General features: G+C 33.1%; 5 protein-coding genes and 2 non-coding genes across 14 annotated transcripts in view; 4 read left to right on the top strand and 3 right to left on the bottom strand.

Moving 5' to 3' along the window:
- Positions 1-515, bottom strand: part of LOC115958120 — a 2,483-nt gene extending 1,968 nt beyond the window's left edge. Inside the window, exon 1 of one of the 2 annotated variants that reach the window (XM_031076485.1) lies at positions 1-515. This exon is cut by the window's left edge and continues 107 nt beyond it. In XM_031076485.1, coding sequence (XP_030932345.1) covers positions 1-244 — 244 coding nt within the window. In that variant the 5' untranslated portion in view covers positions 245-515. The other variant, XM_031076486.1, reaches the window with a different exon arrangement.
- A 29,573-nt stretch (positions 516-30,088) lies between these two features.
- On the bottom strand, positions 30,089-36,706 carry LOC115958361 (guanylyl cyclase 1). Of its 7 annotated transcripts, XM_031076773.1 has the most exons (13): positions 36,559-36,706; positions 35,951-36,014; positions 35,730-35,772; positions 35,516-35,572; positions 35,213-35,337; positions 34,453-34,564; positions 33,495-33,569; positions 32,926-33,014; positions 32,548-32,609; positions 32,158-32,230; positions 31,801-31,884; positions 30,844-30,919; positions 30,112-30,394 (listed from the first exon to the last, which is right to left on the bottom strand). In XM_031076773.1, the coding sequence occupies exons 5-13, from the start codon at positions 35,281-35,283 to the stop codon at positions 30,311-30,313; spliced, it is 726 nt and encodes a 241-aa protein (XP_030932633.1). In that variant the 5' UTR covers positions 35,284-35,337; positions 35,516-35,572; positions 35,730-35,772; positions 35,951-36,014; positions 36,559-36,706; the 3' UTR covers positions 30,112-30,310. The 7 variants fall into 7 exon arrangements, 6 of the variants coding, with proteins under 6 accessions (XP_030932633.1, XP_030932630.1, XP_030932632.1 ...); XM_031076770.1 differs by having other exon boundaries at positions 35,516-35,772; XM_031076772.1 differs by lacking the exon at positions 35,951-36,014.
- A 14,946-nt stretch (positions 36,707-51,652) lies between these two features.
- LOC115957865 (rop guanine nucleotide exchange factor 5) lies at positions 51,653-55,260 on the top strand. Its single transcript, XM_031076205.1, has 7 exons — positions 51,653-52,131; positions 52,435-52,551; positions 52,645-52,799; positions 53,261-53,335; positions 53,425-53,715; positions 53,979-54,341; positions 54,433-55,260. The coding sequence occupies exons 1-7, from the start codon at positions 51,855-51,857 to the stop codon at positions 54,952-54,954; spliced, it is 1,800 nt and encodes a 599-aa protein (XP_030932065.1). The 5' UTR covers positions 51,653-51,854; the 3' UTR covers positions 54,955-55,260.
- Positions 55,261-55,375: 115 nt separating this feature from the next.
- On the bottom strand, positions 55,376-55,447 carry TRNAP-AGG. Its single transcript has one exon. It is a non-coding gene; the product is annotated as a tRNA-Pro (tRNA).
- A 1,238-nt stretch (positions 55,448-56,685) lies between these two features.
- On the top strand, positions 56,686-56,757 carry TRNAD-GUC. The gene has a single exon. It is a non-coding gene; the product is annotated as a tRNA-Asp (tRNA).
- Positions 56,758-60,860: 4,103 nt separating this feature from the next.
- On the top strand, positions 60,861-61,733 carry LOC115957585. The gene has a single exon (XM_031075868.1). It carries the CDS (start codon positions 61,060-61,062, stop codon positions 61,579-61,581), a length of 522 nt encoding a protein of 173 aa, XP_030931728.1. The 5' UTR covers positions 60,861-61,059; the 3' UTR covers positions 61,582-61,733.
- Positions 61,734-63,407: 1,674 nt separating this feature from the next.
- LOC115957958 lies at positions 63,408-64,212 on the top strand. The gene is made up of 2 exons (XM_031076315.1): positions 63,408-63,769; positions 63,999-64,212. Exons 1-2 carry the CDS (start codon positions 63,430-63,432, stop codon positions 64,013-64,015), a joined length of 357 nt encoding a protein of 118 aa, XP_030932175.1. The 5' UTR covers positions 63,408-63,429; the 3' UTR covers positions 64,016-64,212.
- Positions 64,213-72,089: the final 7,877 nt, after the last annotated feature.

The following is a 72,089-nucleotide window of genomic DNA, read 5'->3' as shown; positions in this document are numbered from 1 at the left end:
CGCTGCTCTCTGTTTCGGTGGAACCCGCAACGGACTCAACCGGGGAGCTGAGAGCTGAGCTGGAGCCAAACGAGTCGAACTCGTAGGGAAACTCAGTTGGGAAGGTGAGACTCAGTTCAAACCCAGCAGTAGTAGTAGTATTGAACCCATTTTTGTTGAGGTTTTCCTTGTCCATGAGCGCCTCCTCCTCAGTGAGAAACTTAGAGGGAAGCCAGAGCTCAGAGTCTCCTAGACACTTAGCCATGCAGAACCCAAAAGCTATAGAGAAAAAGAAAGAGATAGAGAGAGAGAGAGAGAGACCCAGAAGGGTGTTGCGGTTGAAAATGAAATGGGTATGAGGAAGTGTTGCTGGTTGGGGAAGATTTAATAATGACCCAGATGAGTTTGCTGAGTTTGCAGGCTGAGGGTCCCAACAAAACTACAAAAGATAGAAAAAGTAAAAAAGAATAGAAAGAGGGAACTATAGTCTATTATCTATAGTTTGAGAGAGAGAATGGGTTGGGAGTAGAGAATGTTGAAGACAAGCTTGCTTTTATTAAGGTTTCAGGGTCTCATTGAGACAAGTTCAAAAAAAATATATATGAAAATGAGAGAGAGAGAGAGTTAGAGAGAGAGAGAGAGAGAGAGAGAGAGTAGGATGTGAAAACAACTGGAAGAATGGCCCAGTGGTTGGAGACATTTGTCCTTGTGTGCAATCAATCTGCCACCTGTCTAAATTTTGCACAAATACAAAAATTACTTAATTATTGTTTGTATTATTATACAGTAAACTTATGATTGGGATTGGAAAGTTAATACTTAATTACTTAAATTTTTTTTTTTTGGGTAAACACTTAATTACTTAATTTACTAATCTACTTGTTTTTACTACCACAGATTCTAAGAGCTTCTTTGAAGTTAAGGTGATTGGTTTTTTGAATTTATGTTACAGTTAAATGGAATTTATTTATTACTTTTTTTAAAAGTTTAAACTTTCAACCCTCACCTTGTCAGTTTGTCTACTTCAAGGAAATTTTTGTTTAATTTCATTTCATTTGCATAATAATACTTCTGTGTTTTTAATTTGTAAATGCAATTGTTTTTAGCAAGTGTTCAGACACACAGTGGACACTGGACTTTGTGCAGCCACATTGGGGACAAGGGGTCATGGACCCTCAAAAAAAATTTAAAATAAATCTTAAAAATTTTTAAAATAATATAATGGGCATTGACAAATTTTACAACATTGTGCAACATATTACACCCTGAATTCAGATTACAAATTTCAAAGTAATATTATTGCTTAAAAATGTATATAATTTTTTATAAGAATTTATGGTTATTTATATTCATTTAAATAAAGTAATAATCTCACTATTAATCAGTTGTACAAATTACTTAAAATAATTGGATGTTCATAAAATTATAATCAACATATAATTATCCTAAGTATTATCTCATGTAATAAGGGGAAAACAAATACGAATCTTAATTACTTTTTACACTTTCATGGATTGTAATTTAAATAAAGAAGCTTAAAGTTTTTTTTTTTTTTTTTTTTTGGGTTCTTGGCTAGTGTCTTAATTATTGTAGAATATTAAAGATAGATAAAAAATATAAAATCATTTTGTCAATATTGAAATAATTTGTCTATATTAATAAGGGTGTATTTATATACCGCTTATTTTGTTGAAATTAAAAAATTATTATTGAAAGTACAATAGATAAAGATAAAAGTTAATTGAAATAGTAAAGTGGAGCCTATGAATACTACTAAAAAATACAATTGGTGATATTAAAAATAAACTGAATATATAATCTCAATCCAAACACACACTAAATATTCCTTTTGTAGTACACATTTACTTATAAAGTATTTAGTTGGTATTTTTAATTATTTTATATTACTGTATATAATTTTTTTTTTTTTTGAGAATCTATTACTGTATATAATAGAAGTATAATATATACAAGAAAAATGATTAATCATCACACTTTCAATCATTCCCCAAAGATAAAAATTATCCTTACTAGTCCACTGAGTCACTAACTGTAAACATAGCATACAACAGTATCTTATGTACAGCAGCTTTTTAATCTTAAACACAGTTAAAAACACAGGTTGATGTTAATGACTATTGAATTTTATTTTGAAGCGAAAAAAATATTGGACCTCGATCATCATCATTGTAATTGATTGCCGTTTCAAATAGTCGCAGTGATATGCCATGATGATATGCATTCCCTACAATAAACTACTCAAAATGATTGGTTTTCTTTGCATTGCCATAGGCTAAACGACATGATATGAGACAACCTAGAATTCAATGGACGTCCTAAACATGCCCTTTTATTGTCCAATTTCAACTTTGATGTTACAAGCTTAACTGTCCAAATCTATAGTCTGCATTCTGCAATTTTTTCTTCTAAAGCTCTCCCTCTGGGTTATTGTTTATTGCTGATTATTGTAGTATTTGAAAATGTTGAAATCGAAACACTTCTTGGAAATTCGAATTTCTTTTAATTCCCTATGTGGTTTACTCAAACTCAATTGGCATCCATTACTTGTTCTACTATCTTCAATTTGAAGCACTTAACAAGGATTTTGTATGTGCTTATCTAAATAATGCTTAGTATTGGCTAGCATGCATGCCATTCTTCATGTACCATGAGTAATTTAATTGCCAATATTTATATTTCATGATATATTTGCTCAAATTCCGGACAAAGATCAAAATTTGCAGGAACATATATTCTATGGTCTTAATAAGAGGACATAGAGTGAAAGATTTCCAAGTGTGAAATCTTAATGTATTCAAGGAGTCAAGGATTTGCTATGAATTCCGGAATATAGTAATATATAATTTACATGATAACTCTGTATGGTATTCATTTGTACACAAAGTTGGTATTTATTTTATTTTATTTTTCCTTAATTAATGGTTGCAAATGAAGCAAGATTATGACCAATCAATAACTAGTATCCAAAACCTTATCTCCTCTCTCCGTGTGTGTGTTAAAAATACATAGTATTCTAAAAACAAAAACAAAAACAAAAAACAATGAGTTAATCCCACATTAGAAAAATGAGTTTAAGTTAAAAAAGTTTAAAGTCTGTATTGTGTATTCAAGAGTTATGCTCTTTTGGATATACACTACTATCAGTTTCTTTAAAAAAATTTCCCATATTTATGTGTGTGTTAAAAATACTTAGTATTCTAAAAAAAAAAAAAAAAAAAACTAGTAACTAATTATCATGTCACAAACTAACCTAAACATTTTGTTATGATACTTATTAAAGGCATCCGACCCCACTCAAAAAAAAAAAAAAAAAAAATACTATAATTTAACTCTTCATTGTTATTCTTTGGATAAAATTTCTTGTTGATGTCATTAATAAACCATTATCCCTCTTATATTTATATGTCAGATTTCATTGAAAAAAAAACACACACACACACATTTTTATCAATGCCTATTATAGTTTTCAAGGCCTATAGAAGAAAAAAAATGTTAAAGAAATATAATGAAACAAGAGTTTTAATCAAAGCGACAAAAAAAAATAAAAGAACATTATTGTTACCTTTCAAAAGTTATAAAAAAAATGGTAATAGAATCTCAAATTGTTTTTTTAATAATTCATTTCCCTTTAAAGAAATTGTGTATTAACAATAAAATATGAAAATACTTACATGACAAATTTCAAATTATATTATTTTCTATCGAAATTCAATAGTTTTGAGTACATAAATGTTTATAGTATAGTTTTAGATTATTAAAACTAGAACATTTTATGAAGTTATATTAACTAAAATTACTGAAATGTATGTAAGCTGCAATTTTTAGTTATTTAACTATTAAAAATCTTTCCATTCGTGAATGGAAATGTAACTTTGAAAAAAAAGCAATATAGATTATTCATGTGGAAAAACCATCTTTTTTTTCTTTTCTTTTTTTTGGAAAAACCATCTGTGGGGCCCGAAATCTGAAGTCCCAGCCCACTTGGTGTTAAGGGCCCAAAGCCTAGTCCAATAAGCCCTGCTGCTGAGGACGCTCAATAAAAACTCCTTGAAGACCCAAGGATGTGGCCGAGGACGATCTCACGTCCAACATCTCACAAAAACGCCTGAAGAAAATGACAAATTCAGTACAAGAGCAGTACAAGGGAGAAAGCTGCCAACACCTTAATGCGGAGCCCAACGCCTGACAAACTCATACTCATACCATGCTATCCAGCTTTTCCCAACCACCCTGACGTATGGATTGATAAGACAAGTAACTACCCCAAACGAGGAGAAACGGACACGTAGGTGAAGAACGAGAAGGAAATACTAGTATAAAAGGGAAAGAGAGCTGAGACAAAAGGGGAGGAGAATAGAAGGCTACTCAGACTAAATCTGAGGAACCAGACCCTTAAAAGTTATATCGATGTAAAACCTAGCTGTACCGGCCAAACCAACTTTTGTATGAGTTCCCAGACAATCAGGACCGGATCGCTACCCGGCGACTAAGGGCTAGCCTTTCCAAACCCACTCTCTACAAATCATATTATTCGGGCCCTTTACATACGAGCCCAATGTCATCTTTGGGTCGTTAAAAATCGTAACCCTACAATTGGCGCCGTTTGTGGGAAAGCTTGCGCGTTGGCGCAGGTGGCGGTGGAGTCAAGTCCCTATCGATCAGAGGTCCGCAAAGTTTCTTCCATTTCCAGCGACATGCAGTCGTTGCTCCAACATAAACTTCCGCTAGGGGCTACGCCTTGCGATGCTAATGGCACGAACAGCTCCAGGGGCTTCCAACCCCAAGTTAACTCTCCCCACCTTGGTCGAGGGGCTAACCTTGTACCAATGCCTTGCATGGTCCTCGGACTCAAGCTTATGGGGAAACCAACTACTTAAAAGAAAGACTACAAGTTTTGGACAGAACCAAGGTCTTGCTTGGTCCTCGGACTCAAGCCTATGGGGAAACCAACTACTTAAAAGAAAGACTACAAGTTTTGGACAGAACCAAGGTCTTGCATGGTCCTCGGACTCAAGCCTATGGGGAAACCAACTACTTAAAAGAAAAACTACAAGTTTTGGACAGAACCAAGGCCTTGCATGGTCCTCGGACTCAAGCCTATGGGGAAACCAACTACTTAGAAGAGACAACATGGGGTTTGGGCGCGACCTGGACGTTACATGGACCTTAGAATCTATTCGAGGAGAATTCCCCATTAATAGTTGGGTTAATCCCATAGATTCCCCAGTCTACTCTCGGATCCTCAATACCAAGGGGATTGATGCAATATAGGGCAATATGTTACCAAAAACACAATCGAAGTCCCTCACTGCTCGGCTACCCTCTCGGATGAATTATTTAGAGTTTATCGTTCTCTGACGGTCACCTTGCATGCATCGCAAAGCGCCCGGCCGTTATCTCGGTTAGTTCCAAGAGTTTAATCTATTGAGAATTACCATTGTTATACTTGATAATGTCAGTAAGTTCAAACTGGTAAGAATTTGTTTTAAGGTTTTTTCCTGCTCTAAGTATCATTAAAGGAAAGTGTACATTTAACATTCATGCACAAAGTAGTTGTTGTAAAAAAGAAAAGTATTTGAGATTAAGCAAATTCATTTCTTATTAAGACAAAAGAACAGTACAGTGTACAATGAAAGAGCTTAAATAAGCTCATACTGAAACTAACTACACTAGCGAAAAGAAAAGATACAAGGGGATGAAGGAAAAGCCGAAGAAGAGATGCAGAGAAGAGGTGAGCTGCCGCTCCAAAATTTTATCGAAGGAAGCCATTCCTCAATACTTTTACATGCCTTCAACTCAGGCAGCCAAAGAGTCCAACTTGGGACTTGCACCGTTGAAGAAAAGGTGCAAAGAGCCCGACTCCAGGCTGGCGTCGCTGAAGAAAAGGTGCAGGGAACCCAACCTACGGCCAGCACAGTTGAAGAAAAGGTGCCGGGAGCCGGAAGTTGAGGAGCCTCCACAAAGTCATGCCTGTGATAAAGCAAACGGCGCTGATGGCGGAAAACCTTGCTTCTGACGCTCCAAAAATCTGGTGCGACCAGTACCTGCTTCGGATTTTGACTGAAAGAGGGAGAAATACCATTTCCCCCTTACCAAAGCGGAAGATTATCTTGAACCTGTGCCTCCCTTGCCCAGACCACATCACCTTAAGTCTTGGAAGGGTCCGGTGCCTCTGTGGTGGGTGTAGCTCCTTCACCTACATCTGAGCCTCAAACATATTGTACTAAAGGTGGATAGTACCGAATGCGGAGATTGTGATTATGGAAGAAGGATTATGATTTTAAAATGAGCATAGGGGTTTATATGCACAAGGAGTAATCCCTTACTCTATTTATATATGGAGCAGACCAATGGCATTCAATCCGCGCAAGTTTCCAATAAGTGCTACAGACAAGATAGTCCTGGCACAATTTCCGACGCCATCCGCAACCACGAGGTTTGAATAACCTCGTGAAGGAAGCACATTAATGGCGGGCCTTGAACACTGAAGTGTCAAGGATGCCGCCTGAGAAAATCTAGAGAGATGCGTCACGCCTTGGCACACTCCCCAGGCCAGAACAGCAACCTCGATATCAATGAAATGCGGAGCTGGGTAAGTCACGGTTTGGGCCTGACTTTACCAAAACCCTCCTCCCCAACAATAAAGTCTGGCAGCAAGATTTTGAGGGGTTATTGTGGGGCCCGAAATCTGAAGTCCCAGCCCACTTGGTGTTAAGGGCCCAAAGCCCAGTCCAATAAGCCCTACTGCTGAGGATGCTCAATAAAAGCTCCTTCAAGGCCCAAGGATGTGGCCGAGGACGACCTCACGTCCAACATCTCACAAAAACGCCTGAAGAAAATGACAAATTCAGTACAAGAGCAGTACAAGGGAGAAAGCTGTCAACACCTTAATGCGGAGCCCAGCGCCTGATAAACCCATACTCATACCATGCTATCCAGTTTTTCCCAACCACCCTGACGTATGGATTGATAAGACGAGTAACTACCCCAAACGAGGAGAAACGGACACGTAGGTGAAGAACGGGAAGGAAATACTAGTATAAAAGGGAAAGAGAGCTGAGACAAAAGGGGAGGAGAATAGAAGGCTACTCGGACTAAATCTGAGGAACCAGATCCTTAAAAGTTATATCGATGTAAAGCCTGGCTGTACCGGCCAAACCAACTTTTGTATGAGTTCCCATACAATCAGGACCGGACCGCTGCCCGGCGACTAAGGGCTAGCCTTTCCAAACCCACTCTCTACAAATCATATTATTCGAGCCCTTTACATACGAGCCCAACGTCATCTTTGGGTCGTTAAAAATCGTGACCCTACACCATCTATTAAATAAACACAACATAAGAAATTTGCTATGTTTTTGTAGGTTTTCTTAGGTTAAAATATCATTTATTACTCTTCTTTGTGTACTCCTTGTGTAATACTAGTTAGTACTTATCAAGATTTTTTTTTTTTTTTTTTTTTTTGAGAAACCTACTTATCAAGAAGTTAAAGTGTCACTCAGTACTCAAATGAATGTGATTTTTTTAATGCCTTTTTATTTTTTAAATGAACTAGAAATGTGTGTTATGTATAAATATTTCCCTTCCTCAAGTCAAATTCTGACCCTACCACTAATGCTAATAGATATGCATTGTTGAGAAGGTTAGTCTCACTAAAGGCATAATTGGTTAGAATTTAAGAAAGATAAATTCTATATTATATGGCTAACGATGTGAAATTGCTATAAACTTTATTATCTTTTGGCTAACATGGACAAAGTTTTCCTCTAAACTTGTTTAAATGAATCTACTCAATCCCATTATCTGATGGTTTATAAGATCGTCCACATATATTAAATCACATGATTTATTAAATTTTATATTTAAAAAAAATCCATAAATAATGTAAGTCATATGACTAAAAATGTACATGGATAATTTTTTTGAGTTCCTACAAAGTGAATTTGAGGAACTTTTCTCCAAAATGGAAGAAAACTAAATCTGTCTAACTTATGATGGTATCAATATATTTTGTGATTTGTGCATCTAATTATGGATTAAGTACTATATATAATATATGAGTTTTAGTTAATATAATTAATGAAATCTTTTGTCATGGAATAAGAGGTATGAAGCGCCTCTCTATATATAGATATATAAATAAAGTATATTGATCTAAAAAAAAAAAAAGTGTATTGATCTTCATAGTACCGTTGATGTGATATTCCAAATCAATAAGAGCAAACTATCTAATACCAAAAATTCCATAAGCTCAAAAAATCAAATGAAAAAAAAAAAGCCGAAATTTTATGTTTTATATATTGATTCGGAGTGCCACATCAACTTTTCCATAAGAGTCGCCATAATTACTCCTGGGAGGTAATTGATATAATTGACAATGAATTGCTAAGGGCCTAAGGCATGAATATCAATCACATGTCAATTCGTAAATCTTGAAATCATGCATGTTTGTTAGTCATAAGTACTCTCTTAAGTATTAACTACGATATCACCAAAAGGAGGAAGAAAAAAACCAAAAAAAAACCATGTATATTGTAATATATGACTTCATAATGCTTTATTTTTTAACTTTTTATGTTCCACTAATTGCAACATAATAAAAAAATAGTGTGTACGTTTTTCAAAAAATAAAAATAGTGTGCATGTTCAAATGTTTGAGTTTAAGCAAAGTTTTTTTTTTTTGTAAGCATAGTAATTTTAATATATATATATATATATATATATATTTTTTTTTTCCATACCTTTTCTAACATGGTATTGAAACTATCTTTTCTAAAATGGTATTAGAGCCAACTCCATGTAACCTCCATTAGTTATAAGAGTTAGGCTTTAGTGGCCTTCATTAATTCATGTATGTAATCACTAGATCTAAGTTCCTTCTCTCTCCACCATTTCTAATAAATCTGCAAATTCATCTTGATTTATTCCCTGCCATGAACAACATTCAAATAACCTTACACGTATCATTCTTGGATTTAAAATTTTACAAAGAAAACAACATTGGTGATTTCTACTACATTTAATAGGCACATGCATCTTTCTTTGACACCTAGTCTTGGGCTTTTTATTTTAGTTACACGTCTTAGCTGAGTATTAGAATCACATTAATTGGTAGCCTTCACTATTTGCCTTTCCTTTTTGCTCATGCAGCTTTATCATACTTAAGTTTTTCATACTATGCCATGTCCTGTGTGAAGATTCAAGCTTCAATTATCACGCACATCTTGCCTCTGTTCTAGCGTGTCATTTACATTTTATTTGGTCCAGTCTGTCATTTACGTATAATATGCAATCTCGTACGTTTTTTATTTTTATATTTTGTATACACCAATAGTTGAAAATAAAGAAATTTAGGGCATGTTTGGATAACCCTGTGAGGTTGAATTTATTCAATCATTTTGTTGGCTTTATTCCGTATCAAATTTGCTTGTAATTCAGCATTTAGAAACCCTGTATTTAAGTGAGAATTATGTAAGGGTAGTGTGTGAGTGTGAAGAAAAGCTCAAGAGTGTGCAATCAAGAAAAGCCTCGCGACTGGCAAGTCACCAGAATGGCACACGTGTGAAGCATGCAAGGAGAGCTGAAGGGTCACGCTAGCTATTGCGCTACAAAACAAAACCTCCAATCTGGCAAGACAGTTAGCTCGCGACTCAAACTCGCGACTTGTTCCAATCACGAGCTCGAGTCGCCAGAACTGACTCTTTGCATTCCATACACACCCTACTATAAATACCCTTATACCCACGAAATGTAGAGAGTTTCCAGATAGAATTTTGAGAGAGAAACCCTAGAAAAAAATAAGATTGACTCATTTACAATTTTCATCTTTTGATTCTCCAAATTCCTCTATTCTCACCCTCTCCATTGATACATCCTTGAGAGGTACATTTAGCCAAATTCTTATCTCACCATACCTATATCTGTGAGAAAGTATTTTGGTGCTTGGGAAGCAATTCAGAAGGGACCAATTGATTTTGGTTGATACAGTGGGCTATTGTGGGATCCGATAAGCTAGAGAATATAAGGTTCGGCGTAACCCTGTTAGAGCAAGAAGTTTGGAGGGTTTAGGTGCACTGGGTAAATTAGGTTTGGAGGGTCTTCTGCTATTCATGTATCCCAACTTTATTCTCTAGTGGATTATTGACCGCTTGGAGGGCGGCGGAGAGGTTTTAAGCCAAGAACTTCGGTTTCCTCTTCGATAACACATCGCTATGTTGTTTTTGTGTTTGGATCTCTCTTCCCTTAATTTTTGCATTTTTCTTACTGTTGTGGTTGTGATTAATTATGGTTTAGATTGTTTTACCTATTATATTTTAACTTATTATCATATTTCGCACATACATTGTTTGATTATAATTTTGTGTTGGTAATTTGTAAATTGAGGGTCTAAACGTTCATAGGTGTTTTATACATTATTTGAACATTCAAACCCATCACTCATAACTCATCACCCATAACTCAAATCTCATATCCCATATCCTATAACTCAAATTTCAATTTTTGAAAACTCTTAATAGTTATTTTCAGTTTTCACAACTCTAACTCACTTTTTTGAGTAATGAGTCATGAGATTTGAGATAAAATTGAACCAAACAAGTATCCTTAAAGTGGAGCCCACAAAATTTGAAAATTGAGTGATAAAAATTCATAAACCAAACACCCCCTTAAACGTAGGTGATTAGACCTCTTAATTGAAAATAAATAGGGTACCATTTGAGCAATAAAGCTCTTAACTTTTCATACAAAAGCAGTTTGATTTGTATTTAAAGAAATAACCCCATGCATTGATTAACCTTAAACCAAGCTACCCTTTTTTTTGCTTTATCAATATAATCTTGCTGATTAAGATGACCCACTTCTAATTAACTTTCCCTGTGTTTTGCTACTAGCACAAGCGCACCCAATTCTCATTCATTTATCAGTCTTAATTAACCTCATCTGTCACCAGTCATCGCTAATTAAAGTAACAGACACAATCATTACTTCATTAGGTCATCTATGTGAATATTTGTTGTACTACTACTATTAATCAATAATTGCCTCTCATTGCTTCGCATGGTCAAAACATCCAGTACCCCTTCATCCACAAATATGCAAGATTCACAGTATTTTGCCGGGGGTTAACTGCCCGCACAGCAGGCATTCAAGTGTGTTCTCCACCTCCCCACCCCCAAAATGCTACAAGGTAAACCCTCCGTATCATGGGTTAACAAATTCTTCGCTAGAGTTTAGAGGCGGTGGATTGTCAAACAAAACATAAATATTAGACATAGAAGATTCAAATCTAGCGAGTATATCCATAGAACGATTGCTTTTTCTAAAGCGTGCTCAATCAATCTTTTTGTTGGAGAAAATTATCAAAAGGCTTTTGCAATCAAATAGCAAAGGTATTAGCGAAGTAGTGATTGATTGGTTATAGAATTATTCATGAAATATCGATGTATCATATTCTAAACTTCTTATTTTCTCTATAATTTCTAAAATACACGCACTAAAAAGGCTTATGGGCATTGAAAATTGAATACATTATGCTTATTTTATTGTTTAATATACAAGTTCTTTAATCTTTACCACCACGTAGTTAAAACCCAGTATTACTCGATACTCAAATACCTTTTAGGTTCCACAACTCCATTTACTTGAAAATGGTGGTACGAATAGAACTTTACTTCACTGATTAACACCAATTAACATTAAAGGTAATGATCCCTTTCATAGACTCGAAAATTTGAATTGATTTAATAATATTTTTGTTTTTCTCAAATTTATTACATGGTGCTTGATAAAATTAGTCACATGTACTTTTAATATGATAATTTATTCAATAAATTATATAATTTATTTAAATAATACAGATAGATAGTTTATAAGTCACCCATTATAATGAATCACGAAGAATACAATGAAAACTTTGTCTTATCTAAATCATAGACAAATAAAAACTACAAGAATGAGAGTAGACTTTTTGATATCTTTGTTTTTTTGTTTTGTTTTGCTGTTTAACCCCCCAAATCATACTATACAAGCACAAATGTTCCTGAACCAACAGTACCAACAAAAAAAATTTGTCCATCAATCAATGATTCAAATATTATACAGGCACGAAATATACTAGAAACGGAAAAAGCTTGATTAATATGTTACAGCACAAATTTGTGCCTGGTCTAAACTAGCTGAGTGCACAGCCACAGCTCAGAGTCCGGACATCACAGAGAACCCGTGAATTACCCGGTGAGCAGATCATTACCCAATATACAATATCTTTTAGGCTTCCTTGGAATCTGAATCTTATGTGACGTGGCAACATGGCACTAGTACAAGATTCGAGCAAAACTTAACTGTCATCTGTCGTTATCCCCTCAGTCTCTCCCGCCGTCTCTTTTAACGGCTTTTCACATTTATCGTTAACGGCGTGTCTTTTTAGGGCAAAAGGGTTAAAAATCCTTTATTTTTAAATTATGTAAGCAGGTATCTACTAAAATATCTATGATTTTAGAACTCAATTTTGTTAGTTTCATGTGAAACTCCACATTATTAGGGTTTGTTATAACTTATTGTTGCTGAAATTGGAAATTAAAAATTGAAAATACTATAACAAAATAATTTTTAAATGTGTGAATAGTGCCGTAGGACCTATTTTTAAAATTTTTTAATGTATGAACAGTACTGCTACAGTGCATGAACAGTGACATTTGTCTCATGAACAGTAAATTTTATCTCTCCCTTAAACGCATGAAAGCAACCAAAAAAATAAAAAAATAAAAAAGATCCGCTGAATCCAAACCCACAGTATCCAATTTTATATATATTTCAGTACTTGAGGAAGCGTGAAAGCAACAAAAAAAAAAAAAGATCCGCTGAATCCAAACCCACACTTAGTATCCAATTTTATATATATTTCAGTACTTGAGGGTCTGTTTGGTAGAAGAGTTTGAGAAATGTTGTTTGAATATTTTTAATATACGTGTGGGTGAAAAAAGTATGAAAACATGTATAATATTATTTAAAATGTGTGTTAGAACACACCTACCAAACAGGCCTATTTATTTTTGAAAATTTAAGGAGAACTTGACATTATTAATATCAAGTATTATTTAAAAATACACCTAGAACTTAATTATGAGGATATCGAGTTTTACACCTATTTGATTTTATCAAGTTCCCAAAATAGAGATATTTGACTAGATGGTTTAGAAAAATAGATATTTTGTTATATACTTTAAAAATAATGGATGTTTAACAATTTTCCATCTTTTTTTTTTTTTTTTTTTTTTGGGGATAAATCACTAACATCGTTAAAACGCCGGACTCAAAACTTACTATCAATTAGAATTTAATTAATTTCCCGCCAAAAAAGAATAGGAAATTATTGCATTTCTTTTATTTTCGTTCTTCTAATTTTTAAAATATTTGATTTTGAAAATTTAATTAGTAGTAAAAAAGACAAAAGAGGACGTGGTGGGACAGGGCTTAAATACCTGCCCAAGAGGGCTGCTGCGGCTGCACACCGTTAGTCAAAATAGCGGGAATATTATTTTGTATCTTTTTGAAAAAAATGGAGATGTGATTAAATTAAACTTATTCTTATTATTATTATTTTTTTTTTCAAAAAGCAACAAATTATATTGATGTGATTGAGATATTTCACAGATTATTTATGAAACTTTTATCTTTTTGTTGCTGAGGGCAATTTCAAAACCAAAAAATTTATGCTCGTTTGGTCATGTACATTTTGGGATTTGGAGTTTTGTTGAGGGTATTTGTGTCTTTTTAAATAGAGGACTAAGCTACTTTTTCAGTAATCGAGCTGGGATTGCCGCTGCTATGCAGTGCGACACAGCTCATTGGTTTCGGTGGTCAAATAAGAGATAAAGGTAATCTCGCGTGTGTATGTCACGCTTTTAAAGCTTATACATTAATTAGTCTAAAGATTAAGACTTGATGGATAATAATTAATAACAGCAATCTTTTACTTTCGAAGGATTATGGCGGCTGAAAAGTAGTTTCTTGCCCTTCCTTAATCAATATCTCTATCTACACTCGACAATTTACTGCATGTTGTGTGACACATGGGACTTCAATGTCCAATGCTTGTGGTAAGTTGCACTGCAAAATTTATAAATGGTTGAACTTTAAAAGTTTAAGTTGAAAATACTAGAACGTGACCAAAAAAAAAAAAAAAAGGAAAAAAAGTTGAAAATACTAGAAAATACTATCAACTATTAATATATACACTAAAAAATAAAATTAACTATCTAACTTTTTTTTAGATTTCATTTCAGTCCTTTAATTTTACTTTCGTTTATTTCTGTCTTCTAAGTTTCAGATTTTTTCAATTAAGTTCTTTCCGTTAACTTTTGTTAAAAAAATTGAAAAATATTTTTCAATCATTAATTAAATTTTTTTAATTTAAAAAATTTGAGGAAAAATTTATAAAATTGAAAAATTAACCACAACATATAACAAAAGTTGATGGAAAAGCCTTAATTGAATAAACTTAAAAGTTAGAGGACTGAAATAAAATATAAAGAAACTTAAAGGGTTAGTTTTGCATTTTACCGTAATATATATATGTATAAAGAAATTGTCTTCATTTATTAATTGTATGGTAAGATTGATTGGCAGGAGATATGCAAAAAGAAAATGATTTAATCACATCAACTAGTGAATGTGGTTTGCTTTCTATAATCCAAAATAAGATGTTTTAATTTATATTACTAAAAAAAAAAAAAAAATTGAAACTAGAATGTTGTTTGCTTTCTATAATCATTAGTCAAGGATTATATTTTTGAGGTAGCTCTAGCATTTCTCCATACTTTCTTACCATAATACTTGACTAAATTTTAAAACGAGTATTATACATAGTAGAATTCCTCATCACAAGATTCAACATTGTTACAAGGAGTCCAATAGATGTGTAACAGTATGGCTAAAAGTGGAACTAATATGTTTCTAGATTTTGTTGTTTTTGATTCTCCCCTTAATTGTATTTTAGATCAACTTAGGCTTGATGCCTTGGGCACTGTTTATTTTAGGCGCTGTCATAGTAGTACCATTACTCTGTGCTTCCTTTCTTTTATTCTATTCCAACTAAGCAAAAAAAAAAAAAAAAAGGGAGTATTATAACCCATAAAGAGAAATTGGACGGTTGATTATATGGTTGAAATGTCGTATGATTATTGAAAACAGGGGTGGAACTACCCTTGGACGAGGGGGGGCCCTTCCCCCCCCCCCCCCCCCTAAATTTTTTTTGAAAAAATATTATTATATATATGTGTATTAATTTTAGTAATTTTGTACTATAAAATTACATTTTATTCCTTTTTAACAATATCATTGATTTTTTTAAGAGTAATACTTTACTCACAAATTTTTTTATAACATTTTTACAAACCTTTTTGGCAGTAAGTTTTTATTGGTTCGAATTTGGGCATACCACTTGTGTGGGGATTTTCCCGCACAAGCTGTTTGTCCGCTTTGGGGAGCCAAGCCCGCAAGGTTTTGTTCTCGTCCCCGAGTGTGGTGTTTGGGATTTTCACCTCAGGCACTTAGGTCGATATTGGCTGGACACCCTAGTCCTACATCGGTTAGAGATGCGCCCCACGCATGCCTTATAAGCTCTTGGGCAAAGGCATGGTGTACCACTACTACGCATGCGTAGTAGTGGTAGAGGCGTGCCCCTGGAGGGTAACAAAGTCGTGCGGGTATCATGCGGTGCGGACATAGCAGGGCTAATCCCACCCTTGCCCCAAAGCGGACAATACTCTTGATGGGGCACATCCCCTCAAAAGCGCCTTTTTTGTGTGGGGATTTTCCCACACAAGCTGTTTGTCCGCTTTGGGGAGCCAATCCCGCACGGTTTTATTCTCGTCCCCGAGTGTGGTGTTTGGGATTTTCACCTCAGGCACTTTGGCCGATATTGGCTGGACACCCTAGTCCCACATCGGTTAGAGATGCGCCCCTTCCCCTAACTCAAAGTTCTGGCTCCGTCCCTGATTGAAAAACTAGTTAATTATATGGTTGACGTAACAATAGATGCTTGATTGGAATTACACCAATGTAATTCTAACCACTGGTTTATGATATTTAAGTTAATAGATACTGTCTTTTTCCAGTTGACATATATATATATATATTTAAATTAAGATGCATATCTTCATTATTCTTCTCCTCCTTTACATAAGAAAATTTTATGAAAATTATGAAGGATCATTTTCCTAAATATTTGTTGTTTGTATTATTGTAAGATTACGTCTGTGAGGATCATAATTAACACTATACTAATTGACAAATGTTTTTGGTAGGTCAATCTAAGGTCATTGTCCTCTATTTTGAACATAATCGAATTTAAATGTAAGAAAGAATTATTCAAACAATAACACTAACTTAAAATAATTGTATACAATTATTTAATGAGGTTTACTAAACAAAAACACCACATCATTTTATTATTATTATTATTGATTGTAATCAAATTTTGTCATTAAAACAATGAATATGAAATTCAAATTAAACGTGACCACAATGATTGCATGCAAGCAACTTTAAAATCTCAATTGCAAGCCGGTGTAGAAATATTCAACCCTCTCAAACCTAATCTAATCCAAACCTTTTACACGCTAGGAAGTATTAGGCGGATGTGAAAGTCACTCTCTCTTGGTGGAGAGTGTCATAAATTATAATAGTAATATACTTTAATTATTATATTTTTCTATTGCAAAAGACGGAAAAAGAAGAGGAAAGCGCACACACACAAACACAGTGACAGAGAGACAGACAGACAAATGGATGGTGGGGACTGTCTGCCGTTCGGCCTGCACGAACTCCTTCCTTGGTTGGCCCAGGCTCACTCACTCCTCGTTTATATTATATACTATTTACTATTATTTATTTATTAATATTTACTTTTCTACTTCTATACTATTATTACTATACCAATATTTTTTTTTTTATTTTGGGTAAACTATATTATTTATTTATTAATGGGCTTTGCTTCTCGTTCCCGCATTTTATTTTTGAATTTCCCGCCGAAAGCCATTGAGAGAGCGAGAGACCCAACAGGTCAGTCACCCAACCCAACTCAACCGTCGCTTTCGAATAATATCTTCGACTAAGACATATATAAATATTAATTATTTTCATTACCTTCTTTTTGGTAAATTGTTTGAAATTTAACGTTTTATACACCTAAAATTAATTCAGTTCAATTTCCTTAACTTACTTTCGTTAAAATCATGACTAATTATGTGATTTTATTTTGTTTTTATGTTTCTATAGTTTAAAAAAACAAAAAGCATAAGAATACAATATCAAATAAGACAAAAAAATTTAAAGTATTCAATTTATAATTCAATCACACTTCAAGAGAGTAAAATCTTAAACTTTAAACAATGACAACTTAAATTTAAATTTCAGTCAAACCTTTTTTTTTTTTTTACTTATTCGTGCTTCTCGTTGTTCTAAATTTGAACTCAACGGTCAGATTTGTTTTTGATTTTGTTTTTGTTTTGCAGCTATTTTCTACTTGCACCCGAAGCTTCATCCGTCTTTTTTTTTGTTGGTTAGTTCGTACAAGCTACAAACTTTTTCTTTTCTTTTTGATACGTACAAACTACAAACGAGTCTGGGTGGCAATCATCAATTGAGAGTCTGAAACCTTATCCAAACTTGGTGGACACTTATGTTTTGCAAGCATGAAAATTATTTGGGTTCCCATTTTTTTTTTTTTTTTTTTTTTGGTAAGAGATATTTCGTTCATAAAGATTTTACGACACAGAATCTAAATTTAGTCAGTGATAGTCAAAAAAACTGTTTGAATCATTATTATGGATGGTGTCTTTATTGTTGATAGATGTGGTGACTGGTTACAATAATTTTATACAATAAAGTTTTTGAACCTATAGCTATTACTAGTGTGTTAGAGTGGGCATGACTCGACCATCCAAATTGGCCTTATTTAATAGGACTTACTCCCATATAACATGCAAGTTATGTGGTGTGAGTTTTACAAAACGGGTGTAACCCAATTTGTGAAACTACTGCAAATAAAAATAAAAGAAATCTTCCTCCACTAATAGACATGCTCTTGGATTCTCTCATTGCCATGGTTTTTGGGTCGTGGATTTTGTGTACCTTGCTCTAAGAGCAAACACCACCATAAGCAACAATTATGTGGGTCATGAATTACAATGTTGAGGATAGCTGCAGACAAGATCTTAGAGGTATGCATTTGATTCATTACATGGTGAATACGAAATAAAAGCATATTATCATTAGTATTATAATAAAAAAATCCAAAAGATAAATAAAAAAGGATGCGACATATGTGATAGATTATGGAAGACTGTGAAGGCAAACAAATAGTATGATTAACATGTGATGGATGAGGTGGTAATATATTTTAAAAGCGTTAAAGAGTGGAGCTAAGTGTGTTAATCACTAACTTTATGAGATTTTAAATAAGAAATAAACGCCTAGTGATAACACAATTGACAATTGTCCTTAAAGATCAAAGATGATGCTTTATGTGACAAAAACAAATGTCAATAATTGTCGAGACCTCGAATATAAATAGAGGCTCACAATCCAAGCAAACAACACTTTCTTTGTTCCACCATTCCCCTGGTTTTGCTGAGTTATTATTAATTTAGAGTATCATGTAGTTAAGGCATTGATGCAAGTAAATTGTATATGCATTGTACATATTTCGATCTTTATTTAATTATTCCTCTAATGTGCAACTACTTTAGTGCCGTAAGCATCATTTTAACATTTTTTTTCCCTAGCAAAATCTTAGCATCAATGTTGGTATCATCAGTATATCGTTTTAATTGTACTTTGGGTATCTCAGCAAAAAATAAAAATAAAAATTGTACTTTGGATAGTTAAGCGTTGCATGTCATCTATTTCGATCGGGGTAGTTGTTACTACTTGCTTCATGGTACACTTGACATATCGCAATTAACGTAACTAAAACATAATTAATTTCTTTTCTAAAAAAAAAAACATAATTAATTTCTATAAATAATAAAATCCTTTAAGTTGAGGCTAATATATGATTTTTATTATTATTATTACATAATACAATATAATAATAACTTATAACGATTACTCCACAATAATTGTTCTTTATTATCAGGCTAAAGCACAAATTAATTTTTAGTATAAGTGAAATTCAAACCTCAGTTAATTATTAATTGAACTAATTGGAAAAAAGAAAAGAAAATTAAATTATGGGATTGGGACGTATTGAGATCGATTGGTGTAGTTTATGACCAAATCGACATGCAACATAGGATCTTCTCCACATTCTAAATTTCATTTACATGTCATTTTATTGCTTGACCTCAACCACCATAATACCATATGTTTCTATGTTTTACGATCAATAAGTTTTTAAGGTTGCTCTTAAGGAGCTAAAATCTGAAAATGCTCAATCAATTCAACTGATTTTTTCATCCTTTTCAACTCTAGAATCCAAATACATGCCCACTGTATCATTAGAGATAATAGTCCGCAAGTGTATTTAGAGTACTTTGCAGTTTGCATTAAGACTTATAAGAATGGGGGGGGGGGGGGGTTGGAAACTTCTTTAGTACAACTTCAAAATAATAAGTCTGCAATTATAATTTTAAAAAAAAAATGATGGAGGCTAGTTTGTTATAATCATAAAATTTCATAAATTCTAAGCAACAGACCCAAACTTTTTTTTTAATTGACCAATACAGCCAAAATAGGCTTGTTTTCTCAAAATTAGACTAACGAATCTAGTTATATCCACTAAAACAAAGGGCATATAAAAAGGGATATCGTTCATGGATACCTTAGAGAACATTTTAAAGGAGAAAAAATGCTTAAAATGTTGGAATATAACATGCAATGTACATATTGAAAAAAGAAGAAGAAGGTATTGAATCTATTGATAATGTGTGCAATTAATAAAGAAACATGTTAAAAACACTGGTTAAAGAATAACAAAATTTTCAATTTTGACTATATATAAAAATAACATTGGTTAATAATTCATTGGCTAATACGCATAAGTTCAAAATAGTTACTAGTATCTTTAAAATGTTTGTGTGCAGTTTATCTTAATTAACTTGTGTGACAATGTCAATAAAGTTAAAAGAAGAGAAGATTAAAAAAAAAAAAAAAAAAAAACTGAGTCATCTAACTAGGCTTTATTGTACCTAATTTTCCTGTCAATGTTGGTATTAACAATATTGGAAATATAGGTCACCGCTTCCATTCGCTACTCATCTAGGAAATGAGACCCTTTACAATTTTCTTTATTATTTAATTTGTAAATTGTCAAATAAGATCGAAATATTTTCTTAAATTCCAACACTAAGCGTTGATATGTAATCATTGACGAATGACGATTGATAGAAAACGACGTAGTAGGAAAAGAAAAGAAAAACGCACAAATCTTTGTTATAACGCATGCCTAAAGTCAAGCACGTGAGGTATTGATCAGACACACAACTTTGAATATTTTGTAGATCTTGTTTGTTGAAGTTCATGTGAGAATTCATAGATCATATTTTCAATGTTAAAGTGAGTTTTACTTGGGTGTGTCTATGTGGATACATATATTTGATGCACGAAATTGTAAAAAGTGAGAAGTTCTCTTTTCGATTCTAACTCTTCCACTTCACTCCACTCGTTATTTTTCTTTCTGTTACTTCAAAAGTAGCTTCAGCTTCAGCCATTCGAATTTTCAATATTCCCTTTTATTTTTCGTCAAACTAATGGCATTTTCTTATGAAAATTCTAGCTAATTTTAGCATAATATTAAAGAATTTCATTACCATTACTCAAACAAGCATGAGAATGGATCTCTCATTTGGGCAAAAAGGATGCAAAAAAGGATTCCAAATCAAGCTTGGTATATGAAAAAATGAATACAATTTTTACTCATTGATGTACTAGTCTAGTTTCTGTTTTAATGTAAATTTTTACTGAAACAATATTTATTGGAATTTAATTAAAACATAATTACACTTAGAAAAATAAGATTATCAAAGTCTTTAAATACACAAATAATTTTTTATTTTTATTTTTAAACTAAAAAAAAAAAAAAAATGTTAGAAAAGAGAGTACCATGGCCATTATAGTTTTCTTGATTGGGATAAGGGATAGAAGGTGAGTAGGTTGTCCCATATTATTAGTGCAACTACCACACATCATCGAGTAAATTCTAAGCTTCAATCAAGTATAATCTCCACCCTCTATCCTGCTCCCACGTGTCCTCTCTATACCACCTGTCCAAAATTGTGTGTAAAGTGTAGGGTCAATTCCCATATGCCATACCACCCACACCCAACTAATAATAACTTTATGTTGTATCCTATCAATGTTCCTAGGTTTTTAATTTTCAATTTATTGGACCCACACATGGGGAAAAACTCAAAAAAGATCATGTATATATATATATATATATATATATATATATAAAACCTTTTGATCTGTCTCTTCTACCCACTGTTATCTGTTACTATGGTACGAAAGATGACAAGTGATACCTCACATAATCGTACCTCCATGCTCATAATATTATCTTTGTGATTGAGTAACTTCTAAATTTGATTTCAATTTTTGAACAACATGGTGGTGTAGGGTCACATTTTCACATGCATGGACAGCATGGTACACCATTGTTTTTGAACCTAATTAATCAAAAGAATAATGTAGAGAGATTTTTATTTATGAAATTCACATGGGGCATGAGTTTGCAACGCTTTTTAATGTGTTTGGTCAATGGTCAATTTCATTTAGAAAGTGCACGTGTATTCTGATTCTCTCTGCGTGTGGAGTAGTACAAGTAACATGCTCAAACAAACAGAGGACAGCATTCATCAATGGGAATGGAACAAATGTTCAAGAGGAAAAAAATTGGGGTTAGGATTGTGTTCGATACAGTGCAGTTTTGGACATGTTTATGTATTCTAGCGTGTCCAAAAAAATGATATACAACAAAAACTTGTGTAAATGATCATTTGAAGAGTTTGTAATTTACAAGCTTTTAACAAAAATGAGTGAGGTAAAATATTGAATTGGAAGATGGTTTGTCTCCTTGGCTCAAGATCAAATATATGGTATAATGGTTTTAGGACTTGGAATAGTGGTATTGGTTTAATTTTAAGCTCTTATCCTCTTGATTTGAGGTTGAGTGTTCTGAGCTGCTTAGTTAAGGAAACAGACAAAAAAATTTTCCAATTATAAACATAATAATTTGAAGTTAATTTGTCTCCTCCAAACATTCTTGTACAAGTTCTTATCTCTTGTCTTATGTTTGATTGGTTATATTACCCTTTCAAGTATATGCAAAGCATTTCATTATTGTACAAACTAATTTTAATTTTCTGGCATTAGCAAATAATAACAATAATTTGTTTTTGGTTTTTGGTTTAAAGGGACCAATCAGAAAAGCAGAGAACGAAATTCACACAACAACATATTTTGAGAAATGGGGTCCTTCTGATCAGATTAACCTTCAGAGTAGACAATCTGGATGCTAGTGCATAAATGAAAAGATGAACTAGCACTAGCTGTGTGTGTTTAACTTTTATGGATTTCCTTATCAAAAAGACAAGAAAGAAGGGTTTTTTTTTTTTTTTTTTTTTTTTTTTTTTTTGTGGTGTAATCTTATCTCATCCCTTTTGGAATTTGGATTCAAGCTGAGATTATGTGTTGTCTTTGTAATTAAATTGGGACACTTGCCAATGCCATTTCTAGTTCAAAGTTTGTACACACCTCAACTAGCTAAAGTGGACATTATCTTGTCACATCCATTAAGTTTTACCTCGAGTTCACTCTCTTTATATGGCAATTATAATGTTAATAGCTTAATACTACGGTATCCCCGTATGCACTGTAGGCTTTTTTTTTTTTTTTTTTTTTTTTTTTTTTTTTTTTTTTTTTTTTCATGCAGAGATTTGGAGGAACATAAATCAATTATTTATTTTTTTAAGAGAGTTTCAACTTATGACGTCCGTTTCTGATGATAGCTCTTATCATCAGACCAAGACACCAATAATTTTTTGGTGTAGACGGAGATTAAACTCCAGATCTCTTATTCAATCATTAGAAACTTTACCAATTAAGTTAACTGGAACTCACATAAATCAATTTGTTTAAATTGTGGTAAATTGAAAACTTTGTAGAGATTCATTTTGATTGCATTTTATTTTAAGGATTTAAAATAAAGAATTTTAAGAACAATTATTAATTTATTAGTGTAAATAGTAAATACTACTAAGGGTCTGTTTGGATAGAACTTACTTTGCTGAAACTGAAAACTGAAAACTGAAAACACTGTAGTTAACTGGAACTCACATAAATCAATTTGTTTAAATTGTGGTAAATTGAAAACTTTGTAGAGATTCATTTTGATTGCATTTTATTTTAAGGATTTAAAATAAAGAATTTTAAGAACAATTATTAATTTATTAGTGTAAATAGTAAATACTACTAAGGGTCTGTTTGGATAGAACTTATTTTGCTGAAACTGAAAACTGAAAACTGAAAACACTATAACAAAATAATTTTTAAATGTGTGAATAGTGCTGTGGGACCCATTTTTAATGAAAAAATTGATAAAAAGTGAAGTTTATGGGACCCGTAAACAATACATAAGTGCACTATTCACAACAGACCGAGTCAACAGTTGCGGCTGGGAGAATAAAAAAAGAAAAAAAGAAAAGAAAACGCAGACGGACAAACGCCCTATCCAAACTGCACCTAAATCACTTTATACAAATTTTGCGCTTTTAATTTTTTTGGGACATACAAAAGACAAAACACTTGATACGCTATAAATGTTGTCATGTTGCACAGCATTTTACCAATTTACCCTTAATAATTTTGAACAACATTTTAATAAAACTTAAATCCATCTATAAATTTGATCAATAAAAAAGTGTTTATTTTTACATTTTTTGTTAAATCATTTAAACTGAAAAATGAAATTCAAATCTTTCTTTTGAATTCTCTTTTGAACAATATTTGAAATAATTGAAACAAACTTATTAAACTAAATAAAAGCTTGTGTTCTGGAGTCTGGATTGGTCCACAGACCCAAAATTTTATATCTATATAGGTAAAGATTTATACCTTTTATTGATTTGTATTTCTTTTTTAGAGATAATTACAATATGTTAATAATCTCTCAGTTCGAACATTTTTACATCTAAACCTATAAGCACTTTGTATTTCACGCTTCCATAAAAGCATCATGGCCCAGGCAAGCTTTCAACAAATGATCAAAATCCTCAAAGCAACCTAATTTATTTGATTTTTTGCAGTAAAAAATTCCTGGATCTATCTCTAATGATGTACAATCAATACTTCTTGTTGAAGGGCAGACAACTTGGTTTCCATTTTGAGATGGGTAACCGATATTACGCTAGACTAAATAAGTAAATAGGCTAATAATATTATGTTAAACCAAGCTGTACGTTATATTTTCCCTTTAAAGTGAGAAGGTTTCATCAGAATAGTTAGCTTCAAAGCTGCCTTGTCTACTATATTTTGTAGCATGAAACAAACATAAGAAATTAAAACAGTAAAAGAAATTAAGGCATATCTCCAACCATGATTGTTCAAGTTTTTTTGAGAAGAGAACTTAAATTTAGAGAAAGTTCTTCCAGTCTATAGCCTACATGAAACCCTTTGAGGTAACATACGTTTATTTAAGGATACACTTATACTCTATGACCGTCAACATAAAACCGTTCGATGGAACACTTTCTTATTCAAGGACAAGTTAGGTACGGCTAAATATTTAAAAAAATACTAAAGTTACAAACTATTTTACAATTTTTTTGATGTGATAATTGGTGAATAGTTATTATTAGTAAGTAAAAATGTAGTCTTAGTAGTGCCCTCATATGAGATTTAGTAAGAATTGACCACAGTAATAATTTGTAAAAATGTTATAAAATTAGTAGTTTGTCACTATAACATGATTTCCTTATAGACTTATTCTATATATTAAGTATGTTCATAACACAATATTTTACACCTAAAATGCTAATAAACTTAGTAATGTTCTTTATTTATCATCCAATAAATAAATTATAAAATTGTAAAATGAATACTAATTGTTAAGTCTAGCCCATGATAAGCAAAGTTTAAAGAATTCTTGTTAGTTTTGAAATCCATATCGATAAGAAGAATAATAAAGAGGTACACTAAATAGTAATTAAACAAAATCTATGTTGACAACATTAAATTTCCTAACGGAGACATATTTTACAATAGATAAATCAAAACCAATGGCTCCAGTGATATTCGTTCCCTTTTTGTATGGTTTAATTTCGGTTTGAATCTCTTTATCTTCACTTCAAAAAAAAAAGGAAAAATGAAAAATTAGAAGGCATTGTTTGTGGATGCAATGTGAGACAACTTGAATAAATTTTAACCAACCATTATTATGCCACAAATTTTGGGCAGATTCACAATTTGTCTCCAGCTTTGCAAACAAACTAGATGTTGGACTTTTACATGACATATTTTTATAAAATTCTAATATATGCCAAAGAAGTGAAGAACCAAATGAAGAATATGGGATTGGAAAGATCTATCCTGAGAAAAAAAGGAATTGGGAATAATAACAAGTAGAATAAAATTATATTCAATCAACCAATATAATCCATTGAATTTGGCTTTTACATAAGACTTCCAAATCCAAAATTTGTCTCCAGCTTTGCATACAAATTGGATTTTGGACTTTACATGATAAATTTTTATAAAATTTTAATTCATGTTAAAGAAGTAAAGGAACATGGGATTGGGAATATTCATCCAAATTAAAAAAACAGGGTTGGGGATAATAACAATTGGCTATTTTAAAGTTGCTTACGATGAATTTGGACCCCATATTAAAAAGCTGTATCTTTAATCTTACCCTGATTGTGTCCAAGTCTCTAAGATTTCTACTGGACACTTAGACAGTAAGATAAGATGCATATAAGTACAGTGAGGCAGATGTCAGTTTCCCAACCATTTGTAACATGGGCTTTGGAATGGTTGCACATGCTTCCATTTTATTTATTTATTTATTTTACATTTTGATGTAGATCTTTCCTAAAAACATTCTCTATAGTCTATACCCAAAAACATGATACAACTATGGCACAGAGTGGGGTACTCAGGGAGTATTCTGTCACTTCACAATGTAAATTAAGATTAGTTTGCAAAGATGGACATGCTTCACTTGTTGCCCTGCTAAATTGTTTTGTATCTGCGTTAGGGCAAAATTTAGTTACAAAATTGGTTGTAACTTAAAACTACTATTTTACTTAATATCTTTTTATTAGAGATGAATTTTGACAAATCTATCATTGAATTATATTTTCTTCTTATATACTCCACACTTGCAAAATTTCTAGAAAATTAAAGATCAATAGTTATGTCATCAATAAATTGTTTAAGTTGCAAGTTTTTGTAATTTAAAATTATGCATAAAATATAAGCTTATAGATCATATAGTAAATAATATCCGATTGACACAAAATTTGATATGTGTATTAAGATCAATAGTTATGTCATCAATAAATTGTTTAAATTGCAAGTTTTTGTAGATTAAAATTATGCATAAAATATAAGCTTATAGATCATATAGTAAATAATATCCGATTGACACAAAATTTAATATGTGTATTAAGAGCGTAAAAAACATGCAATTCAACGGTTAAAATTTCAAAATATATGATAATATTTATTTTATTAAGTAAGGTTATAACCTTAAGCTATAACAAATTTTATAGTTAAATTTTGTCCTCCCTATTTATTCAAAGACAAAGTTTAACTATAAAATTGGTTGTAGTTTAAAACTACTAAATTGGTTGTAACCAACCTTATTCAATATATTTTTATTAGAGGTGAATTTTGACAAATCCATCATTAGATTATATTTTCTTCTTATGTTCTCCATGTTTGCCAAATTTCTAGAAAATTAAACATTAATAGTTATGTCATCAATAAATTGTTTAAATTGCAAGTTTTTTGTAATTTAAAATTATGCAAATTAAAAATATAATCTTATAAATCATATAGTATATAATATCCGATTGGTACAAAATTTGACATGTATATTAAGAGTGTAAAGAACATACAATCCAATTGTTAGATTTTTAAAATATGTTATAATGTTAATGATATTGAGTAAAGTTGTAGCCTTAGGTTACAACTAATTTTGTAGCTAAATTTTGTCCTTTATTCAAACCATATAATTAGAACATAATTAAAGAATGTGAGTGTAATGATAGAATGATTAATGTCGGTTCCAAATACTTCTATTAGTAAAGTATTTTAAAATCGATTTTTATTTGCACAAAAAATCAATTTTATTGTTATTTTAGTTTGATAATAAAAAATAATTATTATAGAATAAATACCTTAGATTCAAAATCTTATTTGCTATATAAAATAAAATAAAAATTAAGAAAAAATTGATACGATGATCAAGTAATTGATGAGCTAACTACAGCAACCGAAGGCCCTATTTATTATTCAAAAGTATAATTTATAACCTAAAGAATGTGAGTTTAAGGTCTTTAGTATGTTTTGGTATCAAATGATAAAATGATTGTTGGTTCCAAATAGTTTAGTTAGTAAAGTATTTTAAAATTGAATTTATTACACAAAAAGTAAAATTTATTGGTGTTATTAGAGTCAAAATTTACGGTTAGCTTTCTTCGTCTAGCTGGGCTCAAGAATCCTGTAAAAGAGAACAGCTAAGAGGCCATATGACTTGAACACTGGTGGGGTGTTGGCCAAGGGCACTTTGATGCCTTTGCCAGTATTTGTGAGACTGAAGGAGTAAGTAAAGTATCATTGTAAGCTGTGTAATATGTACCTTTCTATGTAGAGCGGTGTTTCCTTTTATAGGAGGGCCTTTGTAGCAGACTAGCAGTTGGTTGATAATTCTCATAAATGGTGTGCATTTTTGGGATTACCGTAACATCTGGCTCATTAAGTGTAACAATAACCATCCGTTCGTTGCTAGAAAGTAACTATAGATCTCTACTTTTTAAGTGTAACAATGACTATCCTATTCGCATCTATTAAAATTTTTTTTGATAGTATGATCAAGTAATTGATGAGCTAACTACAGCAACAGAAGCTCTATTTTTATTACTAATACTCATTACATTTTGATTACAAGAGCCAAGAGGGCCAAAAGCTCAAACCACAAAGTAACTGCTTTAGCTATTACCATAAAATCCTGCTATCAGAGCTGTAAATATGAGCCTAATTAGAGATATATGCACGGTCAACATTTTTTGGGTTTAATGAAACTAAAAAGGCAATTATGGAGTAATCACTTTGAGCAGAGAGATATGGGGTACGTGTATGGAGCAACAAATCCCATTGTTCTAGGAAAAGATGATCTGGTCAGTCGAAAAATAGGATATAATGTTTGGTCTGGAGTAACTGTAAATAATGTGACTTACTTTCTTGAATCTTGATCTATAGGTTCCTCTTCTTTCTATATAGTGTTTGTGTCGGGGAGAGCATTGTTTTGTGAGATTCTTGGAAATATGTCTTCCATTATAACTTGCATTGCATCAGCACTTCGACCCAACTTTGTCTTTCATGTCTCTTTGCTTTCTTGGCCATTCCATGACCACCCAATTAAATAAAAGAAATACATAAGAAAGAATTCAAAATGACTTGTGTGTCCAATTACTTTGTACTAATATGCATCACCGATTCACTATGCATTAAACAAATACAGTTTCCATATTTGACTACTTAATGCTTTCGCACTCAGAATTGTTTGTCGAAAGACTCGAAACCAGCAATTTAGGCAAAGTACAACTTCTTTTTTTGGGATGAATAAACCAAGTACTATTCAGTGACGGGTAATATAATATGAAAGTAGGTGTCCGTGTCTCAAAAAATGTAGAGAGAAAGAGCCCCATATAACCAGAGGGCCGCACCCATTTAGCTTGTGGGGTTTTGTTAGTCCTCTCTTGCACACAGACTCAGAGACACGCATACAGGACAAGTGCGAATACTAAAATAAACATAAAGCATAGTCATTTTGGCCACTCTCGCAAATGCAAAAGAACAATAGAACATGCACGCATTTAGTCATGACCCATAAACACGAACTTCAAGGTTGACATGCGAAGCCTTTAATGCTTCATCGGGGAGCTCATGAACTATGATAAAAGCTTGTCATGAAAATAATGGCTAAATGACAAACACTCGTGTATTTATGTGCGGCCTTCTATCCCTTCACACCTAATTTTTTTTTGGCAAATATCTTACAAACTAGTACCATTTCAATATTTGAGCACGAGGCATGTTCAAAACTTAGGTAAAAATAATGGAATATATATAGACGGGAAAAAGGAACAAGGGTTCATTACAGTTATCCATATTATATGCTAAATTATGGTATATAGTTGCACAACGCGTTATAAATCAAATCCTCCACAATATCTTAATTTAAGGTAAATTTACCATGACCATGTCTACATGCTGCTATCTTCTAAATTAGGGTCTTTACTCTATGTATTATAGATCAATAAGTTGTTTAATCTAAATGCGAGAAGTTGATTGCATAAATTTTATAGTTACTGATACATATTGTAAACATTTTATAGTTTAGGATGAATATGTATAAATTAATTTGTAAATTTAAACATTGATTTGGATAGTAGGGGCACATTAAAAGCTAATCACAAATTAGAATGTTGATTATATAATTTTGTAGTTTAAGGTGCACAATGCAAATTTTTATATAAATTAGGGTAAATACTAACCCTAATTACTCATGGACAATCATATATATTTATATATATATAGTGAGAGAGAGAGAGAATGATGATGATGCTTATTCACAAATATGTCACTATGTCAGTGTTATAAAAAGAAGGCTAAAATTACAAACACCATTCCTAGAGTTTGGAAGTCATTTGATTTTACACACTAAAGTTTCAAAATTTGGATAAATAGATAGCCAATTTTAGGAAGATAAGATGGATCACTTCATGTGTAGTAGGGAAATTGAGCTTTCAGAATCTACAGGACAAGGTCCAATTGCCAGCATTATTTGAGGAAAGATGCACAATTTAAATTTTGAATTCGTAAATATTGCCTGGGAACTATACAGATTATATTTTATTTAAATAAATATTCATAAAGCAACAATACATGTAATCCCGAGGGCTGGGATAACGATCAGAACTGAAAGGTGAAAGCTATTATAAATTAAAAGTATATATGCTATACACAAACAACTTGTATGTGCAAAAACTTGACTCAAATTTAGTGCCGAGGTCCAAGAAAAAAGTCATAAATCCAAATTGACATTTGAAGGAAGTTGGGGACCTTGGGGTGAAGGGCTGTTTTGTTTCACACTCTTCTCCAGAGATATCTGCATAGAAAACCAAACCAAAAATGTGATAAATAGTACAGCAGTCACAGTTGGTTTAAATTTTATTTCATGCATAGATTTCTCTCTGTTATGTTCTTTCTTCTTATTTATAAGTTATACTAGCTCCAAATTAATTAAGCATTAGGCCAGAACTGAAATCTATGTATAACAGATAAATACACCCCTAGCACCAAAATAAAAAAGAACAGCTATATCAAAGGGATATCAGGTTTAACTTACTGCATAAGCTAAATTCAAAATCTTAATAACATTTTGAAAAAATTTCTCTTTTTATATTCTTTTTCTTCTCTCCATTTTTTTTCCTTCATAATATTAGATAATTCAGTGTGCAAATCATCACAATTAGTTAAGCCCTACATTAAAAAAGTAATGTCTTTTCTACGACACCCTAAGCATGGAAAAAGCTCACTGAAGATAAGATTGATTACCAAAAGAAGATCTTCATCAGTACCAAAGCATTTCCGTGCTTCTTCTAGGCACTTTGATGAAATCCGAACATTTTTCCTGCACAGTATTCAAATGTATGTTTATATTATACAGTAAACAAAATTTGAAACTTGATTTTGTACCAATAATCATCAAACCAGGAAATTTATGTGAATCTGGATAAGATTATGCCAATCTGACTCGACTTTTTGAGCATTATTGAAAATATTTCAGCACAGAGGCTATCAAAGATGTCCAATGCACCATCCTGAAGTAAGATGTCATTTGAATCTTTTAAAGAATGCATATAAATAGTAACCAAAGCTATGAGGATGTTTAAACTCCCAGTAGTAGCCAATTTGCTGCATGTTTGGCTAAATTGCGCATGCATATTCATGCTACTGCACTGCAGTTGTTAATTGATTTGGCCATCTATGATTATAAAGCTAATCAAAGTAAATTGGTCAGAATTTGTGCTCAGCTTTTTTATATAATGGTAAGTTATACATGCACCTGGAGGGTCATGAACCACCAACTCACCCTCCATCTTGCTTTGACAAGGAGAGGAGGTGCCATTTGAGATAGAGCTCAATGGCAATAACTTGTGCTCAACTTTAGAAGTACATAACAGGAACTGAGAAGCAAGAAAATCAATAACCATTTTGAGATTAAAATCCTCGGCCCATTTTGTACAACTACAACCTAAATAATTATGACTCCTGCGAACAGGTGTTACACAACCAAGGAAAGTGCAATTCAACCATTATACAATAACCATTTGTAAACTTCATAAAACAGCAACAATTTATGGAGACATGGATCCATCTTTTTTCCACTACATTAAGCTTTTTCTGTGTTAGACTAGAGCACATGGATCAGAATGGTCACAGATAGACAAACTTCTGGACACTATAATATAGCAAAAATTCTGATCAAGACAGATAAATTGAAAGAAGAACCTCGCTTGTATCACTGTAACTCTGAAAGTTAACTTATTGGTCTGGTCATGAATTTCCTTAGGTTGACATCCTGATTGGGGTAATCTGCAGCCCAGTGCATACATATTGGCAGAATGGTACAAGAATATATAAGATTTCATTATTAAATATCTCTCCAACTCTGATTTCACAATATCTTCTCACTAAAGTTAGATACTCAATAACATCAATGTTTGATGTTGTTGAACCAAAGGCACCCATTAAGATGATAAGAATGACATCTTCATATTCTTCTTACAAAAAAAAAAAAAAACTTTTTCCATGGTGATCAGTACAGTAGAGGAGGCTTTCAGAAATGAGAATGAAAATATATAATACCTGAAACTTGCAGGATCTCTAATCTCAAACTCATCTGCATCAGTGTCATAGCCGCAAATCACGACATAGTGACCTGTAAAAGACCTTAAGTTGTCAGTAAAGAAGTTATATGGGGCATACACAAATGAGTCAAACAAACAAACAAACTTAATGACATACACTTGTCAAGACAAACTGAGAAGCAGAATTGATTAACCAGGACATGTTAGAAATAACATATTAAAAGGACAGATTTCACATCTCAGCAAGGGAGTATCTGTTCTTAATCATGATTGTATAACTTAGTGAGAAATTGCAATGCTCGAGAATGATAACATAGATATATACTAAGAGATCATAATCATCTAATACAAACAATTAGTGCATTAGAAAAAGAATAGCACAACTCACCAGTGTAGCAGGAGTTGCTGCCAGAGAAGCCTGAAACACTTAAATTCTCAGACCAAGGCTGACTGCAAAGCAAAAAAATTGGCAGAAGCATTTAACGTTAACTCATCTCACACAACATCTAAGAAAGCAATGCTTTCATTCTTGTGAAAGAAGAAGCAAACCCTTTAGTTCAAATATTCAATTTGCAAAAGCATATTCAGTAGAACAGTAAATGAAATAAACAAAAAGAAAACTTTGGCTGCAAGAAGCAATAAGGAACTTGGTCACAACTGCTTAAAAAAATAAGACACAGATGCCAAAAAATAATTTTAATTGTGTCATTTAAAGGAGAATGGCATTTATGCATGAAAAAGAAAAGAAATTACATGAATCCCATACCTCAACTTGCGTTGGTCCACTAATGCAATTGCAATAAACTTCCCTGACAAAATCAAGTATGAAATGTCCTTACCACCGATTGACCTGCACTGTAAAAAATAAGGTTCATTGACTAAATTGCAAATTAATTGTCCAACTTCACCTAAATGGAAAATGTCTACAACAACAATTACAGCAACAACCAAGCCTTAGTCCCTTTAACTTTGGATTCAACTACGGATGCTTAACACATTAATTTGGGAAGAAAAGAAAAGCCTAACCAATGTTATAGGTATTTTCATAGGTCTCACACTAATAGGCCCTTGGATTTAAAATTTTTTAATAGCCCTAATGGGAGCAAAAATATATTTAATTTTAAATTCTTCAAGTGATTCTCAAAGAAGTCTAAATAAAATTAAAAATAGGAAGAAAATCAATCTGTTTACTTCTATACAAAGACTCGTGTTATTTAAGTATATAATTAAGCAACGCAGCTGTCCTATTCGCAAAAGGAAAATAATTTAAGCACGTAGAAATGCTATGATTGTTTTATGATCAAAATAATGCACACTCAGATGAATGGATTATACCTCTATATTAATTCCAGCTTCCCGTGCTTTTTTAAATAGCGTATCTACTCGCAACAGATCGTTAGGTAATTGCTCCTGCACAATATCCAAACCGTACCTTTATGAGTATTAGAGTGACAGCAAGCAAGGTCGTTAAAATTGGTATCCTATGTAGGACCGGTGGAAGGAATTTACGGATCATATAAAGGATCATCAGATCCTACTGAAAAATAGTTATGTATGTTGAATAATCATAAGAATTCTCCATCAAAAATGGGTTAAAATTCAATATAATGTAATTTTTACAATCAACATGACTATATCTCTATTAACTAAATAGATTTATTCTTTTCAACACAAATTATCCAGAAGTTCATTCGTTAGCAACTAAGTACCATAATACACACAGGCAACGGAAGATGTTTTCCTAGTTGCAAGAATAATATGTCAATAACAAAAATAAAAAATACTTTAATTTAACTACATGGTGTGTGATGACATGCACATGCCAAATCTATAACTATCTGCAGTAGTGTTCTCAGTTCTCACCATCAAACCTCCAAGTTTGCACTAAACTGACATGCAAACCATGTAACTTGTATGTCCTAGCATCACTCGCAACCACTCTAGAGAAAACATTTGACACTAAAATCTCTTAAAGGAACAGCTCAGACAAGAATGACTTGGCTTTTGCTTGTATTGGTGGCAAGTGGCAACACAAAAAACTGCTGTTAGGTCTAGCTAAGCATTGACTAGATACTGAAAGCACCACAAAAGGCATTACATCCTTTCAATTCAAAAGATAATTTGTAAATCTCATACCTTAAACTACCACGTGCATGTCAAAAATAATAAATCTTTAGTCTCCAGCAAGAAACAAGATGGATTTTTTTCTTTCTTTTTAACCTTTTTCTGGATAAGAAACCAGATTAACTATACGAAACCTTGAAAAATATCCATGCATGTGACAGGAAATCACCTTGTAAAATGTTTCGAACGAATAACTTGGGTTTGCTCCAACTGTTATTGTGAAGAAGGAAAAACTAACATTAAACTTGTGCAATAGATATGCGAGATCAATGGTCCAAATGCTGCAAAGTGTCAACAACAGGACATATTAGAAATCTTCTACATCAGCTTAATTGAGTATGAGATTGATATATCATGCATGAACTTAGCCGATAGAGTATCACAAATCTGTATGATAATCCACTTCATATATTAAGTTACTACTAATTACAGTATTAATATCAACATTAACATTTAAGCTTATTAAACTGAATAAATAAAAGCACCACGTCATACAATTAAGGAGATCCTCTTCTTTTTTTTTTTCTTTTTTTTTTTTTTCTTTTCTATTAGCTTATCAAATTTAAAAATAAATAAAAAAATAAAAAAATCTTGTAGATTCAATGAGTCAAGATTACAAGGCAGGTTATCCAAGACTTTAATTGCACTAATTAGCTTAAGGCATTTGACACTGAAAACCTTCGAACTTTTGAGGAATGTTAATTACCAAAACCATATACAGATCAAAAGACAATCAGGTTCTCGAAGAACAAGTTTTCAGAGATCAATAAACTATTGTTGTGATACAATCATGCATCTAGGATTTTAAGCAGTTTGTGTTAAACTCTTGCATTGTTTTTATTTTCAACAAAACTCCAAACTCTACCTTTAATTAAGCAAAGTATATAGCACAAGGAATTGAAGATCTATATTTGCTAGGAAGAACTCACCTATGTGTGGGGCATAGTTCCATCAATGCCTGAAAATCGCAGGTGGTAATGCCAAGAGTTTCCAGAACCATCAGAACACAAGCAAGGCCACAATCCCAACAATCTAGCTGCTTTATGTGGGGGACCTATGAGCACCAAGAAACCTTAATAAGTTTTTAATAAATGAAACCAAATAGCAATTTTGATGAACACTAGACTTCTGAATTCATACATCAGAATAGGTTGATCAATAGATCAGAAAAACGTAAATCACAACATAACATATTATTTCATCAGGTGAGTGCAGAATCACAATGTACTCACTTCAACAAAGTATGAACGGGGCAAGACTGCCTCGTGGCATCTTGCACTGCTTGGTCGCTGTTCAAACGGGTAAGAATTCACGAAACTTAAACAATCTCCATCTGATTCTTGTTCTTCATCGGTATTAAGAATCTTGTTGAATAGAAAATATAACGGCCACATGAATGTCCTAATTAACTACAGAATCTTGCCTACGCAGGAACTACTCAGTTACCGTTGTCTTGTAATAATCCCAAATTGCGTACTATCTCTCCTACCTGTAGCAGTTTCGAATACAAACATAATCATTTTCCATCATATGAAAGGAAAACTATGAACGAAACTTTTTTTTTTTTTTGCTACAATTTTATAATATGCATTGGATTCAAATTAATGTTACGCCAGTCAATATCTAGTTATTGGCTAAATATCCCGAGTTATACGTTTTCCGCATACCAGTCATGCTCGAAAGTTTGAACTCATGACTTTGATGCCACGATAAACTATCACTTGTCTTGTCCTAGTCAAAAGCACAATCAGAATCCAAATTAGTTTCTAATTATCATCTAACTTTGCATCACATTTTGACGCCGAGACTCGGCGTGGAAGCCGTCATCATTACTGTTGAATGTTTAGGGTTTTACAACTTACAACCTAGGTATTCTAACAAGAGTCATCTCCAATTATAACGAAATAACATCTGATTGATATGAAATTTCAAAGTGCGCGAAAAGCATTAAGTGAACATGTGATCTATCAGTCGAATTAACCGAGCTCGAAATTAAATCAGCGCAATTGAAAATTGCAACAAGTTTCAGTTCGACACAGATACAATTTCTCGTTTAGAATCTAGAACACGAACAAAACAAAGCAGCGATAACTTGAAATCATCAATTACAAAATATCTCGAAAAACATGAAACGCAAGCTACTGATCAGAAATTTAACAAAGCTACGGAGTTTTAAACGTATATCAGAATATCTGTGCGAGAAAGATTAAGATGTAATAATTTTTATATACATGAAGCAGAAGAAAAAAAAAAAAAACTGAATATACCGATGTACCTTAATCTTATTCTTGTCTGACTGAGATGAAGAAAATGGCTTTTTTGCTCTTTTTGAGTTTTTTCTTTATAGTTTGTGTTTGAGAAATAATGGGCTCGTTTCCCTCTGGTCTTATGCGAGAATCTTTCGGATAAACTAATACGAGACTTTTGTGCGGACAGCCCATTGGATATCCTTGTTGGCTTGGATTCAATTATTTAAGATAGTTTTTTTTTTTTTGAGGGGAAATTATTTAAGATAGTTAGGTTAGGTATTATGTGCATTCTCTTCTTTATTTTTATTAGCTTTCTCTTCTTTATTTTTATTAGCATGTAACTTTATGTATATACATAGATACACTTAAAGATATATAATAAGATTCATAATATAATTTCTATATATACCTTTCAAAAAAAAAACACAATTCTATATATATATATATATATATATATAATTGAAATACAATGGATAGTCATTTTTATATTTTGTTAACACTTTTAAAAAAATTTGTAAGGATATTATTAAGTATAAAATGTAAATTGTTCATGTTTTTTTTAATTATTGTGAAGCATTTTTTTTACAATTCATTTATTCTAAACTCTTTAATTTTTGTACTTAATAATTCACTTGGATGAATATTTATGATGTGGTCTTATATTTGATTATAAAATTAGAAAATAAAACTCTTTGAAAATAAATAGTTTAGAACACATGACACAAAATTAGAACTCTAAATTGAATTTCTCTTCACTTTACCTATTATTATATATTATATATATAGATATATAGATTTGAATTTTTTATTTTTTTTTGGATGAACTTTAATAGGAGACTTTTGTGCAGGACGGCCTATTGGATGCTTGTCGGCTTGGATTCAATTATTTAATATAGTTAGGTTAGGTATTCTGTCTACTCTCTTCTTTATTTTTTAATTTTTCAATTACTATTTTATCTTTTAGCTATACTACAAATAACATGATTCTTTGTTTGGGTTTTATCATTTTACGTCTTATATTTATAAACTTTAAATAATAAGATTAAATATGTAAAAGTACTAATTTAGACACTACTAAATTTTAGATACTTATCCATATTTCTTAAAATTAGGTACTTCCATCTCTCCTTAATCCTTTTGCTTTCTCGGTTTTTTTTTTTTTTTTTTTTTTTTTTTTTTTTTTCTCTAGTGTAGTCATTTCCTACAAGGTAATTCTTTTAGTGCTTTTTTTTTTTTTTTTTTAAATATCGTTTTATTGCTCATATGATTTTGATTGTTCTATATGATTTTTAGTTGTTTCTTTCTCTTTTATGGAAAATTTTAACACTAAAAAAAATAAAATAAAATAAACCTCATCACACGTGCGAAGCATGTGGTGAGACTAGCATATAATAAAGTTTAAAACAAATTAAATTCTATATTTTCAAAAGTAATGAGAAAGAGATTATCCAAACGCACCGTTGTGTTCAATTGGATGAGCCAAGTCATGTGAATGATCCTCATCACCTTAAAGCAAGGAAGTGCTTGAGTAAATTATCCAACAATTGAGTAAGCTAGTTGGATAAGAACAACCCACTAATATTGGGTGTTTTGTAAAGTGAGATGGTAAAATAGATAAAGTAGCTTTTTATGGTGTCAAATTGCTAAATTTTTTGCACCACTAATGCTAATGCTCTAAAGAAGGAAAATGCGATAATTGGAATGCATGAACTATATCTATGGTAGAGAAACAACAAGAAAGAGAAAATCCATGTCATACTAAAGAAAATTATCCCAATCTCATCCATAATGACAAAATTAGCGTCCATTCAAGTCACATTCAATTGCTGGAATTTAGGAGAGTGGCATGTGCCACCATCATGTCTCCACTAGAATGAGGTATGAAAAAATTGCGATTATTATACACTCATTGGGTCAATTATATCTTTTAAAAAGATATTACTAAGTTAAGTATTGAAGTGCTTAATGATGCTGCATGAAGTCACCTAAGCATTTCTTTTCCCTTTTTTTAGGTGTTTAGAGATCTTCTAAACCGTACTAAAAGAAATTTGTGAAAATAATCGTTTGGTGGCAAAAGTTGTTTGAGAAATATATTTCTCCAAATTTTTGGCATTCCTTATTCTCCTTTATGACGACTATTGACGAAATTCTAGATTCGAATCCCTCTCATACTCATTGTTGTAATTATCAAATTATAAAAATAAAAATAAAAATCTCTCATTAGAATTTATACGGTCTCTTCCTTTTGAAAAAGATGCATGCATTCCTACAATTGTTGAAAGGACATTGTGGTCCCCAAACCGCCTCCCCTAGTTTTCGTGTTTGGGTCCCAATTAATTTATATGTGGGCTTTATCACAATCCTACCAATTGAGTTCCAAACTTCACATTGTCAGTCCAAACTCAACCTTTTTCCCTTTATCCCCTCTGTTTCCTAGTGTTTCTCCAGAATGATTTTTCTTCTTCTCAATCTCTCCCTCTCCCCCTTTTTTTTTCTTCCAAAAATCCCCTAAATGTTGATCCTCTTCCCCTTTTTATAGTCTATCATTAGTGGGGTTATTATCATTACCATTTCCCCCTTTTTATAGTCTATCATTAGTGTTATCATTACCATTTCCCCACTTCGCACGTATTCTCATGTCCATCAAAATCCCAAGGAATCCTCACAACCTCAGAGGATTCTCTTGGAACTTGTTCCAGACGTCAAATAGTGTGCGCTAGCGGATTCCCCAAAGGCACTGACAGTGCTCGGTTAACGACCTTAATTTGATTGTCCTTTTTCTGACTTTCCTCTTGCTTACTAGTTAGTATTCGGTCCAGCTTGGCCCGGACGTAATACTATTTACCCTAAATAGTATCCTAAGACTCTTGCCCGTTTTCTCAGTTGACCGATCCTATCCCTATAGACATGATTTGGGTCTAGTGCTTAAAGTGCATTAGAGTTTATACAATGCATATACATATCTAACACTTACCTCATGTACACATCATATCAAGTTTAATATATTCTAGCTTCTGAGGTAGAGGCTCTTCTTTATTTTTGGTAAAAATTAATAATTTGTATCTATTATAATTTGAGATTACTATATTGTGTTAGTTGTGTGTTCAGATAGGGATAATGCCCTACTTTTTAGCATCTTCTTTGGGCATCTATGTACAAGTTAAGCTTTAATGAGAGTTAATTTGAATTCCAAATAAAAGTGATAATTTGGAAGAAAAAATGTCTAAAATTTAGGAGCTTGTGGTTTTATTTTACAAATTAATCAGATAGGAATAATGTCCTAATTTTTATTAACTTCTTCTAGTAACTATGTGCAAGTTACATTTTAGTGAGGAAGAAGAAATGCCTAAAATTTTAAAAATGAATCAAATAGGGACTAGCCTCATCACACGCGCTTTGCGAGATGGGGCGTTTATTTATTTTTGGTTTAGTGAAAACATTGGCTTAGTGGTCCAATTTTATAGCAAAAAAAAAAAAAAAAATTGTCTTTATTTTTTATATATAATTTTTATTTTGAGAATCTAATTTATAAGTGGATAAAGAAATTTGAAAATCAACAGGAGAGTGACCCTATTTTTTAGGCAATATTTTAGTGGGAGTTAGAGTTATATTTTTACCGAATTCTCCTTTAATTTTGTCTTTACATAAACATAAGGGTGTAGGCACATTTTTTAACCAAAAAAATGAGGATCCCAAAGCGGAGAAGCCCCTTAAATAGTAGTATAGATAATATCCTGTGTCCCGTTTGGTAGCAGATTCCAAACATCGTTGTTTAAAATGATGTGAAAATTGTGATTTAAAAAGTGTTGTGGAAACACGTGTTTCTAGTGTTCATAAAGCAAAAAATGCGTTTGGTATCATGTTTCAAATAACATGTTTCAGTGTTTGAAAAACATAAAATATGTGTTTGGTATGTGTGTATTTGATTTTTTAAAAAGCTGACAAAATAATATTTATTATTTGAGGAGAGAGAAGAAAATCATTTTATCGTTGCCCTTCTTCTCCCACTGTTCCTTCTTTTTCCTTTTTCTTCCCTAAAGCTTCTCATTCCTTCGTCTTCGTCTAAAACCAAACCCAAGCCTTTGCAGTCCTTATCTCCATCGATGTAGACGAAGATCCACGACTGTGCTTCGATTGGGTTTGGAGTTATTGCTTTGCTACTGCTAGTATTAGCTTGTTGAAGAAGAGGGCTGAGGCAGGTCTGATGAGAAAGGGAATTGTCACATCAACTGGGACCTAAGGGTTTCAAAATATTTACAGTAGTGCCATTGCAAGCGTTGTTTGAAACTCAAAAATAGGTCTCAGGTGATTTCAAAAGGCAGTATTTAAAACCCATCTTTTGAACAACATAATTCAAACAAAACTTAACAAAAATGCCCTACCAAACTTTTTTTTTTTTTTAATAACAGTTTTTAGTGTTTAAACATTAAAAATTGTTATTTAAAAGCATTAACCAAACAACCTCCTAATTTTTAACAACTTTAGGCTTTGTTTGGGAGGAGAGAATGGAATGGAATGAAAGGAATATTTTTAGAATATTCTTTCCTTCTCTTTTTTGGGAGTTTTAACGGAGGAAATGGAAGGTCCATTCCCTTATTTGAGAGTTTAAGTGGAAGCGAATGGAATGGTTAGGAGGTAACACTCAAAACCTCAAATTTTTGTTCTCCCCAAAATTAGGAGGAATGGGAGGGAATGGATTTAGGTTTAATGAAATTTTTGTTAATACCCCTTAAATATCGGCCATTTTTTTTTTTTTTTTCATTCAGCTGTAAAAAAAACATAGCTATCATTCTTGCACGTTATTGCCCGTTCTCTACAAAGTGAAGCTGCTACCGCTGGTCTTTCTTTTTCTTTGTCTACTAGTCATTTATAGTCTCCAAAGAGTGATAGCTATGGGGTCTTACAAGTCTTTAGGTGGGTCTTTTAAGTCATATAAATGATAGCTATGGGGTCCACGGATGAAAGAGTGACATAAAAATGATTAGCAGACAATTTTCAAGTCTTTGCAATTTTCATGTCTTACGAAAATTGTTTGCTAGTCATTCTTTCATTTTTGTCCTTTTAATTATAGCATGAGTAAGATATCGATGAAGAATGGTAGAGATCTAAGTAAAGAAGTACAATGGAGTAGTATTATGGATGATGCTTTAATGGATACTTTTTTACATCAAGTGATCATAGGTGGTAAAGTTAATGGAACTTTTACTTCTAAGGCATATGATGGCATAGTGAAAGAGTTGGTTGAAAATTTTCACATGGAGATTAATAAGGATAAGGTGAAAAATCGACAGAAGACACTGAAGAAGAATTTTCATGAATGCTATGACATATGTGGGGGAATTGGGCCTAGAAAATCCTTGCCGACCCATCCTACTAAGGCCCAAGGTCAATTTGAGTAGCCAAGTCTAGCCTGTAAGAAGAAGTGGACCTCAGGCCCCGTTAGAGTAGGCTCAGCCCAGAAACATGCGTGTGGGGTTAAATAGATAATCGCTCAGGGATGATCCTTCAGTGATTGGTTTAACACCGATTGATGATAAGGGAAACTGGATAAGAATTGAGTACGATAAAGTCGGTAGCCGAGAATTGATAGTGCCTTTGGGGAACTCGTTGCTGAACGTTATTTGGCGTTTGGAACAAGTTTTCAAGAGAATCCTTAGAAGGAATGATGATTCCTTGGGAGTCTAACGAAAGTGGAAATGCATGAAAATTGGTAAGACTATAATGATTATTGCCCCATTAAGGAGAGGCTATATAAGGAGTAGGAATGCATATAAGAATAGATAAGTGAAAGCAGATTGGAAAAACATTGGGAAAAAGGAGAGAGGAAAGACACTGTGTGAGGAGCAAAAACTTAAAGAAATAGTGGAGATGGGAGAAGAGGGAAGAGGAAAATCTAACAGAGGGTGAGGCTTGGAGGCCAGAGGGTTTACAAAAAAGGCACAGTTTGGGCAATCTAGTGATAGCTTGAAGCCCAACTCATAGGATTGTAAGAAAGCCCAGTCAGAATCATATTCTCGATAGCATTAGGGACCACAATATATTTAAAGATGGATTGAATGGTTTTGGATGAAATGATTCTTTAAATATATGAACAGCTGAACCAGAAGTTTAGGAGCCACTCATAGCGGTAAATTACCATTTTTTGTGAGTTTAATTTTGTATTACATAATTATATCTGTTGTATAACATTTTTCTTGGTTTATAACAGTCTAAACCTGCGACTAAGAAGTGGATGACAACACCTATGCCCAACTACTCTAAGATGACACAACTTTGGGCTAAAGACAGAGCAAAAGGTGATCATGCTGAAATTGCAAAGGAGAAACGTGCTAGATATGCAACATCGATCATGATTGATGAGATTGATAATTTGGTATCTCAAAATGAAGTTTCTTTGGAGAACTTTGAAGTGGAAGATGATTAGAGGTCACCATAAATTAATGTTATACGTTCTCGAGTGTCATCACAAAATGCAATGTCTTCTAAAAGTAAGAAAAGATGACTGGCAGAAAATGATGAACTTGGGAATGTAATTTTCCAGTCATTTGATAATGTATTAATGGCAATTGATAGGGTGACTGAGGTTATGTTAAAGTGTTTTTCAAAGTCATATGGAGCGGAAGTTCACGCAGCATTGGGCATATTGGACTTGGATCCAATATCAAAAATTGAGTCCTACACATTTTTTATGGGAGTCCAACATATAAGGATATGTTCTTTGGTTGCCCACGATTGATGAGATTGATAATTTGGTATCTCAAAATGAAGTTTCTTTGGAGAACTTTGAAGTGGAAGATGATCAGAGGTTACCGGAAATTAATGTTGTACGTTCTCGAGTTTCATCACAAGATGCAATGTCTTCTAAAAGCAAGAAAAGATGTCTGGCAGAAAATGATGAACTTGGGAATGTAATTTTCCACTAATTTGATAATGTATCAATGACAATTGATAAGGTGACTAAGGTTATGGCAAAGTGTTTTTCAAAATCATATGGAGCAGAAGTTCACGTAGCATTGGGCGTATTGGACTTGGATCCAATATCAAAGATTGAGGCCTACACATTTTTGATGGGAAATCCAACATATAAAGATATGTTCTTTGGCTGCCCAGATCATGAGCGCAAATGTGTCCTATTGACACTGATGTCTAGGCCTAAAAATTAAAAAAGGGTGGGATTTCTTGGCCAACTTTAGTTTTGGAATAAATTTTGTTATTTTGTTTTGTTTTGGCAAGACTCATTAAAGGAGTTTTTTTAAAAGATATTTGTTTTTATTTTTAGAAAATATTTATTTTGTTGAAAATAAATATGTGATGCATGAATTGTTTTACAACATAAAAATATATATAACTTGATTTTTAGCTACAATAAAATTTTCTTTTTCCATAAACTAGAATAATTTTTTATATTCTTTAAAATAAGGGGTATAATAATAATGTTATTATAAAATAATTTAATTCCATTTCTTCCAATGTCACTTCCAAATAATATTACTTACATTCCATTCCACTTTATTCCTTTATTTTATAACATCCAAACAATATTTTTAAATTCTATTCATTTTTCTACTAAATTCATTCCATTCCTTTAATGATCATTTTATTCTATTCCATTTCATTTCATTCCATTCCTTTATAAACTTCCAAACGGACTCTAAAAATTCACGAATTAAAAGCCAACTTAGAGTCCACAGCTTGGCTTTCACAGCTTGAAAATCTTTTAAATAGTAGTATAGATAACTACGGAATTTAAGCATTACCCCATATTGAAAATCCTTAGACAAAGTTTAGATAACGTAACTGACAAATTCATAACATTTTTTTTGGGTCCATAAAATTTATTTATTCTATTTTTTGGATAAAGGGTGGCCTCGAGCGGTCAAATCGAATGGTTTCACGGCGGTCCATCGAATTTGTTTCTAAAACCCTTTTTTTTTTTTTTTTTTTTTTTTTTTGTGGTTTCCCTCTTTTTTGGGTTGGTAATTTGGTATATTGTCTGTAGAACTAGTAGTCCGTTAACGTGTAAAGGTTTCTAGTCGTGTTAACCATCAAGCCCATCACCACGTAAATGGACTTATTAGAAAGTGGTCCACACTATTTTCAAACTAGTACAGCAGTCGCTTTACTATTTTTTATTTCCCCCAAATAAGTCCAGATTCAACATCATGTGCTGATGAAAAAAGGTTGGATTTCTGAGTTTCAGATCCAAAAAAGACGGCCCCCAATTCAAAATTCAAAAGGCCTAAAGCTCATCTCTTAAGTTATATTTGAAAATGTTGTTATATTCCTTTCTTTCAAAAATGGAAAGCCTTCTAGTGACTGGCCTTTTTTTTTTTTTTTTTTTGATAAGATAGTGACTGGCCTATTATATGTATTTGTTGGCTCAATCTACTCACCTAGTACCCTCTAAATGATTAAGATAGGATGGAATTGAAGTAGATTTAATTTCAGAGGATTTTACAAATATCACATTTCAACTTTTTTTTCTTTTTCGTTTAATTATTTGATAGTTGGCGGTGGAGGGATTTGAACTATAAATGTTTTATTTGAAAATATGTCAACTAATTGCGTTATAAGACTTTTGGCATCTTTCAACTTTTACTTGAATGCCAATTTGGTGTTCAGACTTCAGAGTTTCTTTCTTTTTTTGACAAATTCTACTTTTGAGCTTCGATTTTTACATTTTAGCCATCTATGCATCAAGTTTGTGACAAATCAAACTTCTTTATTATTGTGTTTTGATTCTTTTGAATCTTAAAAAATTTATTTATATGCAAATTTTAATAATGGTATTCAAAATTATTGATTAAATTTAAGAAATCATGTATATTATACATTTACGTGATTAAATCCTTTAGTCTTTAATTGTTAAAGTTAAAGTTTAAAAATTATATTGATACTGGCAAAAAAGTATAAAGGAAATATTTATAACCCCCCCCCCCCTTTAATTATAAATTCGAAGATTATGAGGGTGAAAAATGACCAGAAGAAGTTTAAATAATGGTAATTAAAGTCTAACCACCAACATAAATCTAGACCATCAAGGGTGCTCACTTATTGAGCTCTGCTTGGCTGAGAAGTGTAAAGTAACACAGAGGTAGAAATAGGTACCTCAGCTTAATTGGGAAATAGTAATGGAAGCAAGTTGAATTGGTCTAAATACAAAAGACTACTGGAAACCTTATCTCTTTGAGATGCTGTGTACACTTCACACAGACACACACACGGGAAATCTACATATGATCACATAATGCGCCATAATGTTCATGCTTTCTGAATATGAATGTGACACGTTAATTGCATGGGAACTTGGTTACAAATTTATGGACCTGCAAATTGATTTTGAAATTGTGATATGTTGGCTAAAGTTATATGGGAACATGACTCCAACTTTGGCTCCATTAATTTGTGATTGTAAGGTCCTATTGAGCAGAGCGTGGACCGTTTTACCACGTCATATTTTTCATGAAGCTAATAGCGTTACAAGTGGTCTAGTCAAGAGAGGAGTAATGCAAAGAAGCAGCCTGGTAGAATATGCATAGTGTTTTACTTTTGAAACTAATCCTTATATATGGGATCTTTTGGAAAAAAAAAACCACTTTTAGAGTGTTAACATCCTTGAACTCTATCTCAAACAAAAAAAAAAAAAAAAAAAAAAACATTATTGAACTCTATACTTTATCCGAGGATAACTTATGAACCAACTTTTGTAACCGCTAGTTAATTAAATAAAAATCCTCTCTTTCTACCTCCCAAAAAAAAAACTGATTCACATGCACAAACACCACTTGGGCAACAAATCATCCATATTAGTGTATTAAGTTTTTGATCAAGTATTAAGTTGGAATAACAAACAATTAAGAGGTGTTAGTAATAAACCTATATAAAAATTAATAATAACTAGCTATCTTATTAAATGGTGAAAAACTAAAAATATTTTGTCTTTAACGACTAACAATCTGTTATTAATATTTGATACTTCAAGGAAAGAAGAAAAAAAACAAAAACTCAAAAATTGTATTGAAAAAGGAGGGGTGGGAATGTAGAAAATGTACTTTGGAAAAGTAACAACCATGCACAATCAAAAGTCAAGGGTTACTACTGCTTTTGCTTTATCAAACGGCTATAGAAAAATGCTTTCTTTACCTTTGCTTTGGGATTTTTAATCATTTGTCAACCACAATATGCTAGCCGTTGTTGGAACTTTTTGCCTTTCACTTTCTAGTTGGAAGTTCCTAGTTAGAATTCGACATAAAGAAATGGACAAATTTAAAGCACCTAAATGCACATGAAGATTCATATTCAAAGCTCAACTACTTCTACATATATGCAGTTGTTATTGTCAAATTAGTCCCAATGTTAGTTATATGATTACATGCTAATCTCTTTTGAGACACATGATTGGATGAATGGAAATGTAAAAGAAAATGACATGTGCTTAGTTGTTTCCCAGTTTTGAGATTAGAGATTAATTGATTGGATTTAAGAGATTGAGATCCATTTCAATAGTTGGCTATTGTATTGCATCATGGAATTATCACATATATGTGAAATATAAAAGTTAATAGGGTAAAAAAAGAATCATATTAACTTTTACATTTCATATAGACATGTTAATTGCATAGTACAATAGTTGCACTGAATTTTAAATTCATATTTAAGAATAATATTAATGTACATTATAAAGTTGGGTTTTAGTTATTATTTTAGTTAAAAAAAATGTATATTACTTCCCATAATTGAATATTTTTTTTAAAAAATTGAACCTTAAAAATTTGTGAACGGTATCCATTTTAATTTGTTTTGGGCAACAAATATTGTCACAAGCTTGGACAAATACCATTTGTTAAAATTTGGGTAGGCTTTAGACTTCACTTGATTACAAAATTAGTTGGACTCTATGATTGTGCGCCAAGCAGAAGCTGCCTAACACTTTGGCTATTTTGCTCCTGTCTTTCTCTTCAAATGGTTGGTAACTTGGAATTAAATAATTCAAACATAGACCTAACCCAGGTCAATAGGTGATTTAACAATTGTGGTTTTTTTTTTTTTTTTTTTTCAAATGAAATAGTTAGCGCCTTGTTTTTCTTCAATAATCTTATCAAAAACTTATACGATGCAAAACTTGATTGATTAAGATCAGCAAAACAATTTGACAAATTGGTGGGCTCAAGATAATATCTGAAGTTGGGTCAAGCTCCCTTAACCCTGGGAAACTTGGCATGAAATGTAAAAAAAATGAAAGACTTTATATGCTAGTCTTAGAAATAGTAATGCTTAATTACAAGAATAGAAAATAGAAAATGGAACTTAAATTTGTCTACATATAAAAAGTTTATGTTAAATTAATACCAAGAAGCATATCAAATAAGCTAGCAAAGAAAAAAAAAAGCATATCAAATGCTGCTTACTTGATTCTTCAAAAAAAAAAAAAATGTTGCTTACTTTCAGGAACACGTTTCCTCTCAAGAAATCATTCAATCATGAATTGTTGCATACTCTTTTGAGTCCTTTCCTTTCAATAAAGAAGAACAAGAGAAGAAAAAGGAACATAAAGATGGGCCAACTTTTAATAAAACAATGATATAGGCATATTAGACAACATATTCCTCACTTGATTCATTCTTAAAGTCTAACATTTTTGCTCAATGTTATCTCTTTAATTCTTTACAGTAATGTGTGTCGCACAAAGTAGGAGAGTACTTCTAAGTTGAAATTGATCAACATTTATAACCTTTGAATTTTTCTATCTTTTCCTCTGAAAATTACCCTTTAGGTAGTCCACGACTCCATGTGATCACTTTTTTTGGCTAAACCTATGGTCAAACAAGTAGGCATTGGATTAGATAAGGTGCTTTTTATAGGGGATGTAGCAAATGCTGCTCTCCTATAGTCCTTATTAAACGGCTATCTCAAATCAATTCAAACCGATGGTAAATTACTAGAATGCCTAGCTCTTCAATAATTATGCAATAGCAATACCCATCTCTGTATTAGCTAAGTTGTCGTGTGAGACTGTCCACCAGTCTTTTAGACTGCCATTTCTTCTTAACTGTGGTTTCAGTCTCAGATTGCTGCAGCTCACAAGAGTACTTCAAATCCAAAGTTCAGACATCAATAATAACTAAATAACCATTATAATCAGGGATAATATTTGCATTTGAGAATTGAGATAGACAGTTGCTTCTATAGTCATTTTGGGTAGGTGAACATGTGATTTTATTTTTTCTCTTCTTATTTGTTTGGGAGAAAAGGGGGAGCATGTAGAGTTGCACAGCCTAATTTTTGCTTTTTGTTTTTTTGATAAGTTTACATTCAAATATGTACTTTTTATGCTTTAGAAAACAATGTATGATATAGGACAAAATCTATGATTTAATTTTTGTTATTTATAAATTTTGATATTTTTATGTAATTTGAAGAATTTTAGGTTTAGGATTATCATTTCATTGATTTTAGGTGCATTTAAACAATGTATGATATAGGACAAAATCTACGATTTAATTTTTGTTATTTATAAATTTTGATATTTTTATGTAATTTGAAGAATTTTAGGTTTAGGATTATCATTTCATTGATTTCAGGTGCATTTAATGTAATTTAAGTCAAACTAGGGTTTTAGAATTTTTTCCTAGCCGCTCTAGGAATGCTTTAGGGTTTTCTAAAGTGTCTCCTAGTAGCCTTACGACTACTTTTCTTTAAAATTCATTATAGCCTTCAAGGCAATTTAGATTCAATTTAATAAAAGGCAAACGTGTTTTTCTCCTTGTGACTTTCACTAGCGTCAAGTTTAATCCTTGGTAAATCGGAATTTAACTTGCTTTCCATAATTAGTTGTTATTAGCATTTCCTTCTTCAAGCTTAAAAAGTTCTCTTATTTGAGGTAATACTGAACCGCATCCCTTAAACATGAATTAATATAATTTATCTCAACCCATGATCCACTAGTTCAAAGTTTGACAAAAGGTATCGAACAACTTGTAATCAGTTTGAAAGTGTGAGAATTAAAATACTCTCAAACACTATCTTTGGTTATCTCACACTTCTTATTGTACATCATTTGTACACATCATTTATTTCACGTTTTAAATATGAACATCAATTAAAAATTTAGTCATTGCACGTGAAATTATAGACTATTCATCGAGTGTGAGCGAATTATTTTCTATTGAAATAGGAGATGGAGTCGGATTAAGTTGGTTCCCATATCCAAAACCAGATGCTGCATTCACCACTAAAACAGTAAAACAACCCATCGTTTATTTTTAGTTCCAATTTAAATTTTGTACTAGTTTACTACCCCACTCATTGATGTAATGGGCTGGAAAGAGCAGATGCAAAAATCCAAGTAATAAACCATCTTAAAACTCCTCAAATGTCCACATAACCTAACCCACCTGTTCCATTTATTCCCACCCTTTCCTATCCATAAATCCCATTTTCTCGTCCTATATCTTTTTATTCGCGTATTAATACTCAACTAAGGTATGGTTTTCTTTCGAGTAATTAAATGAACAACAGCAACAGTTGTGTAAAGAAAACCATTTCAAGGCCTCCGACCCCAAGGTCCCAAACTTTAACATCTGATTAGGTGGGAAAAAATAATGTGAAAATATACAATCGATTCTAAAAGTTTAAGTCAACTTTTATTTTAGTTTTTTAAATTTGAAGTGTTTCTTTTTAAGTTCCTTTTTTTTGGTTGCAAATGCACAAACTTTCATTCCCTTAGAGCATTCCTATCAGCTCTCTCATAAAAAATACCATTTTAACACATCAAAAACCTACTTTATCATTTTAACACATCATTTTACAACATACCATTTATCAGATGTTCTATACTTCAATTCTATACATTAAAATAATATATTAATTACTCCCTATCATCCTCATCCTCAACAACAACGGCACAACCACCACTACTGTAACAACACCGACAACCATCACCGGCACAAACTCACATCCACCAACGCCACCTCAATTAAAAAAAAAAAAAAAAAAACACAACCAGAGAGATCGGCATGGCAAAAAACACAACCAAATCAAACAAGCCCACATCCCAAATCAAACAAACCCAAAAGCAAAACCCACCACTGTAGGTCGATTAAGAGAAATCCGATGGTGGGAGGTTCTGATGACGTGGTGGATGGCACGACAAGCTCAGCAGCATGGCGTGGCGTGGTGATTAGGCCATGGGTTGTTGTGGATGTGGTGGGTCGGGTTTGTGTGGCTGTGTTGGTGGACGGCGATCTGAGAGTGTAGATCGGGTTTGTGTGGCTGTGTTGGTGGACGGCGATTTGAGAGTGTAGATCGGATTCGTGTGGCATGGCGTGGCGTGGCTTGATGCTTCGGCTTGAGTTTCGTCGGGTTGTGTGGCTGTGTTGGTGGACGGCGATCTAAGAGTGTAGAACGGGTTCGTGTGACGTGGTGTGGCGTGGCTTGATGCTCCGGCCTAAGTTTCGTCGGAGATGGAGGCAGTGACGTGGAGGAGAGAGAGAGAGAGAGAGAGAGAGAGAGAGAGAGAGCAAAGAAATGAAGTGAGAGAGAGAGCTGATACATTTCGGTGAAGGAGATGAGGAGATAGAGGGAAGAAAGAGGAGATGAGGAGACAGAGGCAGTGGGCCCAACGAGAATAAAAAAGTAATATAAATTATAGTAAATGTGAACAGTATGCTCTCAAATTTGAGAGCGTACTGTAGCATGTTCCTAAAAAATGGCACATATAGAACACCTGATGAAGCTCATATTACTAGTTTGGGAACATAAAAGGCACACAATATACCTAAAATTTGCCAACTGCTAAACAGGTTCTCAAATCTCAAGCATATGATGATTGATTCTCAAGAAAAAAGAAAAAAAAGAAAAGAGTATATGAAGATAAGGGTGAAAGTGTAATTTCAAAATGAGAATTGACAATTTGACACCTCCGTTCTTCCACAATAGTTTTATTTTATTAGTATTTTGAACTTACTACATACTCAGTGTGAGAGAGAGAGAGAGAGAGAGAGAGAAAGGAAAGAGAGACGTTGGATATCATATGTCATGTGGAAATTGACAGTTACCTCTTTTAGCTTTTGAAAATCAAAAAACCTTTTTTTTTTTTGAAAACCAGAATCAAATATAGTCCCCCAACCCCTCTCATCTCATCTTCATTTCTCAAGGCCTAGTTAGCTAGCTATCAATATTCAAAACCCCAATACCATGCTTGAGCTCATTGAATTATTATAGAACAAAGATTAAAACTTTAGAACCAACACTTATTACACTGGCTCATTTTCTTTACTTGGCTTTTGGGTTTCGAAAACTTGCTTATTCAAAAAAGGTTCGGATGGAAACTTCGGTAAAGAAGAGTGAAAAATCTCAAAAGAGAAAAGATGGGTCTGGATCTTTTGGTTCGAGCACTGAGTCTAGAGAGAGCAGTTGTTGCAGATCGAGCTCAGAGGCCTCGAGTGAGGAAGCGAAAGCAAAAGGGTCTTCTTCGCCGCCTCTGTTGGGTTGGCCTATCCACAAGGCTGCTCAAGTGAGCAAAAGCTCGGTTCCTGATGTGGGTGAAGCTGAAAAGAAAGACGATTCGAAGTTTAAGAAAATGGGTTCCAAAAATTCAGGTTTGTTTTTCTAAGAAAAATGTGAAAAAGTTAAAAATATTTTCAAATTTTGAATTTTTGAACTTATGTTTTGGAATACATGTAGCCTATTCATAGCTGAGTCCAAAATTTTGGGAGTAACACATTGTTGTTGTTTTGATTAGTTGAGCTGTTTTGGAAAGCCAAAGAAAATTTTAGGATTTTTCAGAAGTTTTCTTTTCTCATGTTCTCTCAAGGGCCAAACAGAGTCTTAAGTTATACACTTTCACTTTTACCCGTCTCTTTTTGTTGTCTGACTAGCTGTTATTAATTATATTGAAACAGAGATGGATATGATGAAGGAAAGGTTTGCAAAATTGTTGCTTGGTGAAGACATGTCAGGGTCTGGAAAAGGAGTTTGCTCAGCATTAGCTATCTCAAATGCCATTACCAATCTCTGTGGTATGCTCTTTCTCTCTAAGTTTAGTGTTTGGTGGAATTTTCCTTCAACGAATTACAAAATTGTCACTTATTTTAAATCCGTAAATTGTGTAGCTACCATTTTTGGGCAATTATGGAGATTGGAACCCTTGCCTACTGAGAAGAAATCGATGTGGCGAAGAGAGATGGAGTGGCTACTTTGTGTCAGTGATCACATTGTTGAACTGATTCCCAGTTGGCAAACATTTCCTGATGGAAGCAAACTTGAGGTAGTGCAAATACTTGTCCTAATTTCAGCTCTGACATTAGTAGTTTTAAAGAAATTGAACTTAAATTTAGTAAAATACTGTCTGGTTGCTGGGGAAGAAAACAAACAACTGTTTGAATTTTGAATCTTAAATTATTTACTTTTTAAACCTGTGGAAGTAAGTTTGAAGTACCAACTTAAATTAAGTTCCATATCTTAATAACTCCACTCAATAATCAATATCTTAAAATAGTTTCAATGCTTTAAGATGTTACTTCCAAATTTAGTCTTCCCATATTGTTGTCTGTCTTTAACCAGAGCTAATAGCTTAAAGTCATTGAAATTTTGCTGTTTATGTTAATTCTTCCAACCATTGGTATGATCTAGCAAAGATAAATGTGGACAAAACCCAAAAAGGAATATCAATTAAAGAAGTGGGATGTAATTGGACAATTAATTCAGTAGTTCTTGTGCATTCTGCAGGTCATGACTTGCAGGCCAAGATTGGATATTTTTATGAATCTCCCGGCTCTGCGTAAACTAGACAACATGCTTCTTGTAAGGTTCACTCATGCTTGTTTCATATTATACTGTTTTTCTATTTTAGTAATCATTCTTAATTTGTTAGGCCTTCTCTGTTGTGGCAGGATATATTAGATAGCTTCACCAGTACGGAGTTTTGGTATGTTGATCAAGGTATAGTAGCCCCAGATGCAGATGGGTCAGCCTCTTTTCGCAAAGCACTTCAGAGGCAAGAGGAGAAATGGTGGCTACCTGTACCCCGTGTCCCTGCTGGTGGAATCAGCGAAAATTCGAGAAAACAATTGCAGCACACACGCGAATGCACAAATCAAATATTAAAAGCTGCAATGGCCATAAACAGCATAGCTTTAGCAGATATGGAAGTTCCTGAGTCATACTTGGAAGCTCTTCCTAAGGTTTGAAAATTTAGCATAACAGAATCAAGATGCTTTACTTATTCATGAATTCTATTTAATTGGTGTCTGACTTGCAATTTATTTATGAAACTTCCTCTTATTGTGAGGTCTCCCACATTATTCTGTAAAATCTAGAAGTCATAATTTTTTAAAGTAATATACTTGATGTATTTTTCCACATGATTTCTTGATTTTTCTTTAGTCATGAAATGTTCATCATGCAAAGTTTACCTGATATTGAACTCCTGTTAATTTCTCTTCAGAATGGAAGAGCCTGTCTAGGGGAAGTTATCTACCGCTACATCACATCAGATCAATTCTCTGCGGAGTGCCTACTTGATTGCCTGGACTTATCCTCAGAACATGTTGCTCTAGAGATTGCCAACCGTGTGGAAGCCTCAATATATGTATGGCGTCGAAGAGCTCACTCTAATTCTAGACTCCCACCCAATCCAAACCGCTCCACAGCAAAGTCCTCATGGGAGCTGGTCAAGGACCTAATGGTTGATGGGGACAAGAGGGAATTTCTGGCAGAAAGAGCTGAGGGCCTCCTGCTTTGCTTGAAGCAGCGGTTCCCTGGTCTAACTCAAACTACTCTTGATACCAGCAAGATCCAGTGCAACAAGGTTTAAAGTCTTACCTTATGATCAACTTGTTCCTCAATGCAATTTCCTTCCTATTTACTTAAACAAAACTTCTTGTTTTTAAACTTTTCAGGATGTTGGAAAATCCATTCTTGAGAGTTATTCAAGAGTTTTGGAGAGCTTGGCATTCAATATTGTGGCTCGTATAGATGATTTACTCTATGTAGATGATTTGACCAAACATTCAGATAGACTTTCATCGACTCCTACCGTCAGTGTCATTTCTCATAAGACAGTTTCAATCCCATACTCAGTGTCCGTCTCGAGCACTCCATACAAAACAACAACGTTTTCCACTCCGAGCTTTTCACCTATGCCACTCATTAGCCCTGCCAGGGGAGAGAGAACTCCTTTTCTCATTAGCAGCAGCAACAACAACAACAACAACAACAACCAAATCAAGCCTCACCGTCGTGGATTTGGAGTGAAAAAAGCTTTGACAAATTATCTTGGCGTTGACACAAAGGCAAGGATCTGCGGCAATCCAAGTGAAACTTTAGCTGCAAATCCAAATCAAAGTAACACAGAACGTTTGGGATATCAAAAGGAATCATCAGCCCAGCAAAAGGGGCCCAAATATCGCCAGGAACTCTGAGGTTTTCAGGGTAACAATGGGGTAATAAAATATGCGGTACAGTCAGAGAACTACAGAAGTTTATTATAGAAAGCCTTATGCTCTAACCAATTATTTGTAGTTATGAGTTGGGGGAGTTTAATGTAATGGTTGAATTGAGTATCTTTGGTTTCTTCTTTTAGCTTTAAGCAGTTTCTGGTTATACTAAACCAGTACATTTAGTTTCGTTAATTTTTTTTGTTTTGCATTTCAATGCAGTTGAAAGCAATGTAGGCGTGAGAGTGCTTGTTCAAATATTGGTTGACTTAACTTCTTTTCTGTATGTTACTGCCACCATTTTGGAAAGTGAAGAATTGCTTTTAAACACTAACCAAAAAAAGAAAAGAATAAACAGATGAGCATGGACTATGGATTGCTAAAAGTCAAAACAAAGTTAAAAAATGGGGCATTCCGAGAATTGAACTCGGGACCTCTCGCACCCTAAGCGAGAATCATACCACTAGACCAAATGCCCTTATTATTGAAGTGAAAACTTTTGCTTAGGGTTAATAACAATAAGTTTTCTCTCTGAAACTTCCACAAGAAACGTCTAATAAAATCTTATAATGTTCATATAGTGCAAAAGCGCATTCGTAAACACTCTGCTAGAACTGATAAACTAAAAACAAGATGCAGAAGAAGCTATTTCAATGCTGTTTCTCATGAAAAAAAAAAAGGATTTTTGACCAGTCTCACCTCTTCTCCAGCCATAGTAATATGGCATACGTCAGTGAAAACCAAGGTGAAGCAAGACTTAATTCGTAATTTCGTATTGTATATATACCAATATGACTCTTAAAATTCTTCAATTGACATGAATAATGAGTCAAATATTTACACTAAATAATAACTTACAAATAATTGTGTTTCTCTCATATATATATATATATATTTATTTATATACCACAAGGGGTAAGTTACAGCTTATTTATAAGAAAACTAAGGCCAACTGAAGCCATATAATTACATTGAAAGCAGGAAAATAGAAAAGCCATTTGGTTACAGGATTGGATATTCCTAACTAAGGGATTTTGTGGGAAGGAGATATGTTGAACAAAGCCTGCCTCTGAATGGAACTTAAGCTTCTTTATGTAGACTGAGAGGAGCTTAGGATCCTCTGGAAAGAGCTCTGAAAATTCTTGAAATTTTGGTGGGTAATTTGCTTTTTCCTTAGGTGAAAATCTTTTCCATCGAAAGTAGACGGGACCCTTAAAAGCGCAGCAAAGCTGCGCGATTGTTCATTTTTGTCTTTTTGTATCGACTGGTACTGTTTTTGTCTTCTTGTGTTGGCTAGTACTATTCATGAATAGTGACTGAATCTAGAGCTATATATATATAGCGGATTTTCCACAATTACATCTTGGAGAAAAACTAGTTCTAAGAAACAAGAATTCTTTGTTATCCAAGCAGCAGAAAAATCATATGTACTTAAAACATATTTTGCTAATAAATAAAAGAAGTCTCACATAAGGTAAATCCTCAACTCTTCCCTCTCTTATAATCTACTTCAACTGAAATGCCCTTAGGTGTGGCCATACATGACATAAAAATCACACTTGCAAAGGTGGACAATTAGCTAGAGCAGCAAGTGCTATGGCGAAATTGATTGCAAAAGAGGGGAAAATGGCAGCATTAAATTACCTTATGAGTGTTAGTGTTAATTTCATGTTCAACATATTAGACTGAAAATGAGTACCCCTTCATCCAAACAAAGTCGTTGTAGTATAGTGGTAAGTATTCCCGCCTGTCACGCGGGTGACCCGGGTTCGATCCCCGGCAACGGCGAAAACAAGCTTTTAAATTTTTTTTTTATCCATTCTGTTCTGTACGAAACGAACTAGAAGAACATGATTATATGAACATAGCAATAGTATTGTAAATTAGAAACTTTTTAGTGCGCAACGAATAGTGCCTTTACCGACATCATCTCTCACAGCAATATATTCAATCGCGTTTACAACTTTGCTGAGATTTGACAGATGATGTCGGTAAAGACACTATTCGTTACCGGTAAAGGTAAAAGCACAGTTGTCGGTTAAGGCACAGTTACGTGAACTCCCTGACCCCACACGCACCGCAAAGCCTAATACTTGGTGGCCTTCCTCTTCTCCAGCCTCATTATTGTGGGCTCGTTTATATTGTAAGGGAATGGGCTTGGGTGTGATTGTGTAAATGGGTCATGTGTTTATTTATTATTTATTTTACGTTGAAAAAAAAAAAAAAAAACAGAAGAAGAAGTAAAGTATACATTCTAAATTTGTGGAATTATAGAATTTCCTCAAAATGTTTTAAGGTAGCATTTTGTACCACGGTTATTCTTATTTGCCGTTACCTAACCTGTTTTTTAAATAGTTTTTTTTAAAAATAAAAATAATAATAGTATTATATAATCGAGAAAATCACTTCAAATAATAAATCATGTGATGGTAACATGATGTCAATCATTTGAAGGTAATGGCTATGTTGTATCAAATAGCAACCACCAAAAAAGGTTTTTTTTTTTTTTTTTGTTTTTTGTTTTTTGTTTTAATTTGACCACAGGACAACAAGATTTAGAAAAATTGAGCGTACAATATAAATTTTGAGAGCATTAGTAGCTTATATTTTTGAAACATCTCTATATCCTTTGGTGTGCTAAAAGGCTCAGGGAATTGGTTAAAACTAGGGACGAAATCCCCTGGAAATTTTGTTTTAAAATACTACTATATATAGGCACTTGTTTTAATAATTTGGTTCAATAAAATTACACTCTGCCCCCCTTAATAATGTCATTATTCATTTAAAGACCATAAAAAAATTTCTAGATCTCAAATTTAAAACAAAACTAGTCGTTAACCCGTGCGGTGCACGGGATAGTTAAACAAAATTTATACACATTCACTTACTATTAACCAAATGTAAGAGACACATTGACTTACTATTTAAAGTAGCATTCTGAAGAATTTACATATATTGTGCAACTGAGCCTTAAAATTTAATTCCTGAACACCACAACTCCATAAAATTCATACTAATAATAATATTTTATGATTGCACAAACTATTTTTTTAGAGTGGTTGATCTCAACATTGGCGTGTATTTAATCTTTCACTAAAAGCAAAGGGAAGTAGATCATGTGCATACATTTTTATGAGCAATTTTTGGCAGTCAGGCGTAACAAACGTGTAACCATTTTGTCCTATTCCTACCATCTAAGAACATATCCTCTCTTATAAGTTGATGATGCCCAGTTTTAACATATCCTCTCCTTTTTTTTTTCTTTTTTTTTTTTCCCCAAAGAAATAAAAGGACTTTAAAGACATGTCCAATTTGTTAAAATGCAAGTGCTTCAAGCCATAGAACGATTTAATGAAAATTGCAACTCCATGAATTGAATTTGCAAATGGTATTAACTATTGGCTATTAATGCGATTATTAAGCCATACCACATTGAACATGTTTCTCTATTAAAATATATAAACAAACTAACCATACAAAAGCTGAACTTTATAAGCTAAAATCTATATCGTGAGTTGTAGATCTTGAATGTTATAATATAAAACCACTCCGTTACGGTAAATCATTCAATAATAAGATTATAAAGAATGATAAATATTCATACTCATATCCAACTTATAATGAATGCCAAATACATAAGAATAAAAAATAAAGAACCAAATGCATCTTACCTGCTCATCACTTGCTTGTTCGATTGTTCCTTAGTACCTGCACTGTTGGCTTTGTCAGGTAAAACTATACTTTCTACATAAGAATCAACAAAAGTTTATTGATATAAGGAAATGTCAAGATCGTTAGAGAGCATGAGAGAAAATAGAATGCAGTCATTATATTTCTTAACTTGAGAGAGGGGTAAGGTTGCTAGGGTTTTGAGAAGTTATAATGTTTTTATTTTGAGAGTTTGTAGAAACCGTGACTTTATATTTCTTAACTTGAGAGAGGGGTAAGGTTGCTAGGGTTTTGAAGAGTTATAATGTTTTTATTTTTATTTTTTATTTTTTAAATATTGTGCTGACGTGGAAAATTGTGGTGCAAGGAAAGGCTTCGGTTTTATATATATATATATATATATATATATAGATTAACAAACCCAAAAAAATTAGCGCAACAACAAGAATTACCAATAGCAAAGCTAAAAAAAAAAAAGTCTAATCAACCAATTTTACCCAAAACAAACAACCTAGCCCTTTAAAAAATTTTAAACAAAATAATTTTTATCTTACCCATCAATAGATGCACCCATCAAAGACACAAAAAAGAAAAGAAAAGTCCCTAAGCAGTCTAACATAGAGAAGAGAGAGTGAGAAACTACAAACTGAGCATTTTTAGCAATAAATGTCATCAAAAATTGACATTCACAACAAAATGGAAGATGAGTTTCATTTTTATTTTAATGGATACTATGGTGTTATTCATTGAAAGAAATATCATTGCGACAATTAGTATAGATTCAATTATAAATGATTTTTTTTTTTTTGAAACACAATTATAAATGATTTCAAATATTTACAAAAACGCTAAGTTCCCTTTCCATATATAATTGCATTGTAAAATACTATGGTGTTATTCATTGAAAGAAATATCATTGCGACAATTAGTATAGATTCAATTATAAATGATTTTTTTTTTGAAACACAATTATAAATGATTTCGAATATTTACAAAAACGCTAAGTTCCCTTTCCATATATAATTGCATTGTAATGTATTAAAAAAATAATGATTTTGTGTTTTTGTCTACATTGATAGTTTGTTAATATTAATGAATGCTTATTTGAAATTTTATAATGTTTTTTATTTATTTATAATATTTTTGCCCCCTAACTCCAAGTTTTGGCTCTATCCCTAGTTTAAACCCCAAGTTTCTTCAATACAACTCATAAGATCCTTATCATTGTCAAGTCTCATTTGTTGCAAATAAAAGAACATCTCTTTCAATGTCTCCAAGCGGAACAAACTTTCTATTAGAAAGGACAAGGGTTAAAGAAATGCATCCATTGTTGCCCTAGAATGCCACTAGAGTTATGGGTACTTACAAATTTTTCTTTTATTATAAATTTTTGTTCTTTTTATTATTTTTAATTTTATGGATGTTTTTATGTAAGAAAATTTAAAAAAAAAAAATTCAAAACTATGGATTTGTTTGAATACTGCTTATTTTGCTGAAAACTGAAAACTTATTACTGAATGCTGAAAACATATAGCAAAATACTCCATCCGTTCCAATTTGTTTGTCCTATTTGAAAAGTTAAATTTTTTAAGGGAATACCATTTATTGTCTTGTCTGACTTATAAAAATATATAAATTTACAAAACTACCCTTAAATAAATTTATCAACTTTTTTTTAAAAGAGTTATTCTTAACGAGGCAACTAAAAACGTGCTTCAATTAAATTGATTTTTTAAATATTTATTAATTTTATTTTCAAATAGTTTTAAAAATAAAGTAGAGATATAATAGGAATATTGGTAAATTAATTACTTTTATTTTTATAAACAAAATAATATTTTAGGACATTCTAAAATAGAATAGAGGAATAAACTGGACGGAATGAATAATTTTTAAAGATATAAATAATGCCATGTGTGATGGGACCCAAAAATACATGATTATGTGCGTTTTTACATTTTTAACTGAATCATAAATAGTGCCATGAGATCCAACCAAATATGCAATAATAAAATAATTTGCACGCAACCGCACGGTCCACACCTATGTCATTTTTGGGCATTTAATGGAAAATGACCTTGCTTTTTTGGTGATAATATTGTTAATGAGTTTTGAATAATGTGAATTCAAGAATCTATGTATTATTTAATATTTATTTTTGGTATTTTATTATTTTTTGACATTTAGTATTTTTTTTGAATTGGGTAAACTTTGGCACTTGTCCAAAGTCCAAACTCCAACGCGCTAGTGCCTTTACCTCTTGTCCTACGAAACATCGTCAGCCTTTCACCTTTTTTTTCTTCTCTCCCTGCTTTTCTTTCTTACCAAACACCTACCTCAAATCTCGCTAGTCAATACTCAAAGCCCTCTTAAGTTTCCAACTTTACCACAATCCAAACAATTCTCCGATCCAAATCCAAAATGCCGACCGGCACCAGCGTTCACGTCACCGCCTTAGACGGCATAGTAAACGTGAACTCACTCTTCACCTTAGCCGTATTCGTAGGCCTAGCCTGGAACCCAAACGACCCGAGCAACACCCTCATCAAAGACCAAGCTTGCGCCGCGGGTCCCTCCAAAGCCGAAGACCTCGTGGCCTTCCATGTCTACTCCTTCAGCTCCTTCCTCTTCTCCAGCCTCATTGCTTTAGGCCTCAAACAGGCCATCCGGATCTCCAAAAGCCCAACTTTCCACCCGTACGAGTTCATTGCCCGCACCCACAAGTCCTTCCTGCGGGTCGGGATGTTGGTCTCGGGTGTCGGTTCGTTTTGCGGGTGCGGGTTCCTGATGATGGCTCTGGTTAACGTGGTCCAGATCAAGCTTGGGACTTTGGCTTGTGGGACCTCATCAGATAGCTTTGCAGCCGTGATTCCTCTTGTCATTTTGGTCCCCATTGCGCTTCTCATTTATGCTTCTATCATTTTGTACGCTTTTAGTCGCTAGCTTCTGTTTTTTTTTTTTTAGTTGGATTATTATTATTATATAAACAAATTCACTGCGTAACTTTTAACTGCGGTGAAGTAAAATTGTGATCTGTCTAATGTAATTTTTATCTGGGTTATTACTGAATTTCAGATGGTTCCAATTTCTGCTCTTACGCACAAGTGTTTTTTTTTTTTTTTTTGAAGTAACAATGGTAATTTTGTCAAAATAAGTAAATAAGTAAATAAGCCAATGAAAGGAAAATTGCTGTGAGAGAGTTGTGTGATTATTGAATATATTTGTTAGGCTTTGAAAAATTAATGTAAGAGCCAGTGTAGGGAAAACACTTCTTGAAAGTTGATACTTTAGTGACTTGTAAGCAGAAGAAGATTATAACAGCGAAGCCGTTCATGTTCGATACAAATTTATGAATGGAGAGATAAGTGATCTTCTTCAAGGTTTGGGATTTCGAAGTGTAAGAGGAAATGCAAGGAAGGAATTGTATGGATACATGGTAAGAGAAGGATATGATCCAAGATAGATGGTGTAAATTAGGGCTTTGTAGTGTTGAGCATTTCTTTGTAGGTTCTATTTTGAAATATTCTAAGTAGGACTATAGAGTTAAAATGAGCTTATCATCTCCACCATTGTCATCCTCCAAGTACATAGTTTTATTTATTTATTTTTTTTGGGGGTGGGGGGGCACTCAAGCACAATGCAAAAATTTATCAAGATGGGAGAACTAATGGGAAGTTGCAGGGAAGTATCTTGAAGGCACTTTAATTTCATTGATGTATGATACCCAATGTATAAGGTGGCACCCTAAACCAATGCTTCATGGTTTATAGGACTTTAAAGTTAAAACCAACAAATCATCTCCACCATTGTCCTCCTCCATGTACTTAGTGGTCCTTTTTTTTTTCTATTCCTTAAAACTCCCCATTTTAGGAAGCTCTTAATCTTGCTAGAGGACCTTCTAATGCACTCAAAACACCTTTGTTGCAAGGAAAAGATTTATCAAGATGGGAGAACTAATGGAACTAGTTGCAGGGTGGTATGATACTCAATGTATAATCGTATGATACTCAATGGATAAGTTGGTACCCTGAACTGATGCTCCATGGTTTAAGCTAAATCATTCCAAAGAAGCGGAGATTTCTGGTGAGCTGAAATTGGTCATAAGGTTGTTTAGTATAACATTCTAATTTGCTAACGAGCTCTTGCTCGAATTGCATCTGTTAATATTGTAATAGTAAGATGAAGAGCAAGGTTGTGTAGTCAAGACCCACCAATTCGTATAACATAATCTTTCTCAAAAAAAAAAAAAATTCGTATAACATAATAATCTCAAGCAGATGATTTACTCTAATGTGTTAAGCTAGGAAGGCTAGTCTATGGGACATTAGATAGATTCTAGAGTAACAGGGGCTTGGTAGTCGGTAATGTGTGCACCATTATCTGTCAGTTGCTCATGAAAAAGATCTTTGCTTGTTCTCAATAACAAAAAGTTAAGTTAAAAAGGCTAGTCTATGGGACATTAGAGAGATTCTAGAGTAACAGGGGCTTGGTAGTCGGTAATGTGTGCACCATTATCTGTCAGTTGCTCATGAAAAAGATCTTCTTTGCTTGTTCTCAATAACAAAAAGTAAGTTATATGATAGGAAAGACTTCAGCATGCATTATCTTCATTGGATTCAAGTAGCCAGGTAATGCTGATCCCATTTCAGGAGTAGGTGCTTCAATAAGCAAATTCCATTGCCCTAGTGCTACATCCACTATCTCTTGTGGGTTTGACGTGTAAACACCTTTTGAGCTGCCTATTTCACTATAAAGCCAGTAGGATTGAAATGTGTTCATTGCACCAGAGAAATGGAAGGTCCAATGAAGCATATTTGTTGTCTAGTGTTTCTTGTAATTCTAGGAATTGCTGGGTTTGATGGGGTTTATGGGGCTGGTGAATGTGGGAAATCTTCGCCTGAGGCAGAGGCTTGGAAGCTGGCTCCCTGTGTATCAGCAGCACAGGATGTGAATGCTCAAGTTTCTGATAGGTGCTGCAGTCAAGTGAAAAAGATTGGCCAGAACCCAAGCTGCCTTTGTGCTGCTATGCTTTCTAATACAGCTAAAAGTTCCGGAGTTAAACCAGAGGTTGCGGTGACCATTCCCAAACGATGCAATATTGCTGATCGTCCTGTGGGATACAAGTGTGGAGGTCTGTTAACATATTATTAGAATTTGTTTATTCACCCTTTCTTTATGCTTCTTTAAAAAGGTGTCTCATGTATTGGCATATGCATAATTTTTTTCACAGCATTACATGGTTTTAGAGTTTATAAATTATGAGAAAGAGGATGCATATATCTGATGCATGAGATAATTTTTATACTTTAACAGGTGAAATGATTTTTTTTCTTCTCCCTAAAATGAATTCTATTTTGCAGCTTATACATTGCCTTGAAGACTGAGTTCCCGAGTCATTGTGCCTGCGCATGTGAAGTAGATGCAGATTGTATGTTAGTTATTACCAGTATGCTGAGATTGTAACCTTCTAGCTGCTTCATCTATCTAAATCATTTCACTGTGACATCTAGGCACTTGAATAACAATAACAATAACAATAATAATAATAAAAATAAATAATGGCTTGTTGTTTCTTGCCCTTTGGGTTTTTATTTTATTTTTAAAATTTTTTTATATAATTTTATTTTCATCTTAAGGAGCTTGCTCTGGGTACTATCCCTCTAAAAACTAAAAAGGGGAGTCCAGTCTTTGAATGTTGAATCACTGGACTGTTAAAGGCTTTCGAACTATATCTCATAACCGAAATGCCCCATCTATATAATTAGCTTGATCTCGGCTGGCGGTACCTCCGCTGCATCTCCATTTAGTGGAACTTCCTGACTCTTGCTCTCGTATTGGCTTGTAAGCTTGTAGGGGATGACAAATTGACAATCGTTTGTGGAATGGCAGATTTAGTGTTCTAAAAGTGCATTCTCATCAACTCTCTCATAAAAAAATACCATTTTGACATACCAAAAACTTACTTTATCATTTTAGCACACTATTTTACAATTCACCATTTATCACATCTTCTATTTTTCAATTCTACACATTAAAATAATATATCCAACCCATCAACTAAGAAGATTGTTGATTGCAAAGTTCTTCAGTTCATCCACACGATGAAGATCAAGAAGATACTTGGTCACAAAACCCTACGGTGCACATAAACAGTAACTTATTCAAGAGAAAGAGATGAACTAGGGCAAAAATTTCATCTCCGGTCACAATTTGCTTGAATAGAGTTTGCTCAAAGCTTGTGCAACCTGTGAACTATTTAACGGCCCTTAAAACAATCATTTTATATGTCTAGGGTTAAGAGAAAAGAAAACCCAAAGACATATTCACGGATCTCAAGAAAATCAGATTTGAATTTTGAAAATCTTAAACCTCGACAGATAGGAGGTGTCGAGCACACCAGGCTTTGAACAGCTTTCTTAAGTTTGATAGATGCAGCTGTTGAGCTTTAATGAATTTGTACTATCAACTTGTTTTCTTGGACAGACTTGAAGGTTTCAACATTTGATCTTGAAACATGGTTTCTTGAAGTATTTAAATACATCTTAAATCTACCCAAATACAAGTAAAGTGCGTTTTGTCAAAAGATAAGTAAATTACATAAAATCATGACATATATTCTTAACATGGGAAACACATATATATGTCCTAACATGTTTGAATTGGTATTTAAAAGACGTTATAAGCTATCTTATGGAAGGCTTTTTAGGGAGAAAAACACTTTGTGCAGTTAGGGTTTTTGTAACCAAGGTCTCTCAATTTCACCATACCGGAGAGTTTAAAAGTAAATTTGAGATTCGTTTGGTGAAGAAGCTAAAACCATAACATCCACCACAAACTTGCTACTATGAAGAAAACCTTCAAGAGGTTGCTTTCTTGTGTTACTTGTGATACTAGGCATTGCTGGGTTCAATGGGGTTCACACGGATATTTGTAAAAATCCGGATTCCTATAGAATATTAGCTCAAGTTGTGGCTCGCTGCGGAAAAGCAACGAAGCAGAAGAAAGCTATGGTTCATCATAAGTGTTGCACTCTGCTGTTAAGCATGGGTGGAAAGTCCTTTTGTCAGTCTATCAATTCCACTGCTAAGTCTCTGTCTCTTGGGGTTTTGCCTGAAGCTGTAGCGACCATACCGAGACGTTGCACACTTCAACGCCTTCGTTTAGTACACAGTCACAGTGTCTCTCCAGGAATGGCTGCCCAATAAGTAAAGTGTCTATTTCATTTAGTCTGTCTCTTGATTATAATAGTTTGTTGACATCTTAATGGAATTTTATCAAATCATTTATTTATTTACTATTTTAATCATAGCTTCCATCATATGCTTTTCTAAATTCCGTATTTAGTTTGCCTTACAAATGTTTATTGGCACTCCTAAATTTGCTCATTTTGTTTTGCAGGATTTTTTTTTTTTTTTTGGGAGAAGTTGCAGGATTTAATGTGTCATTACATTTGTGAAGACCATGGATTGTGGTGCCTGTTGTTATGAAGCAGTTAATTACTACTACAACTAGTGTCTTGGAGATTGTATGCTTATAGCCAAAGTTATCAGGATTTGAAATCCTACACGGGATCGGTGAGAGGGTTTAGAGATCAGATTGTAGGATCAGCATGAGGATCATAAGATCCTACTTTTCGATTAAAAAATATACTAAAAAATACTTATAATTATAATTCATAATATATATTAAAGAAAGAATAAAAGTAATTTTTGACACAAATAAGTGAATTTACTAATAAAAAATAAAATACTAAATTACTAACACGTAAACAAAGTTCAAAGGAGCAGGTGCTACCATCTATACCAATAACTAATTGGTGTCTTATTCTAATGATAAAATATCTTGATGTTGAATAAGAGATTTGGAATTCAAATACCGCCTACACTAATAACTGATCGATATCTTATCATAATGATAAAGAAAAATTATTATAGAATGGATGCTATAGGTCAAAATTTTCTATTAAAAAAAAAGTGCATCGAAATGGATTGAAAGGACCTAATGGACCAACTGGACCAAAGTGGACCAACTGGACCGAAGTGGACCATATTGGACCTAATGGACTGAATTGATGAAGGGACCAAATGGTCCACTTCATCCATTCAGTCCATTTCTGTCTATTTGGTACATTTCGGTGTACTTACTTTTTTTAAAGAAAATTTTCAACTTATGGCTGTCTACTCCATGATAATTGTTCTTTATCAATAGGATAAGACACTAATCGGTTAATGGTTAGATGGAGTTTGAACCACAAAATTTTTTATTCAACTACAAGACACTTTACTAATTGAGTTAACTAGAACATTTTTAATGCACTTACTTAAGAATGGAAAATAAGAGAATTAACACAATTCGACTTGATAGTATACATCCATAACAAAAGGTCACAAATGAAATAAGGACTACTTTTTTTTTTTTTTTTTTTTAATTTTTAATTTTTATACTAATCTAAACGGTATATTGTAATTAACCCAATGTACGATAAATATTAGAATAGCCAAGGTAGCTTATAATATTACAAAATCATTTTAATATATAATTATCCAAATATATATTATAAAAATCAATTACCACTTCTTTCCAACAATACAACACTGTTGCTGCAGTTGCTATGGCATTGATGCGCCACACCAGTAAACAATATATATAAATAAAGTTGGATCAGTAAAAAATTCGTTAATAATTGCCTACGTTTCATAGTGAATCAAGTGAGTAGTGACCATTCTGATTATTGAGGATTAGCATAGTGATTATAAATTTATAATGAGTAAAAACGAAAAAATTTAAACCATGAATGATTCCTTTAATAAAATTTAACTTTCAAGCATCAGAGAAGATCCAACATTGTACTAACTTGTCTCTCTGTCGCTAAGAAAGTTGGGTTTTTTTCCCTCTTCTCTTAGGCCGTAGAAGTTTTTTGTCCCTTCTCTGAAGGAGAGTTTGTTTTTCCTGTGTCCTCTAGAGTCACCAAGTGTGCCTCTTGAGTTTGTTGGTTTGTTTTTTGTTCGAGGTTTTGGGAAACACTTTTACTCCTTCTATTACTCTCCTACATAGTGTTACTTTTGTTTCTTTTTCTTCACTGCTCACCATGGAAGACCTCACTAAAAATTGGTTGGAATTATCTCTATCTGATAGAGAACATATTGGTTTTGTCCTTCCAAAAATTCACAAATCGGGGGAATACATTATAGCAGCAAAGTTTTTATCTTCACGCTATCTTGTTATGGAGGCAGTGATTCGTACTTTTCAACAACGATGGAGGTCGGCGAATGGTTATAAAATTTGAAATCTGGGAGATCATATGGTGCTTTTTGTTTCCAACAACAGTTCAGATGTGGAAAGGATAATTGAAAATCAGCCATGGGGTTTTGACAAACACTTTGTGGTCTTGCAAACATTTGAAGTGTTTTCAAAACTCAAAGATCCAGTTTTTGATAAAGCATTGTTTTGGGTTCAGGTTCATGATATTCCTGTCCTCTTCATGTCAAAAAAGGTTGCATAAAGCATTTGCGAATCCATTGGAGAGGTCCGGAGGTCACCTAAATCCACAAATAATGATGGAGGTAACTTCATTCGGGTACATGGTAGTGGATACTACTCTTCCTTTATGCCGAGGTAAAGGTGTTCAAGCTAGAGAATGGGGAGAAATCATGGGTCTGTTTTCAGTGTGAGAGGTGTGGTCATTTGAAACACGATGATGAACAATATGAGCTTTGGATTCGAAGCAAGAGCTCTCTAACCACTGATAAACAACGGTTCGGTTCCTATCTTAGAGCGGCACCATATCAGACAGGTGGAAGAAGGGTAATTCTGGTGCCTAAGTACTCTGGTCAGGTGGCGATTGAGAAATTTTCATCGAAGGAGGGAAGTCCATCAGTTGTTGCAGTGGTAGGGAAACTTGATACGGTAACTGAGGGCAATGAGGAGAGAATTAATGTTGTAATTAATTCAAAAGGCTTGGTAACGACAGAAACGAGAAAGGAGCGTGCAACGAAAGGAATTAAATCTCATAATATCAAAATTTTGAATTTTTCTCTCCCTAAAAAATTGGGATTGATATTAATTGAGAATTATATTCTGTCAACGTTAGCTGAAATTGATGATGACATTAATTCTGGCTCTATATCAAGACACCCAACATCGGCTGATTTGACCACCGCACACCCTTGGTGCGATGGTCACTCCACAAGTATAAGTACTTGTAGGGTGTGGGGGGCAAGGGCCAGGTTTCAAGTCTCCAAGAGGGAGCTTCACACACATATACACTTAGATTAGGTTAGAGTAGAATTCTATCTTGTATAAAAAAAAAAGAAAAAGAAAAAACAATGGTTGATTTGGAAAAGGTGGCTGAACTGAAGAGATTGGTTGAAACGAAAAGATTACTTGAAATGGAAACTCTTTATTATCATAAAAGCTTGGATTCTACTCTTCCTAAAATTTCAGGATTGAGTTTCAAGGATAATAAATCTCCTCCAAATCCAGCTAGTTCGGTAATGTACTTGCGAGGAGATAATGAGGGGAGAAGTTACGGGTCTGACACCAATTATCCCACTTACCTTGATCACGTGTAGGTCATCGATTCAATGTCACAGCAACTTAATCAAGCATATAAGTCCATTGAAGTGGAGGCCATGACAACCATTAGACATCTAGAATTTGCGGCAGAGTTGGGCTTCGATAGAGTGGTAGTTGAGGGTGACTTAAGCATTGTGATGAATGGTTTGAAGACAAGCTTATCTTCCTATGGTTTGCTTATTTTGAATGTGTGTGTTTTTGAGAACCTTTTTTCTAAATTATCCTACTCTCATGTTGAGAGAGAGGGTAACAAAGTTGCACATTATTTGGCTAAACTAATAGTAAATTACCCAGATAATATAATATGGATGGAGGATGTTCCATTATCACTTTTCTCTTTTGTTCAGGTTGATTTAGCCACCGTTTTGAAATAAAATAACTTAGTATCTTTCTTCTCCAATAAAAAAAAAAAAAAGCTTTCAAGATCTAAAAAGAGGGGACCGGTACAGCGTTTTGGATAATTCAGTGGACAAGTACTCCAAATCTATCGCATTCCCTTATTGCTGGGCCTAGCCTAAAAGATTAAGATATATAAAAACTTGGGAAAATTACACTTTATCACTCTGAACTATACACTAGATTACACTTTGTACCCTAAACTATCACACTTTGCACCCCGGTGTTATTTTTACTGTTAAGTTAGACATAAATTATTAACACATGACTTGCACATGATATTTGCTTAGGTGGCACATTGTTTAAAGACCAAAACACCCTTTTCACAAACAATTAAAAAAAAAAAAGCTTTTTTTTTCAAGCCTCTCTCTTGCGTGCATGCAGGTCCTCCCCTCTCTATAGCCCAGCAGCTCTTCTCCTGTTTCTAATTGTTCAGTTGCTCTTCTCCCCAAATCAAACATACACGTCATCTCTAAGTCCAAAACAAAATCATAGGCGATACCAAAATAAAGTATTCTAACATTTTCAGTTTTGCAAATTAGATATAAAAGTATTACGTGAGAGTGACTACTATTGATACCACCAAACGATAAACGTTGACAAAGTAGAACTAAAAAACGCTTAAAAGGCTGCGCTATTACTAAGGCTAGTCACATTCGGAAAGCGAACAAACAATAGGAGAACTGTAAATTGTAGTATCATTATATATATTTTTTTGAGTAAATAGTATCATCATATTTTCGGTTTTGCATATTAGTTATAAAATACCACATGAGAGTGAGTACTATTGACACCACCAAATGCATTAACAAGATTTAAACTTCCCAAACATATTTTTTTTTTTTGCAGCATTTAAACAAAATCGATTACTACAACAAATATACATAACCCATATTCCAATTTTATCACATAGCTAACAATCAAAATACAGTAAACAAAAAACGACCCAGATACAAAAAATGAAAAGCAAGGAGAACCCAATTGAAAAAACAGCGAAAAAAAGAAATGGGTCATCAATGGTACCAAAACAAAGAATCCCATTTAATGAAGTTGTTGCAAATGTCTCGATGATTTGGGGATATAATTTAGGGCTTTGAAAAAATTTTGATTTTGGGACTTAGAGATAACTTGTATGTTTGATTTAGGGAAAGGAGTAACTGAACAAAGATAAAGAGGAGAAGACTGCTGCTAGGAAGAGCTGTACGCACGAGAGAGAGAGAGAGAGAGAGAGAGAGAGAGAGAGAGAGAGAGAGAGAGTGTGTGTGTGTGTGTGTGTGAGACTTTTGGTTTTTAATTGTTTGAGAAAAGGATGTTTTGGGCTTTAAATAGTGTACCATCTAAGCAAAAATCATGTGCAAGTCATATACTATTAATTTCTGTTTAATTTAACTGTAAAAGTAATGCTGGGGTGCAAAGTGTGATAGTTTACGGTGCAAAATGTGTATTTGAATAGTTTAGGGTATAAAGTGTAATCTAGTGTATAGTTTAGAGTGGTAAAGTGTAATTTCTCCTAAAAATTTTCCTTGCGCATCCCATATTTCTTAATTATGCTTTAGAAAGCCAAGAAAAACATAATCCAAACCCACACCTTTGCGGCTATGGCATTGCATGCATGAATGTGGACTATTAAGGACCATAGACAATGCCATTTTTTTAGATGAATTATTGACAAGGGCTTTTAGTGACTAGTAGACAGGTAATGGTAGCTTGAGGTTGCTCCCTTCAATTGGAAAATTTTGGGTAATGAAGAAAGATATTCATTTGCATTCAATCGGTTTGGAAAAAAGTTTGTTTATATTCAATTATTTTGTAAACAAGTTAAGCCCAAACTTAATTTTTGGCTTGACTATTAAACAAGCTGAGTTCAAACATAATAATGTGTTTGTGAACAAGCTCATGAGTGTGTTTCTCGATTTAATAAACTCAAATAATATAGTTTTAAATATAATTTAGTTATTACTATTAGTACTGATGCGTGAATGGATAATTTTTTTTTTTTTTTATAGTTGTGATGCTTACTATATGTGTTGAAAAAAGAAGAAGAAGTTAATAAAGTAACTTGTGAACAAGATTAAACTTATTTGATAAGAAAATGAACCAAATTTGAACATTGACTTTTAATAATTAGCTCAGATTGATTTGTTTACAACCCCATAAACATGAAAGAAATTTTGTTCATTCCATCTTTGGTACATAAGGTGTTTGTCGGGGACGTTTTTGCGACAAGGGCCGAAAATACAAGAATGGCCCAAATCTCCCCTTGGGTTCTTTAGAAGTGTTTATTTGTGGAGAATCAAGCCCAAAATTTCAAATGTATAATGAACAAAAGGCTAATGGTGCTTTGACAAGAGAAAATCAAAATGCCAATAACAAAAGTGCAGAAAACCATAAAAACATAACAGGTCTGAAACTTCGACCCACAATCACACAGATGAAGAAATTGAGGAAGGTCGTGAGGAAGAGAGGGAAGGTTCCCCTGT

The sequence above is a fragment of the Quercus lobata genome, chromosome 8, assembly GCF_001633185.2.
Source record: "Quercus lobata isolate SW786 chromosome 8, ValleyOak3.0 Primary Assembly, whole genome shotgun sequence".
Taxonomy (NCBI): domain Eukaryota; kingdom Viridiplantae; phylum Streptophyta; class Magnoliopsida; order Fagales; family Fagaceae; genus Quercus; species Quercus lobata.
The sequence above is the reverse complement of the archived record's forward strand: the minus strand, read 5'-3'. Positions and strand labels throughout refer to the sequence as shown.

Coding starts and splice junctions, on each gene's coding strand:
- LOC115958361 (XM_031076770.1), bottom strand. CDS start 35,677: ATGTGGCCGTTATATTTTCTATTCAACAAGATTCTTAATACCGATGAA. Junction 34,565..35,212: donor GAACTATGCCCCACACATAG/GTGAGTTCTTCC, acceptor GACACTTTGCAG/CATTTGGACCATTGATCTCG. Junction 33,015..33,494: donor AAGCTGGAATTAATATAGAG/GTATAATCCATT, acceptor TATTTTTTACAG/TGCAGGTCAATCGGTGGTAA.
- LOC115957865 (XM_031076205.1), top strand. CDS start 51,855: ATGGAAACTTCGGTAAAGAAGAGTGAAAAATCTCAAAAGAGAAAAGAT. Junction 52,132..52,434: donor AATGGGTTCCAAAAATTCAG/GTTTGTTTTTCT, acceptor ATATTGAAACAG/AGATGGATATGATGAAGGAA. Junction 53,716..53,978: donor ACTTGGAAGCTCTTCCTAAG/GTTTGAAAATTT, acceptor ATTTCTCTTCAG/AATGGAAGAGCCTGTCTAGG.
- LOC115957585 (XM_031075868.1), top strand. CDS start 61,060: ATGCCGACCGGCACCAGCGTTCACGTCACCGCCTTAGACGGCATAGTA.
- LOC115957958 (XM_031076315.1), top strand. CDS start 63,430: ATGGAAGGTCCAATGAAGCATATTTGTTGTCTAGTGTTTCTTGTAATT.